The sequence below is a fragment of the Falco biarmicus genome, chromosome 5 (assembly GCF_023638135.1).
Source record: "Falco biarmicus isolate bFalBia1 chromosome 5, bFalBia1.pri, whole genome shotgun sequence".
Classification (NCBI taxonomy): Eukaryota; Metazoa; Chordata; class Aves; order Falconiformes; family Falconidae; genus Falco; species Falco biarmicus.
Genome location: NC_079292.1, coordinates 49,568,466 through 49,640,554, shown reverse-complemented (window position 1 = coordinate 49,640,554; position 72,089 = coordinate 49,568,466). Strand labels below are relative to the sequence as shown.

Here is a 72,089-nt window from a genome sequence, read left to right as displayed (position 1 = left end):
TGAAATCAAGAGAGGAGGAGAGTAGAAGTGCAGGTTAGAAACGAAGGGGAGTTCAGCTGCAGAAGTTAGAAGGACTTCTAACAACCTGAGCTGGTCAAGCTGGAAAAGAACCTGCCAGTGGAAGTATCTGAGGCTCACTGTGGCTGTCTCTCTTATGCTATAAAATCTGCCTCTTTCCTACTATCCCCGTCTGCCTCTTGTCATACCAATATATTTCCTTCATGAAGCTGGCCAATAAAACCTGAGCTTCCTCTATGATTAAGCACTCAAGGTGCAAGTAAAAGGACAGCTAATATATTTTCAACAGACTATTTTTTAGAAGCTGCCTATACAAATGGCAGTCTTTCTAGTCTAGCCCTCATATCTGAATCAATAATTCTCAGAAACCAAAAGAAAGGCAAAAACATACTCAACAGCATTATTCCTGGAAAGGAAGAACATTTCTGATACTTGAATGAATTTATAAGACAAGGCAAAGTGTTCTACAATCACTTTGAGAAAAAGGGGTAGGTCTGCTAGGGTCTCTAGTCTTTGACTTTGCTCTTCATGCCAAACATATTTTGTCACATTTGCTCTCATTTCTTTGAGCTGTTTCTGGCAAACTGAGCAAGTTCTGCTTACTGCAGCTATACATCTTGAACAAACATGAAGCTGTTTATACGTAATGTTTTGACGGATGAAATGAAAGCTGGCATTTCAAGGCACATTTCAAGTGTTTGCATCCAGGGTTCTTGGCACACTGGTGCATCCTGCAAAGAAAATATGGTTCTGCCTCGATACCATGGAAAACCTCAGCTATATTTAATGAGTGGCCACAGGTAAAGTGGCATCCACACAGCTTAACACTCTGTCCAGGTGCCCAGGCATGTACTAAACTGGGCAGCATGTCCACTTTACAGTGCAAGGCAGCTGTCTATGCCTGAAGGAGACCACACCTGCTAGGCTGAGAAGAAAATCTGTTATAAAGGTGAAAGGGTACCTCCCAAAAGACTTTTGGACATCTCTCTGGTGTCTTTATTTAGGTTTTTACTTTCTGTGGTGACTATTAGAGTTAAAAGGAATCCCCTCTCCTTCTGTCCTTTCTCTCACTAAAGTCCTTGTCCACATGTCTTGTAGGCAAAAAGACAACTGGGATCTACTCTTTTTTATGCATGCTAATTTCTTGAGCTTTCATACTTCTGTTTCAGGAGAGAACTGGACTGTTGACATTTCTTGTCAACTGAGGCATGAGATAACATGGGACTGGGTTGTGTGACTTGTGGTGTACCTGGCATCTTTGGGCTGCATGACTTTGGATGTGACTCCAGGGACTATCCCTTGTGTATAGGTGCCTTTCTGGTTAACACATCCCTGGGCTATTGCATAGTACTGTGGTCTTCTGCTCAGTGACATCAGCAGCTAGTCAGCAAGCCACAGACTAGGCTGATCAGCAACGGCACAGAGTGTTGAAGTGCAATGGACACCTTGGCTTTGTGCTGCATAAAGGGGCAGAGCAGATCACGTGGTGAGGCAGGAGTCAGTTACAAAACTTGTACAGTGTGTGAGGTGTGATGGGTCTGCTGAAGGCTGTCACTGCTTACTGTCAGTATCTGCTCCATGGTCCTTCATGAGCAGCTGCAGCAACTGAGAAACCTCACGCTTCTGCTTCTGACATCACTTTGAGATCACTATATCCTAGCACCAGGCTGCACCAACAAGCGTCCCAAGGACGTGTGCTGTGTCTGTGCTCCTCAAACTTGCTAGGGCAGGCTCTCCTTGTGCTGCAGTTGAACCAAGGGACAAAACACCCATTGAAGATAATGAGGACATGGGTGAGCCCACTTCCCATATGGTGCCTGTCAACCACGTGCTTAAGAAACATCTGATATATTTTTATTTTGATTGTGTGCTCAGTGTAAAGATTGAGACTGGTAAGTCCTGAATGTAGACCTTAAGAAATTCCCAAGTTTTGTATAAATATCCAGCTTCGTTCTTTTGTGAGAGAGCCACATGCCACCATGAGAACTCCTATGGTTTTGGGTGCAACTTAGAGAAGCCATCTGCTTTAACGCATGCTTATAGCACTCCGTGGCAAACCCTGTGACTCCTGTCAGTGCAGTATTTGTTTACAAAAACCTAAATTTAGTGGCAGGTCACTTTGAATTTCTGATGAATAATTGAGAAATATTAAGGTTGAGCCTTACATTTTTTGCATTTCTGTGGGTTTTGTATGGCTTTAGAATATCTGCCACCACGGCAGCTTAGTCATTGTGAAGCTGTAATGCTATTACCATTATTGTAAATTAAATTTACACTTCTTGTTTGAAACATAAACAGAAAATCTTTTACACAAGACTTTAGCCAAGAGTGCCACCTTTACAGTTAAAATACTTCCTGTAATAAAGTTGCTACAATATAAAATCACTGGAATTATAAGAGATCCTGATATGTATTCTCTATTGATTAATATCTTGTTACATGGTTCATTTCAGTTTAAATAGGTCCCTGAACTTCAGGTTGATGACCAAAATTTTAAAATGACATTATAGTGGACAGGATTTATCTGTTATGAAAAAAGCTTACCATTTTATGTCACCTTGACTTTGAGCAAATGTATCATATTATAACTCAAATTGTTCAAAGTACAATGGAGCATAAAAGAAAAATGATTCTGAAGAAGGCACAAGCACAAATTGACTTTCATGCTTCCTAAGGACAGAGGCTCAAGGAAAATGTGGAACATCATCTTTGTTGGTTTGCTTTTAGTTTCTGGAGTTGTTTGGGGAGTCCTCTAACACTCATGGATTGCACTTGGGTGGACTGGATGTAAATAACTTATGGCTTAGGAAAGGTGCAAAAAACAAAGAGACTTTCCCAAAACTTATTTCTGTTGTAGTAAATTGCTGACAGTGTCACCACAGCAGAGACCATCTTGTGTTTTCTTATGCTAACAGTAACAGTCAGGAAATTTTTTCTTGGTTTACTGTTTCATAATTACTATATTTCTTGTATTAATCCTAATTTGCATATTAGTTTGTGAGCAATAAAGGTCTGATAGAGGACAGGAATATGCAGCTATGTTATATATAGGAAACAAGAGTGAATTTAATATAATTTATTCTATTCAGAATGAAAATAAATATCTCAAATGGGTAAGTATCTTGAGTGGACAAAAGTCTTCATTTACTTCCACGGCACCCATAGTGGTTTCCCACTCTGCTGCCTAAAGCTCAAACTTCACAGTTAATAATAAACATCATTGACTAAATGATGACTGCAGTTCCTCTGCTAGAATCACAAGCAATCGCTTATGTTCCAGCCAGTGCTATTCTTCCTTCAGTGCATTCATTCACAGAGCACTCTATATTACCAAACCCTCTGCTTGATCACCAGCTTCAACCACTAACTCACTTAAAGCTGTAAACATTTTCCAAATAGTTGTGAAACACCTAATAAACCTGTGCGCTCTTCTTGTGCTTCAGTTAGTCATTGCCTATTACCATAAGAAAAAAAAAAGAAGGACTTTGACCTCTAGAATAGAATTTCAGGGGCGATCTCATCCAGAACGTCTGAAAAATGTGTCACCTCAAGCCACTAACCAATTTAACCTTTACTGTGTTTCATACTTAGCAGGGAAAACAATTCCCTCTAACTGTATCCTAAGGGTACAGGAGATACTGATATCACTTACAGTGTATTCTGGCAGATAAGGTTTCATTTTCATCTTTGGCATTTGAAGATCTTAGTCTAATGACACTGTATAAAAATGGTGATCTCTTCTGCAGTAATTTCCAAAATGCTAATTCAGTAATGCAAAAAGTGACTGGTGGTGAGCTTCTGAATGCGGTTCATTTGTCTACTGTTTAGAAAATGTTTTCTTGATTTCTTAATAAATAGGTGTCTGAGTTAAGTCCTGGAGTGTTAACCAAAATAGTTGTTAGTAATCTGAGAAAGCCTAAAGGTTGTTTGAAAGACTTGCGCATTATTTTTTCAAAATGGATTGGAACAAACTCTTCTCATGCTGTGTGTCAGTCCTCCAAATAGTATAAAATGTCTGTAAGTCCTGAAATGCTGTTTGAATCATTTCTCAGGGCTATGCTTACAAAGCATCTGTTTTAAAAGTTAATGTTAATCAAGGCTTAGTTATAAGTGAGAGAAAAACACAGCTGAATAACTACTCAGAATATCTTGTTAATCTAGATAGCTTGTGGCTTATGTCATGCTTCTGTTCCAATGAAATTATATCTCCTCCTGGATTATTTTCTACTTTCTTGTAGTCTAAGAAAGTTTACCATAGAGGCAATAAACTTTTAATGATAAATGCAATAGGAAATTGTTTTCATTCCAAATTTATTTATCTTCCTGGCAGTGCCAGGCACACACCAGCCACATAACATAATTTAACGGCAAGCTGCGCAACAGAATGGGAGTCACTGGAGGAAGCCATGCACTGGTTGCGCAGTGCCTTAAGCAAAGTCTTGTGAGGGCATGCCTACCTGTTTGTTTTGCGTCTGCCCATCCAAAATACTGTATGTTACATTTCCATCTCGACTAACTGATTAATGAAGGCTGAAATAATTGATGATGAATGTAACAGAAACCTGGTGCAAGTATGGAGGTTAACAAGTTTATCTTATTTCTCACCATCCATTATCTGTGCATCTCTGATATTAATTAAGTAAACTGCCAAATCAAGAATTGAGTAAGTATAACCTAAAACCTATGAATGTTGCAATATTCCAATTATATTTTTCACAATGTGAAAGATTTTGGTAAGTCATTGGTCTGATTACGGAAGTGCGAGTGTTGCAGGTCCGTTCCCTGGGAATAATTGTATCTTTATGACTCCCTATTATTAAGCAGTGATACTGTTTAAAGGCCAGCAAAATAATTATGTTGTTTTAGTTCAGCCTGGGTGCTGATGTCATTCTTGTCAAAGTGAATGTGAAAAAATCAAACTGGGAGACAGGCTTCAGCATGACTCCAGTTCCTGTTCAAGTGACAGTTGAAGGTGCTTAGGATACCTCAGGAAATACTTAGCAACCTGGTGATCCATGTTCAGAACCTGGAGAAAAGAGAATCATTCTCATCTCCAGTTCTAAAGAAATTGAAGAAAAACAAATCTCTCTTGTTATTAAAAACAAATTTCCCAAGAGCATCTGGACTTTCCAAATGTTTAGCATGTGAATGACTCACCAGCTTTATGCTAAGATACCATGCTGTTATTTCAAAACCAAAATATCAGCTTTGACATTTTTATATGTTGCACAGAGATCCATAGTCTTTCTCATTATTATATATCATTTCAGCTCTTAAAAATCTAAAAGGAAGCTTGGACTAAGCATGATGCTGATTTTGAATCTAGAAAGGTCTGTTACAAAAAGATTTTTCTCTGACAAACCATTTGGCAGAGGAATGATATTTTAAAAAGTTTTTATCTTTCTTGTTTGGCCAGACTCTCATATTAGCTGAATTGTACTTGTTGCAGAATTTGAAATAGGAAGAAAAAAAGTTATCCTTTTATTCTAGCTAGCTCAGGACTTAGCATGGACCAAAGGCTGCCCTAAGCTGGGCTAATTAAGATAGTGTGCTCACTGGGTCTTGCTAGAAAACAATTCAAAACGATTCCAACACTTCTTGTCAGGAGGCCTTAACTGCATCGAAACATCATTTTTAAAGGGGGTGAGAGGGAAGGAAATATTTAAAGTATTTTATGTATATACAGATTCCCTTGTTTTGAGAATTTTTACCACTATGAGTGGTTTAAAGGAGAGAGAGGGCTTTGCTTTTGGTGCTTGCATAAAAAACAAAGTAAAATGCCAATTTTCATGCATAAGGAATTATATGTGCATGAGGAATATATACTTAAACTCTCAGTGCGGTCATGCAAGCTCTTACTTGGAATAAACTAAATGATGAGTCTTCTTGAATGGCCAGTACTAGACAGGAGAAAGTAATCTAAGCCACAGAAGGAAAAGTACATTCCTTAGACTCATCTATTACTTGTGATAAATAAAGAATGAACTTGTTATTTTTGTTACAGTGAAGCATGAATTTTCAGATAAAGAAAAATTTAGTCCCCAGAAATTTCCAGGTCTTCAACACAGGGTGATATTTTGGTTGGCGTAATAGAATGAGCAGGGCTGAAGTACCTTCTGTAACAACATCTGGGGATCTTTTGGTTAACTCACCTTAGACTGACATCTAAATGATCTAAGGATCAAGAAGAAAATGGGAATATAAGGCTTCCTTATCTTCACAATTTAGTGCTAAAGTTGTGTTATAAAATATGGCCATATACACCAAGTCCAGAGAGAATGATTTTCGACGTATGGAGACCTACATCACAAATACAGGCATTCTCTGTGTATGTGCTATGTGAAATAAGAAGCTCTGGACTTGTTATGCACCATTTTTCATGATAAACTGGAATTTTTCTTGAGCCACATGGGCTCGTTGATTTTACATTTCCCTGGGTTTTCTCCAAATAGAACGAAGGCTACATTTTACTCTATCTGTATTTGTAACTAGCACAGATATCAAATGATTTCTATTTGTTTCATTAAGAGCTGTGACTATAGTGGCATGACCCAAGAATGCAAAGTCTGTCAAGCAGCCACTAAATTACATTTCTTGTCCTATTCCCAAAAGGCCTTGCCTCACACACCTGAACACGTGTCTACAGGCTGGAATAAAACAGGTGTAGGTAGGAGAAAAGACCAACCTTCTCTCAAAAAGCTATACCATTTACTGGCAGCGTCCTATCAAAGTAGGCTAGAACTTTTTAGCTACACTTTAATATGATGGGTGGACTGGTTATAGAGATATAATCACTGTAACTTCATGATCCCCCTGTATATGGTCATTGCTACTTTTCTAAATAAATAATTGAATAAGAGAGGGACTGCAGCCCCTCTCCTGGGGAACCAACTGCATTTCTTAAGCCCTGAAAATCCCTTTGCCTTCCCTGCTCCTATGCCTGCTATCCATTGCAGGCCATTAGGTATACAGTTCCCTCTCAGTAGCTAATGAGACTTAAATAAACATACTGAGAGACGAACACGGCCTCTACAGTTTAATAAATGATGCTGATTCTGGTCTCAATTACGCTGGTGTAAATCTGGAACACCACCACTGTTTACAGTTGAGTTACTCTAGATTTATATCCGTGCTGAGTTTAGCCCATAGATTTCATTTTTTTAACCTTCTGGAATTTTATCACTGTGGTTTAAGCCATTTTTAAAACCCAAATATGGAGATAGTTTAGCAGATCCTGTTGCGTACCTAATTTTTTCCATATCTCTTTGCATACTGCAGCTCCAGCTTTATTTTTATCTGTTTTTAAACCTTACTCTTCCAATAGTCAAGGAACCGATAACATTGTACTGATAACTGATAAGATAACATTACATATTATAATTAGAAGATCAATGCTGCTTTTCTTAGAAAAAGTCCTTTAACTCTGCCCTTGTACTTTTGGCTGCAAGTAATGTGCAGCCCAAGTTTTTGGGAGTAGTTTTATATCTGGTTCATGATTAAAATGATTTGATGGATGGAAGAAACACAATGAATCTTAAACTAGCCAGAGGAACAAAGTACTGTTTTGTTCTATAAAACAAGTAGTTCCAGACATACTATGATCACATCACCAGTGTTATAATGAACAGGTTGTTCAGCATCTGCCAAAAACCAAAGGTGAGTCAATGGAAAAAAGACGTTAACAGGGGAGATGTAGCCAGTCAGCTCACAGGCAACATAAATCTTTGAGTTAAGTAACTTTCTACCAGGATTCCTTTTAGGCTGAAATACTAATAAATGACAACACTTTCTACAGAAACTGAGTAGCCTTCCTTTAGGTTGTTCTTAGCTCAGAGTATGAGTACCAATAACTATATGCAGTACAAAGAAGGAAATTTCTATGCATTTTAATTCTAAGATGCATTAAATGTTATGATTTTAACCTTGTTTGAAGCTGATTCATCTCAGTAATGCTTCTTGAAAGTATTAGAATTTGGTGAAAAAAGGCAATATGAATTGGTGTAGTAAATGTATGAGGAAACAGGAATCTTGGATTGCATGAGTCTTGAGAACGTAAAATATGAAGGTGTTCTGAGCTGACTTTGGGTTAAATGCAATTGCCAATCTCGATGAAACAATGATCTTTAGTAGTACTGAGGACAGGAATCCATATATCTTGTAATCGTTACCCGTATCTTCTTGATATAATAAGAAGAAAATGTGTGTGGGAAGGGGGAGGGGGAAGAAGATATAAAAACCTGTGCAACAGAAGCCATTTAAAAGACAAGATTTGCCAACTATCGTTACCATAGTTACCTTGCATTATAATTATAGGAGAAAGATCTGTGGTGGTCTTATTTAACCATGTGTGGGACGTATCAGTGATTTGATGATGACCCCTGTTCTATGAAGTTGAGACGAGACATACCTTCTCTCAGCACATCAGACTCAGGGAAATGAATTAACAAACATTAAAAAGTCAACCTGTCAGCATAATAATGATAAATTATGTTTATTTCAAGACATCTGATCACATTTCCTGGAGATGCAAGACTGAAAATTTCTTAAGAACAGTAAAGAAAGTTAGCTGAGTGCTGTAGTGTTAATTTTCAAGCCCACTAAGTCAGGTTGTGTGTTCCAAGAGAACTGATGCACACTCCTACAGAACTAAAGTACTCTGACAAGTCTAGATTAACTTTGAGGATTGAATAGGAGTCTGTTAAAGTTATATGTGTAAGCCTCCATGGTTCTTTGTTCTTTGTATTCGTAAACTAGTAATTCCTGAGACATGCATGCTCTCTTCCTACAGCTCATCTCTTTGGAGATATTTTTGATGTGTTTATCTTGTGAAGAAAAGAACTGAGGATTTTCAGAATAAACTTGACAGCATAGGAGAGCACGTGTTCTCCAGCTCTTCTTCCTTTCCATTCGTACTGGCCCAGCACTGGTGTGGGGCTTGGAAGATGTGGAAGTTCTGGCAGTGCCATACCCTTTTACATCCAAATTCTCCTTTGTATGTGCCTGGTACAACCCATGGACTGGTTGTAGATAATTTGTCTTGCCGTTGCTCTACCATTATCCTGGAGACACTGAAATATAGGACTGCAGAAAGCAAAGATACATGCTAACTCATGTGCCTAGTAACTGTTACTCATACAAACCCAAAGATGTAAACCTCTTGAACTTCGCCTTGTACGGCCTGGGAAGAACTCTTTAATCCTTCCTGACTGGTCAGTGCCCCAAGTTGATCCTTTTGGAAGCTGCCTCTTACATACAATTATGAAAAACACACAGCTGGGTAAAATGTAAAACTGTACTTACATGAGAGAGGAACTGTTTTGTAGCCTGTGGCTTCTGAGTCACAGCTGCATTGGACTTTTTAGATGCTGTAGATATATTTACATTGTGCTCAAATAACTGACCTTGGTAGAAGCTGGCTAATTTGGGACCTGCTGACATCACCATCCTGGCAGCTCAAGCTAGCTACCCTTGCATTTATCTGCTTCTGGGGCAGATTTTGCAGCCTCCTTTGGGCTTGCAGCTGCTTCTTCTACCACTGACATCAGGACCTGAAATAAAGTTTGCAATTACACTAGGTGTGTCTTCAGGGGTTGGAATGCATCCCTTCCTTTAACTATAAACATAAAACACTCTGTGCCATGTTGTGACTCATGATGAACTTTCTGTCAGTTTGGCATTTTCTGTGGAAACACCATTACTTTTTTGTTAGATCTCTTTGTTTCCCACAACTTCTTCCTGAGAAAAGTGAACCTGACTGTATTTCTGTTTTTCTACCCAGAACACTCACTTCTAACACCCAAATCATGGCATACCTGTGAAGCAAGGAAACACAACAGTTCTGTTTATTATAAAGAGAAGAGCTCCTTGGTTTACATAAGGTTTTATAGGGCAATCTAGGGCATTGAACACGAGCCACCTCCCACTTGATTGGCTTTTAGGCTCTCATCATGGCTGCAGAGGAGGAGTTATCACAACGAGTTCTGCCGCTTCCCTGTTCTGAGCTGGTTTGTTGTAATTCTAGCCTGATTTCCAATTTTCATTTAGGTCTACATTAAAGTTACCCTGAAATATATCTACCCCCCTCCTCCCCAAACATTTTGACATGTTAGAAAAAGTCCAAAAATCATTTTGCATGTTATTTATTTTCTGCTCTGCCACAGACCCAGAGATATCAATTGTTGAGATAGTCCTACTTGTGGGATGGATTTTTTAGTTAAACTGAAGTAATTCTTGATTCTGATGGGCTATGCCAGCCTACATATACTGATAATCTGACCTGTAATTTGTTTGTTCTCTATATACTGAACATTCACTCACCCTACACCTAGAAGGAAGGGCAGAAGTGGGAAGGAAATAAAGACAGTCTGACATTTTTTATCTTTTTTTACTCTGCAAAACAATTCTTAGTCTACTCACATACTGATACACCAAAGAAACCAGTAAATCTTCAGTATGTTTCAGGTAGCATTTTAAACTTTTTCCTTTGTGTTGAAGGGATTAATCATAAAAGTGCAATACTTTATGGCAGTGAAAAAAATATATTGATGGAAATTATTTTCATTGGCTCGTGTTGTCTTTTTAGTCTCTGTAACATGATTAAAACAACTCAGAGAAGCAAACCATGCAACCTCACTATGCTTCCTGAAGCCTATCCTTTCTTTACAGAGCAGCATTTATTGCCTGGAGAGGAGATTAACTAAGGACTGGAAACACCCAAATATTTCATACTTGCTGCATGACCATGGAGGCTGCAGAATCTCTAAAGTCTTGATACTATTTCTGTAATCTTCTGTGAAGCCTAAAAGCCTGAATATGTGAAAAAGACCTTTTAGTTAATTTTCAGTGGGGGAGGCTGTAGCTTTTGACTGATGTCCCACATGCATGAACTACAAAATTTAAGCCAGTTAAGCCTATTCTCCAGGTATCAGCCTTGATGGAATATAGAGAGCGGGGGAACATCTCTCGTTTTGAATAGCCTCCATTTTACACGACATAAGTGGTAAGTATCACAGATTCTTCTGTGCTAAGAAAACAGTGTAAGAATAAGATGTAACTTCATTTTGTCTCCATGTTGAAGTGCCTTTTCCTTTTTTATCCATAGCAGTAATGTAGTAATGAACATGAATAATTAATTATCACTGTAAAGCCAGACACTAAATTGTTTCACAAGCAAACTGTTTATGCAAGTGAAATAACAGGCACTTAAACTCATTTTGCATATATATACAGTGCCTAATATTAACATATTAACATGGATTAAATGTTGTGGTTTCAGCCGTTTGGACATGAGGAGGCATATGCACAAAGTAGCTTGCTGGTACAGCTCCAGCCCAAAAGCTCACACTGGAAGAAACCAGCCTCACTGAGCTGTCTGATTTTGAGAATTGGAACTTTTATTTTTATGGGAATCTTTTTGAAATGCATGTTCAGGATTTAATCCAGTAATGCTGAAATGGGTAAAAAAGCTTAGTGATTCATTGGTCCACTCTATGAGAATTATTGTTACACAAGAATTCACAAGACTAGAATCTTAAGTTTGAAACTTTTCTGTGGGGTTGATAGCAGTGTCCAATTACCTAAGGCAAGAATGTTTATTGAGGTGAGACAATGTCAAACATCCAGCACCTGGAATCTCAGTAAGATTTAATTATTTTTTTTTCCACTTCGCTGTCTTCTATTTTACTCCTACATCTGCAGATTTGAATATTCAAGCACAAGCTGAGAGTGGGAGTACATTATTTTGGGCTACTGGTATTTGGTTTGAAATTGTCAATCAGCCTACAGTCAGTATACAGTCAAGAACAAATACTGCCACAATCTGAAAAAAAGCACTCATTACTGTTGATATGAAATGAATTTATACTGAATACTCCTGAATTAAATGTTAATAGTTCACAGAATGTGTATTAAATGTTGGTGCATATGACTACCTCACAGGGTTCTGCAGTACCTTAAGCAGAATTTCATATGGTACATCAGTAAAAATTACTTCATACAAACTCATTTTTCTTAGGGTTTTCTCAAGGTCAGTAGCAATTTTCCTGCAGTGAATGAAAATGCAATTTTCTTTTGTCTTTTCTGTATCCTTCCCACAACTGGATTTAGATTTAACACTCCAAAGCTTCTACTCATATAAGACAGGAACATCTGCACATGCTCCGTCTGCTATCAACCAAATAAACTCAGCCTTCAGAAACTGCTCAAAGGAAACAGGATGAATTCACACACATCCAGTAGCTCTATGTGACATCACCTCTGGAAGAAATACACAATATAAGAAAATGTATGGGATACCTGTAAATAAATTAAAATTTCCTAAAGCATTAGAGATATGGAGAGCAATGTCATTGTCAAGTTATTGAGAACTGGGTAGTATATTACCTTCTCTATTTTCCCAAGTGAAGGTGATTTTTCAGAAGATTAGACATCACAGCGATTTCAGCTAAGCTGCTGGCTGAAGTTTGGCCTGAGGAATGCCGGTCTGCTACCATGTCGATGTGGTGGCTACCTGTCATAGATGCCACTGTCGTAGAATGACTTGTAAGAAACCTTGCTGAACTGCTGAGAAGTAAGTGGAATGTTTTTATATTGGAAAAATCCTAATTTATCATTAAAGAAAAATTTCCATGAAATGCATTTACTTTGAGAAAAAGGTTTGTTAAGAGGACAGCTCTTACCCAGTGTGAAATTTCTATTCAGAAAGAAAGGGTCAATACAGACCATCTCGGCATCTCAGGGTGCTGTAACACCTGGTTTGGCAGGCTGCTGCTCTCAGAAACCCCGCATCTCTAAAAACACAGGACACTGCATTTTTCCTGGCCTATTTCTTAAAACTAGGTTCTATTTTTTTCTTGTTAACTTAGGAGAAAACAATCCTGAAAATCTCTTTTTTTTGCAGTTCTTGTTGGATTGTTGGTGTTGCTGTTCAGTAATTTTTTGGTATGTATTTGCTTAAGATTATGACTTGGTCATCTTAAAAAATTAATTAACATATATTCCTTTGGTACATTTGTTAGTGATATGTGAAATAGAACATTCTCATGCATGTGTCTGAATATGCAATATTTCTCCCTTCAAAAATAAGCTTAATTTTGACTTCTATTCAGGATGGTAGCCTTAACCTCTTTTATTTACATATTAAGAATGATAAAATATATTAAGACAATGACCCCCAAAGTATTTTGATCAGAAAATACAGTTTGCTAGAATTTACTGAATTACTTATTACAGTATTTGTAAAGCAAATTATTCTATTGTAATTAATAACATCAATCTGTAACATCAATCTGAAAAGATCTAACAGATCATCTGAGGGCAATGACTAGTTAATAATGCACAGTCTGATATGTACCATCCCTCTTATGGAAGATAATACTGCTAATTACGCAGTAAACTCTGCCAGAAGCAACCACTCAGAAAACCTAACAGAAGCCCTTTGCAGAAGAGAAGTCATTGCTAATGACAAAGGTAGAGCAGAACCGTCAATACAGGTATAACTGAGGGATGGTCTCTGGATTTATGTGCCACAATGTGAAGCTGTGGAAGTTCTGCTTTGAAAAGTTGTTTCACGAAGGTTAATTTCTTGTGCAGACCCTTTTCCTGTTCGACTATTATTGGACATGTGCCCAAGTCAAGATTGTATCCAGGTAGGTTGAGCTCTTGCAGAACTATACCTGTGAATAGATTTTAATAAGAAGAAATCTACTTATTTTTCAATAGGCAGATTCATGTTCTTGTCCTAGCATCCATAACAAACCAGCTGAATAGTGTAATAGCTATATCCTTATGTCAGGGTTTTATTTTGACTTGTTTGTAGAATTTTAATTTTTAAGCTTTTCAGTACAATTTTAAGTGGTGACAGAGAACCTTTGCATGGGCATGATATTGAGGTAGATACGTGCTGTTGCTGGTCATGTAAGGTCAGCTTTGGAAAGCAGTCATTGTCTTTTCACCTAATGACTATCTGGGCATCCAAAATGAAGAAATACAACTTGATCTTTCAGAACTGCTTCGTATCTGAATCTTCTGTTGGCCTTACCTCAATACTCTGATGTGCATTGAAATCACAAGGCACTTTTGGCTCCAAGCTACCATCAACTAAATTGTGCATCAGCATAATCATGCTAAATCAACAGTACTTTGTTGATACAAATACTGGATCGCCTTAAGTACTGAACAGAAGCACATTATTTTCATTTACAGTTCAATTTGAGAAATTTTTTACTTTTGTCTTCTGCCTGGGGACTCTAAGCTGCTCTGTTGGTTGTGAAACCATTTTGAGCATTGCTCTGCTTCCCAGTGCTGAGTCATGTGAAAGAAATAAATGGATACAATCTTTTTCAGACTTGCCTCTTGACAGTCATATACTTCAGGGGAAGATGCAGGTTGTCCACATTTTCTGAAGTCAATCGTTTTTACGTAGCTTTCTGTACTTTGAAGGAAAGGGTCATTCCCATTTCCACTTGCATTTGAACATGATCTTCTCACTAAGATTACAATATTTTACTGTTAGGCTTTGACCTGGAACTGTGCTAAACAGCCATAAGCTTTGATGCTGTATCTGGGAAATACATGGAATATTGTTCCATTGCAAACAAACCCCAACAGTGAGGCTTCCAACATCGCTCATACTGAAAAGATGGATATTACTGCCCTCCCACACCTGCAAGTATAATCTTTTATAAAGCAATGGGAACTGCCTGTACATATGGGAAGCAGAAATTTGCCCTGGATTAAAATGAATGTACAAAAAAAATTTGAGAACAGAGGACTTACAGAAAATGTTTCTTTGCCTGCTGGCTCCAACACACTAGTTCAGATAGAGGCCAGGAAAGCAGTGACTATTTGTTGTCACCATTTGGTAGTCTGTGTGAAATGAGATAGTAAATGCTGCCAGTTCCATTTTCTGACTAATCCAATGCCTGTTCAGTTACAGGAGTTGAGAATGTGCCTGAATAATGAAATATTTCCCATGCTCAAAATCAAGCAGGTGGTTTAGTACCTTGATGAGTCAGGTGTCATAGCAGAAAGCATTATAACTCTTAATGCTTGTTGGCATGCCTGTAGGTAGGCTCAGCCAAGAGGACAAGAAAGGAACAAACTTCTCAGCCCAGGAAGCTTGCTGGCAACATAATGAGGGATATTACCCTGTCACTGCCTAGGCTGTGCTGGAAGATTAATGCTTATTTTTTTCTAATTGCCTTCAAGTAGGAAACCGTGCTACAGCCTCCTTAAGAATAGCCAAAAATTTGTGTGTGCATCTGTGTATAAGTGCACAATTATATATAACATGCATACACACGTGTGCAACACATAACATACAGACTTGCATAACGTAAATGGCTCTGCTGCTACAGGAAGTCACATAAAAACCCCAGCTTCACTAGCCTTTCTCTGCACCTCACAGTTATCACCCCTCATTCAACTTTTTCACTTTTTTGGGTGACATTTTTTCATTGCAAAGTGAATTAAAAAAAGAATGACTAGCAACATAGTAGAAGCACTAAGGATTATAAACCTTTTGTCTAATCAGAGGTTTTTATAGAGTTTTATCATTATGAATTTTCTTCATGAGAGGGTGGAACATCTGAGGAATTACTGCGCTTAAAAGGAAGTGGAAAATATTTATTTTATGATTTCCAAGGACTGGCTTTTCAAAGGCTGTTTTGTTTATATGTCTCAAAGTATGTGCATAGACAGACAAGAGTTTAAAGTTCTTTCCCAAGGTCTTCAAACCAAGCAGTTTATTCCTCCTTTTGCAAGCAGAGGCTTAACACACAGATCAGAGAAAGGGTATAAACCTTAGTACTCTCTAGCAGAAACCAGTTATCATGATTTTGTAGTCGAGCTGGCTGATCACGTACAGAAGCAGAGAGATTCATTGTAGCACTTGCACATTGTCCACGTGTGTGTCCTAGCCAATGCTTCAAGGGCATCGGCAGGCCCGGGATCAGCCACAGTGTATTTCCAAATTCCTGTAGCAAGAGTGGGCCAGAATGATCCTTTTGCAATTTTCTTTGCTCTTAACACATTTGAGGACTCCCGTGTTAGATTTTCTTGTGAGAGTGCAGCGCTCACTCTATCTGCAGCATGACTTTCTTCTGGCGCCTCACCACCTGTCACTGGCTGGTTGGTTAGCTGCCAAAGGCTGCTTACCACAGCCTGGAGAGGTATATTAAAAAACTAGAGCTTCACATTTTAGTGTGGCTTGGCAGTAAGTATTGTCTCAAAAAATCCCATTGCTTAGGGAGGGGCAACCACAGAGCTGTGCTGGGGAAATCCCAACTATTGTCTAACAGCCAGAGAGACTGCAAGTTCATAAGGGTAGTGAACTGCCTTAATGTATTTCATGTATGCCTAAATCATACATAACAAGCCAAATATCCTAGTACACCTGTTTTACATGTTTTATATTAAAACAAACAAACAAAAAAAAAAAGGAAGAAACTCGGTCACTATACTGAGTAAGCTGAAAATTGCATCTCTTATGTAGCAAGCTAGTATTCACAACTATGGTTAGTACGTTGGTTGTTCAGCTGAGAAAAGACTAGTTCACTAAAAACATAAACACAATGAGCCTCCTTTCTGAAAATGGGGCAGCTTTGAGATGCTCCACTTAACGCAGACAGAAATCTAGATGTCCCGAGTAATTAGATATTTGGTGGTTTTGGTGTTTGGGGTTTTTTTTTTCAGATGAGGCAAAGGGAGAAACCAATTTGCAAAACAGACTGTTGGTCTTTCAGTGGTTCATAAAACAACCCCAGATCTCGCTCTTGCTTCTGCTGTACCTGGGATCACCCTACAGAACTGCTAAGTGCCTGTCCAGAGTGTAACAGAGGAAGGCAGTGAATTCACTCCAAACTCCCAACGATTTGAATCTGACAAACTACTTCACCTTTGCCTCCGTGCTTTTAACTCAACTGACCTTTTATATTATTTTGAATTATTCATTAGCTATCTAAAATTAATTTCACAAACTTACAACATTTAAGACTGTAAGCAAAGAGAAACTCATATTTGTACTATTACACTAATAGGTTTAATAACAATAATTCACCAACATCTGTAATCATAAAATAAAAACTTCATTATAATTTCAATACTGTTAATACAAATCCTCAGGTTTGCCAGTACACCAGCTGTGTCCTGGTGCTCAACAACACAAAACAGCAATTCATGCAAAATTACCAGTCTTTGTTTTATATTAAAACAAACAAACAAAAAAAAAAAGGAAGAAACTCGGTCACTATACTGAGTAAGCTGAAAATTGCATCTCTTATGTAGCAAGCTAGTATTCACAACTATGGTTAGTACGTTGGTTGTTCAGCTGAGAAAAGACTAGTTCACTAAAAACATAAACACAATGAGCCTCCTTTCTGAAAATGGGGCAGCTTTGAGATGCTCCACTTAACGCAGACAGAAATCTAGATGTCCCGAGTAATTAGATATTTGGTGGTTTTGGTGTTTGGGGTTTTTTTTTTCAGATGAGGCAAAGGGAGAAACCAATTTGCAAAACAGACTGTTGGTCTTTCAGTGGTTCATAAAACAACCCCAGATCTCGCTCTTGCTTCTGCTGTACCTGGGATCACCCTACAGAACTGCTAAGTGCCTGTCCAGAGTGTAACAGAGGAAGGCAGTGAATTCACTCCAAACTCCCAACGATTTGAATCTGACAAACTACTTCACCTTTGCCTCCGTGCTTTTAACTCAACTGACCTTTTATATTATTTTGAATTATTCATTAGCTATCTAAAATTAATTTCACAAACTTACAACATTTAAGACTGTAAGCAAAGAGAAACTCATATTTGTACTATTACACTAATAGGTTTAATAACAATAATTCACCAACATCTGTAATCATAAAATAAAAACTTCATTATAATTTCAATACTGTTAATACAAATCCTCAGGTTTGCCAGTACACCAGCTGTGTCCTGGTGCTCAACAACACAAAACAGCAATTCATGCAAAATTACCAGTCTTTGTTACTGACTCTTTTCCCTGGCTCCAGTCCCAAAATATTCCTGCTGTTCAGGTCTTTTGTTTCCTCTCACTGGAAGTTTTTTTATTTCCTAGGAGAATACAAAAGATATTCCCCAAGGATGCCTTCAGTAGCCTTTTCACCTCCAATATCATGCCTCCAGCTCTTTATTCCTCACAGTTAAAAGCCTCAAGTGTTTGGTTAATAGTCTCTACTGACTTGGACAATGTGATTCTTTCTCAGGTGCTTCTGGCATCATGACATGCCCACAGTGTTCTCTAGCACCTCTAACCAGTTTGGAAGCTTAAAGCATTAAGTAAAATACTCATATAGCAATAATATTTTCTGACTTCTTTCCTTAAGGATTGTAAAATGTTCAGAAAACCAAACCAACTAACATTTAATGATTCTTTTTGAATTAGGATGATACTCATAGTATTGGATACTCTGCCGAGGTAGAAACTTGAGGCCTTACCCAGGAGCAAGGCCTGAGTGTGTTGGGCACTGTGCATGCTTTTTGTTAGGAACAGTTCCTCAGAAGGAGTTTGCAACTTAAAGGCATAATAAAGGCAAGAGGCTAAGAAGAGGAGATAGGTTCAGGATGAAATATTTCTTTCCTGGATTTGAACCATTAATTCAGAAATAGTCCCATTGCACTGGACCTACTGGTTCAATCACTGACAGCAACTTTCCAGCATGCATTGTAAAAATGTGTTAGAGAGGTGGCAATGATCGGAGAGTTCATGGTGCTGAGATATCACTCGTGTTCCTTCCAGGCAGCTTCTCGTCTTTGCCAAGTAGCCATCCAGAGAAAGGATAGTTTATGTTTCAGACTCCTGGGTTGCCTTTGTGTTTCTTCTCCATCTTAGTCAGCTGACCATCTTGTAATTCCTGGTGTGGGTACAGAAGAGCTTGCATGTTTGCTGACTGAGATAATGGATATCTTCACAGCAGTTCTTTTGGGAGGGGAGGGAGGGGAAAGAAAGTAAAAAGTTTGCCTGTCAGTTGGCTGCATCTGTTATTCCCCAAAGCCTACTGAGAATACAAAAAGGGGAATGAACTCAGATAATCAGTCTCAGATAATGCTCTATTGTGTAGCAGACCACAGATCTCTCAAGCTGCCATTAAGATGAGATTCATCACTGGTAGACAACAGAATAATCTAAAATAATTATCCATTATGAGAGCATTGGCACCTTTCCTGAAAGCATCCTGCACTGCACCTTGGTCGAAAGAGGACACAGGCTGTCTTAGGTCTATATGGTAGCTACACACTCTTTCTCTCTCCTTTTATACTGGGAAGCTCCTGTGTTTCTATACCCCCTGGTACTCTGGCAAGTAGTATCCAAATGAAAAAATGGCACATGTCTTTTAAGAACACAGGTTTCTCAGGTTATAGGATACATGCATCTTTACACTGATCATTTGGTCACTCACTACTAGAGAGAATAAAGATTTTTTCAGTGGTATCTGGAGCACAAAAGTCTGTTAACAGTGTGGTTCTCTGGCTGAGCAGATTAGAAAATTCAAGATGTATATCATTTAAAGGTGTTTTAACCTCACTGGGAAGCTAGCAACATCATGTTTTGATATTGCTTTCAAAATAAGTATCAGAATTGTGTTTGGGCAAATAATGTGCCTGTAAAATGGGCAAAACACTTGCAATGATCTTACAAAGTGAGGGGAGACAGATGCTACACTGCAGTCAGCCATTGGTCTTTTGGACAGACCACTTCCTCAATGCTCTCTCTCCCTGTCATTCCCTACCTTATTCGCATTGCAGACTCCTTACAGCAGGACACATTTCCTAGTAAGAGTCTGTGAAATGCTAAAAAATTTCAGACCTTACTGCTTGTTCATTTTCATGCTGCTTTGAGACCTTAAGTGACTCATACGGGGCAGCTTCAAGGGGAGACTGGACAATGCTTTTAGTGCCATTGAACCAACTCAGGTGTGTCTGCACTGAAAATGTACTCCAGTCCATGTATCGCTGATATTCTGTAAAAACCTGAGGAGTTATAAATCTGGATTTTAAGGTCCAGTTTTGCAGCTACTGAGGTTGTTCTTGTGTATAAAGAATTTTTCATTTTAGCTAAAAGTTCACCTTTTAACGCTTGTAACCATTTATCACAATGACCAGGATTATAAAACTTTAATTCTAAGACTTACTGTGAATATTTATGTTCAAAAAATAAAGTCCGGAAGATGACCAGTTGCACATCAGCTCTGGACTTGTTATGTGACAAATGTGGGATTCTTCATTTTGTTTAGACCCTTAACTAAACTTGCCCACATAAGCCAATTTTATTTCAGCAACAAAGAATTTAAAAAATGAAAGATCAAAAAGTTTCATTTTGATTTGGGATTGTCAGATCAAATCATTTGGTTAACATCTTTATGACTGTTTCATTCTACTATTATTGCTATGTCTAAAGGTCAATCTCTTTATCCTATGGTACAGATCTTTTTTGTTTGCATAGCTGATTCAGTCTTTCCTCCCTGAACCAGATGTAACAATCTCCCTTTGACCTTCTCTGTAGGTGTTGTAGACGAAATTCTGCACAAGGTGTTAAGAGGGAATATGAACAGACTTACAGCTTTGTCTATGGTTTCAATAGAAGTAAGAGAAAAACAGTCCAGCATCAGCATAAGACATGAAAACATCCTACAGGAGTGGGATGATTTCCTGAGCTCTTTGGGAACAAGGGCACTTAGGAAGACAGTACAGCTATTAACTCATTACTTAAGCAGAGATAAAGCACTTTGAAATACTATGTATTTGATAAGTTTTATATAGACCAAAGAGACAGCTTGATGGATGAATTTTCTGTCAGCCTGTCACATGACTCTCAACAAATGTGATGTTTATTCCCGTTTTTCATAATCTCTGCTGTATAATAGTAATAAGACAGTAAGCAAAGTGTTTCAAATCAATGGTGCATTTCTTGCCTGGTGGAAACCACTTAGCCTTCATTTGTGTTTCCAAGGTGCTTCACCTGAAGGTCAGAACAACTCCTTAGATACACCATGGACATTGACTGTCCTGGCACTTCAGCAAAATCACAGGCAGTCTCCAGTTTTGACAGAATGAAGTAATTTTCTGACAGCTGGTGCCCATAATACAGATGGTGATCTCAAAATATCATCCTAAGCTTTCTGTTCGAGGAGGGTGGGTAGTGCAGTGTAACCCTACCAACAACAAATAGCTTGTTTGTTCCTTTTCTGTGTGGTTGACACTGCAGTTCTGTTCTGAGAAACAGGATTTTGAGGTATTATTACTTTAGGACTCAGGACATTTGAATTCAATTCCTTGTGAATGTCATGTCTGCTGGGATACTGGGTAAGTCTAGATCCAACAAAGGACTCCAGTGCCCTACAAAGCAATGCCCAGGCATGCAGAATGCAGAGCTTTGTGCCTGGTAGTAGGCTTCCTATGTAGTGACTTGTTATATATGAGGCATAAAATAGCTTTCCTATTAAGCACAAACACTTAGACACCAGACTGAACTTTAGGCTTTTGATGCCTAAGTCAGGGTGGCAGGTAGAGGCCTCCTTTCATTCCACCAGTGCCCAGAGCGACCTCACAGAGACAGGTACCTACACTTCTTTGAAGGAACAGGACAGAGTTTTTGATTTTTATTGTTTCTGTCTCTCCTGCAGAATACAAGTGATAAATAAAACCATAATCTCCTTGGTGGCTATCATCTTCTTCAAGTCCAGATTTTAGAATAGTATGACACTGATTACTGAACTCCTAGAGAAAGTCTACCTTTTAACAGTGAAAACTTATCATAAAGTTTCTAGAAGATACTTTTATGCATCTCTTATATTTTCCTCAGCTCTTTTGGTGAAATATTTAGCTGAATGTTGACAGGTATTGTATATTACTGTGGCTCAACTGTGCTCTTTACATTGATGTGTACTGAGAATCAGGATATATGCATCTGTTCCTTCCCTTTGCTTCAGCAAGGCAATCCTTTTCTTTGAGGTCATGAGTCCTGCAGAATGAAGCAAAAACTTGAACCACCTCAGTCATAGCTCAGTCATGCTTAGTGTGAGACCATCCTAGACTGATTCCAGCAGAAAACCTGTGGCTATTTCCAACTTGTGATGTCTTAACTACATGGTGCTGTAGCCGGTTGCTCAGTTTCTAAATACATTTCAAGGGAAACAGTAAATTTGGATTGTTATTGCAGCAGAGCAGTCCAAAATATTTTCCACAGCATTTCCCCGCTGCAGCAACCCTCCCTCTTATGAGGGCTGCTGGAGCTTCCTTGTCTTCCATTCTGCCATCACAGGGTCCTCTCCATCTTCTACCTGAGGGCAAAAGGTGTGGGAAGGATAAAGAAAGTTTATCCCATGTCTGGTTTGAACAATGTATACGTTATCTACTTCTCATAGACGTCAACACTGACATCTTTTTTTCTTTTTTTTTTTTTTTAAATCACTACACCATGACAAGGAGCTTCTAGCATTCAGAGGTGTGGGCAAATCACACTTCCACAGTGCATATAAGCCCCACCACAGCTGGACATACAATTTTCAACTCCCACATTTGTGTAAGTGGCCCGTTCCTGGAACCACCTAATGGAGAGGACATCTTTATCCCAAGAGTATTCTTGCTAGTAAAACCTGGTGATAGTGGGTTCCTGTTCCTGGGCAAAATAAATGTAAAAGTGGTATACTGAGTAGAAAAGCCATCCAGGGATTTGATCCAATAGAACCACTGGATGTGAGTCAACCACTTCCAATCAGTAACCCTATGCTCTGCTGTCTTGCACTTTATTCATAAGGATCATTTAGAATGAATATTGATTTTGTAAGCAATGTGGTATATTGGAAAAAGTCTGCTAATACCAGTAGGTGAAGAAACTGACTTACACCTTCGGTCCATTCAAAATTCATTATTTTGAGGTTATCATAAGTGAATGAACTAGTGGATTTTTATGCATATTTACACACAATTACCTGTACTTTAAAAGGTGCATATAGGACATTAATATTTTATCTCGCTAGCTATGAGCAAGCTCTGATCTTACCACTGCTCTGCACATTTTTTATTCAAGTTTTGCTTGCTTAGAGATGTATCTTGATATTTAAAAGGTTTATATATTCTATTTACTGTTTCAACAAACATATGTGAATATAAACAATGTCCAAAAAAAGTTTCTCCATGACTGAATAAAGGATTTTTCAAACTGTGGGTCTGCACACTGTGGAAACTGATACAAGATGGAAAGGATGGCCTTTTTTGAAGGGACCTTGGGAGACCTTGCATGCCTAACACTGACAAAAGTAGCTGTATGCTTTATACCAGGGGTCCTCAAACTACGGCCCGTGGGCCGGGTACGGCCCCCCAGGGTCCTCAATCTGGCCCCCGGTATTTACAGAACCCCCCCACCACCCCCCCCCGCCGGGGGTTGGGGGGGAAACCAAGCAGCCGCAGGTGACTGCCTGCCACTGCATCCGCATGCCGGCCCCCTGGTTAAAAAGTTTGAGGACCCCTGCTCTATATGCATTAGCTCCTGTCCCAGTTCTAAGAGGTCTATGACATTTTCTGGATAGTGGCTGTTCTGCAAAAATAGGTTGCTTTTTTTCTGAAATCCTGCAAAGATGTCAGAATTTTCCACAGCATTTCTGTGACTAGCCTGTACATCAATGATACTGACAAAAGGCAAATGTTAAACTGACAGTCCATTGGTGTTTGTGTTAGAACTGGTTTGTTGCATTGGACAAAGCATCGGTAGACACAGAAGAAAGACAGAAATTCTTTTCAAAAGAGCTGTCACAGTGTACACAAATGAGCCTGCCTGTGATGTGATTATCCCAGTTCTAAGTATCATTTAGCAGGTACTTTGTGCACATGAGAATCATAAAAGATAGCAATAAAAAGATTATTTTAGACTTTCCATCGAACAGAGACTCATTTTTGGTTTCTTTTTGTTACCTTTAAGGAGTCCTTATTCATGAATGTGGGCAATAGGAAGTTTAATTAAAAATAATTAACTATATTGCATCTTGCTGTTGTTAACTTCTGCTCAGTCAGGTAGGACTTGAAAGACACATAGAAGAAAGATTCAGATTTTCCCCAGGTACTTTAATCTTGTTTATTGTCAGCTTCCCTCTTGGATTTTCCTCAGGAGAGAGCCCAAGGTCTGGTGATTGCTTCAGACCCTTATCTTTGTAAAAGGACTGCCCACCAGAAGGAGTAGAAAACACATTATTATACTCAGTAACTACTCACAGTGAATGAGCACAGGTCCATTTTTTGTCAATATTTGTGATAGCTATATGTTACAAAACTTGTCACCTACAGAGCTTATGTAATTATAAATTATTTAAAGGAGAGAAAAACATTCTCAAGAATTATTCCCAACCAGAAAAGAATCCAGCTTTGTCACATTAATGCCTCAGCTCTTCTGTAGTTTTCACAGCACAGTATCTACAAATTTAGGTTGTGTGCCCATAGTCTTTCTAGCCACAACACTCAGATTTATGACAGCATAGATTTCCCATCAGAACAGATGGCATACTGCAGCAGAATTTATTAAAGCTGCATTTCCCAGACCCCTTTCTGTAGCACTCTTGCTCTTTCCCCTCCTTTTCTTAATGTGACAGGACATCGTATAGCTCTGACACTGAAACTAGCAAGAAGACATGTGTGGTTCCTTGCAAGTCTGCACTGCATAAATAATCATTCCGATTACTGACCTGCTAAGGCTCCTAGCTGGCAATCACACAGCAAAGCTTGTCATTTCTCCTGTTTGGTGCTGCTCCACCATTCCCTTATCCTGACTTCTAAGCTGTTATGTGTCTCTCATGTCTGACATCAGAGAAGATAATCAGCTGTGGCTTAGGAACTGTATCATTCTAGGTCTTATGAGTAAGTATCTTGGGTTAGTAAGAACACAGACAGGTATCGAAAAAAGGATGTGACTTGACAAAATAAGGCCAAGTTATGAGTCTTTATGTTTCTAGGAAGTGTTATAATTTCGGGTTTTCCATAAATCAGGTTTGTAACAGATGGGTGAAATGTAGGTCAGATGGAGCAGACATCTTAGTAAACACTTGCTTTATGGTTTTTTTTAATAATTTCTGTCTCTTGTCACATGATAAAAGGAGGTTTAAATCAATCTGTGCAGACCGCTTCCAGTAACACAAGGGATAATGCGAGGGCAGACCTGCAACATGAAGGGCAGGATTCTGGCATTCGTTTGTGCCTTGTGTCAGGTTCATCTTGGATGCACACTGGATAAAGCAGCAGCGTTGCAGGCAGAATTTGTACACCTGTTAATAAGTACTGTGACAAAAATGACACACAAGACCACATACTGAGCTGAAGCTCTTGCAGTCCCAGGGCATCAAAGGGTCAACCAAGGACACAGTGGCAGCCTTGACTTTGAATTTCCTGGCTGTTGTTGACCAGCTCAATACTTGAGGTTCATGTGTCTCCTTCATATTTTGAAAAAAGCTGCATGGGACACAGAGCCCCCTCCTCCAAAACATAAGGAATTCCCAGTCCTTTCCTTTTAATGGCTCACAGCCCCTTCTGTAAACATATATATTGAAGAATTTAAATGATGGGCTTTTACGTTGGATATCCCTGGATCTGTGAGGGCCTGCCATATAAATACATCACACCTCACAGGTGCAAGCACTGTTGCTGCTCCTTTTGAGCTGTAATGGTCTCTGATGTTGTTGCACCTGCTGCACATGCTGCAGGTTCTCATCTTGTGACGTATGCAGAGCTCAGCGTGTATTGCTCTGCCCTTGCGGCTGCTTTGGGCATAGAGCTAATACAGATCTCCACTTCTTACTTGATTTAGCTTTAAATATGAAAAAATAAACTTGCAGAAGATTCAAAATCATCTGTCATATTACCCTTTTTTCCCAAATACTTCCCTCCAACTGTTTTCCTCACATCTGGTATCTTTCCCTAATTTAGACACCATGTTTCTTGTTTTACATCACTGACCGTGTGTTACTAGGATTTTAATCCCCAGTAAAGGTTGAGTCAAACCCAGGAACTTTTTTCCTCATACATTTCTAAGTTTGTTTAGTTCTGAGCCTAAGAACAAATTATTTTGGCTATTATTTCTTTATACAGTTTATATATTTTATGTACTCTATCTAGAGAAGCCAGCCAATAAAGCACTTGCATATGTGCTTAATTCAATGGAATTGCCATTCATCTTAAAGATATAAGTACTTGACTTTCTGACATCCCTGGGTAGAGCTGTAAACAGGAAATTACAGATACTGATACAGATTTAAAAATCTCTGTCTTAGAATACTTCATAGCCTGTATGGAAAATAATTCTTGAACCAGACTCATGTCTATGGGCAAAAGGCGGGTAAGAAATTACATGGTTTCCGTGATACACCTTTGGGGGCCACTGCTGTTAATTGCAAGCCAGACCTGCAGTGGGGCAGATGAAGGCCAGGCTACGTCTTCCTCGGCAAGCGCTGCATGAAGAGGGGTGCAACAGGAAGCCTCTGGCTGGGGCCTAAAGACAACATCCACTGGAACTGAAATCAGTGGTAACCTTTCCACGGCATGAAATCACATTTGGATAGGATCCAATAGGAAAATAAATTTTAACTTTCTGTGGAACTGACTATCTTTGCTGCCATCCTGTTCATTTAAAAGGAATAAGCAAAGACCCATTTCCCCTCATGCAGCGGAAACTTATTAGAAACCACTTTTTTTGGTGACACATCTAAGCTCCCCTCTGGGACCACTCATCCCGTAAAAGTCGTTTAAGGCATTTCTGAAGAATAGCTACCGGTACTTGTTCTGGCTCTGTTCTGATTCTTCCTTGCTCTCTTCTCTCTTGAGTGAATTTGTTGGCTCCTCTATAATACATACAATATTAATCAGAGCCAGAGACACTTTGCCACATACAGGTGAGCTGAATAGGGTCATAAAAGCCTTTGGTGGGAACACAACTCTGGTTTCACCAAAGTAGTTACACATACATGCTTGTAGCCTATTTACTTATCATTACCTTAAAGAAACCTTGCAACTTCTCTTATCTTTGGAGAAATTTAATCTGATTCATCACAGCTGCATTTTATGTTGTCTTTTTTCTAGATTTCTGCACAAAATCAGAGTATTATGCTTTGCCTCGCTTCAGCTTTTGGCAGTTGGTGGTCTTTAAAACAGAGATGAACTGGTGAACTGTTCTTGACTGGAAAGGCCATGCAAAAGGCAATGCACTTCTCTTCATTGCAGCTGTAGGCTGTGGGTCCATGTGGTGCTATAAGTAGAATGGGTTCTTTACTGATCAAATATCAACATATCTTTGATAGAAAATTACCTGTATAGAATATATTTATTGCAGTACAGTTACCTCACTTTATGAGAAGTGGAAGAAGAATACCGTGACTTGTGGCTGTGTCTAAGCTCTTAACAATGGACCATTTGATCTAGATAAATATGATGTAAAAGCTCTGCAAGAAACACATCTTCATGTTTAATGACTCATCTGTCGTGGATGGAGAACAACTGCCTTTCTCCACCTCCAGGAGAGTTGTTAGAAATGAAGCCTTTCTCCTTTTCACGTTGTCACTGTTTTTAACAAACAGCAAAAACTAAACGTGCCTCCTTGCTTGATGTTGCCCTGAAACTATGCGTAGTAATGGATTATCAAAGCAGTGCAGCTCTGCTTGTTAGGGACATTTTCCAAAGTGGAGCTTTGATGTACCATGGCACAAGAATTGTGCTCTGGCTTCTAATTAGTGCTGACGTGGATTTGATAAGGTGCAGAGGCAGGGCTGGGACTGCAGTTGCCAGAGTGGTGTCTCTCGCCCAGCATGAGCAGTTCCAGTACATGCACACCACTAGGGAGGGTAGCGACCTGCCCTGTGATACAGCTCCACAGCCGCATGGCGTTTTATATTTGTTTCCACCATTAAAAAGACCCACTTAAACTCAAAAAACCTGTAAGCAGTGAATGGAAATTATAGCCTGGCAAAGATGACATTTCTCAGGATTGGCTATCTTGAAAATGCAGCCTGTTGGTCACAACTGTTGAGTCATTAATTTCCTTTCTAGGCAAGCAATTAGTGCTCTGTTTCCTGTGAAGAAAATTTCCCTTTGGATGGCAGTGAGTGAGGCTGGGCAAATGATGACAGTTTTGCAGAGGTTAGCCAGCTGCCTAATCCTTAGAAAAGTTTCTGACAAGATGCATTTTACAGAGGAACACTTGCATGTCCATAAACATCCACACACATGTTCATTCACATCCCACACAGAAATGTCAGCCACGATATGGGCCTCATTGTTCCCTGTGCTGTAAAGATAGGGTTTATGCCTAAAAAACTTATAAACCCCACAGCTGATGCCACCTGAAAAGTGATAGATCTATATAAATCAATGAGATTTGATTTATACCAAGTGAGAAAAACATAATTTCTCTGCTTTTATTGGAGCTTTGCTTGAATAAAGATTAAAAAAAAATATGACAGTGTATACCTAAATATATCTTATTTGAGCAAAGATAGAGAGAAATAGACGGATTTTCTTATTCTTCACTTTGTTGTACAGTTCATCTGTCTCTGTTATTATAAGTGAAAACTGATAGACATTAATAAACTAAATATTTCTCACCGTGCATTTTATTTCTGTTGTTAGTGAGTGCTGCTCAGCTCAATTTCAAATCCAGTTCAGACTGCAGAGCATTAATAAAGTCAACTGATGAAACAAATTCCACCTTTTATAATCTTAAGCTCTAAAAGATTTACTAAATTCTAGTGTCCTTCGATCTCATGTGACGTGTGCAGTCAGAGGAAAATATAAAAACTGCAGCTGGGCAGATAAGATTTAGATTAAGAGAACCATTGCCTCAAGAAATCACAAATGTTGAATTCAGTTTGGATGTTGCACAAAGCAGAACATAAAGCTGTGGGAAGAGCCTGTGAACCCCCTACTGCTGGACAAATTTCTTAATGCAGCTGCAGCACTTCAGTAATCAAAAAATGACACTATACCTTTCTCTTTCAGTTAAACAGGAATAATTATAAATAAGCTTTCTATGAAACTCTTTCCACCACTAAGCATGGCATTTTACATTGAAAATTGCTGCCCCACGTTTTTCAAAGGCCTTCAAACACATGAACATTTTCTGTAAGGGCTTGGGGACAATGGGCAGATGCGGCTCCTGGTTATATGGCCCATAGGATGGGTAAGGACAGGAGCCTTCCCTCAATATCACGTGGCCAAGGGTAAATGATGCTGTGCTCTTGCCAGTGGATTCCCCTACTCTTTGTGGAACAATGTGCTGGACCGGGTCCTCAGCCTGTGCAGGCCCCCAGGGTGCCAGCAGAATGTCAGGCTTCCCCTGCAAAGCTGGCCATGCGGTTTGGTACTTCTGGATGTCAGCCCCAGCTCTTGCTTGGATGGTAATCTAATGGCCTTGAGCTACTGGGGGATTTCTCTGCACCTCTCTCTCCATCTTCTCCTTCTTCCCCCGCTTGTCAAGTGCAGAGGGAAACTTTTTTGGCTGGAGGAGAGGTATGGAGGGGAGGAATAATACACATCTCTCTGCTTCTCTGATCCTGGAGCTGGTAGCATGGGAGGCAGAGCCACACTGCCTCTGTTCTCATTGGAATCTGTAGTTACCATTCCCCAGGGGACAATTATTCAGTTGGGAGCTTTATGAAGCAGCAATGGTCTCCCAGGGATCAGTCCCTCAAGGCAGGTGAGAGGAGTAAGAAAACTGAGACAATGTTCTGGCTCTGTTTGACAGAATATTTCCTCTGTGTTTGTTGGTTTTGCCTGTTCCTGGAAATGCAAAGGGCCTAGAAATAGTTGTGGACCTGTCTGTACATGCTGATGCCAGTTCTCTTTTTCAAGTTCATCCAAAGCTAGAATGAAGAGTAATCTCAGAATTGATTTTTGCTTCTGATGAGCTCTGAAATATGTGTCAGATTTGTGCTTCAAAGAAAATGATTATTCACCCACACAGGATTGCACTTTTTTTATATTCTCCTCTGCATTTTAACTACATGCTGTGGACTGTTCTTCCAAACAGAGAATTCGGATGCTCAGCTGAGTACCAGCAGCTTTTGTGACACGTGTGCTGCAGTAAACAGCCCTTGTTTCTTCTGCTGCATATAACCTGAGGTGAGCACTTTTTTTCTGCAAAAAAATTAGTATTTTATTTCTCAAAATATCTTTTTTTTTTTAATTAATATATATGTGTGTGGATAACTATTGATTAGGCCCTTACAAAAAGATTTTCCAGTCACAGTGAAAAATTCCAGTGAAGTGGTTGGTCATGTTGCACAATACTAATTGTTTTAGGGAAATAAATGAGAACCATTAAGCTAAGTTGATCTGTGGTTCACACTTCTTGAAGATGAGATGAACACCTACATTCAGCGGCCAATTTTTCCAAAATGAAGTATAGTCTTTACATGTTTATATTATTCTGAGCCTTTCAGAAAAACATCTGCAGGGCCAGCTTCAGGTCAGAGTCCTGCCTGGAGCAGCACAAAACCAGGGAGTGTGGCTGCAGTAAAATTTGCTCCTTAATCTGAAGTGAAGAGCTAATTCTTGAGCAGTGAGGCAAGGTAACAGAGTGGTGATTATCCATACTTTATGATTATCATAACTCTGCTGCTGCTGCAATATTTTCAGCCAGCACAGGATCCACTTACCATGCCACCTTACAACCATCAACAAGGAGCACAGTAGATCCCAGCTGGGACACATATCAGCATATATTATGGCTGAGGGACAAAGTAATTCTCCTATCTGCAGGAATTTATACTTACAAACCAGAGTGTATCACCTGCCTGGGGTGGTAAATCCTTGCTGTAGCTGATTGCCCAGTAGTCTGGCTCTGTAGCAATGCAGGGGATCTCATGGGCAACCTAGACCTGCTGTTGCACAAAGCTATCTCATATTAGGTTTATAGCCAGGAGCTGCTGAAACAACAAGGGCTTATATTTGTTTCCTTTAAGTGCTGATGTGAACAATAGTTCACTCAAAAGACTATTTGCACAAAGTAATTAGGAAGGGTGTGAACTTGCCTGACGAGTTATGTTTCACAACTCAGCTGTGTGCTCAAGGCTGCCTTTGCTACTTAGCGTGAGCGGGTAGTCAAGCTGAGTGCATAGGCTTCATATCAGGAACAGGCTTGTGGCTGTGGCCATAGATATTCTCCTTTCTACGCCTTTGTTCTCTACGTACCCTTCGTCTGTCTTGCCTATTCAGGCTACAAGCAATTTTGGGGCAGGGATTGTTTCTATCGATATGCAGAGTGGAATGATGCACTAGTTTGAACTCATCACCAGCTCTGTACATGCCCCAAACCCAGAATCAGTACAGAAACATCAGCACAGCATTTGACCATTAAAATTGTTGTGGAGGATAATTAATCCAGACAAATATCACATTGACAAAGTTATATTGTCTCCTAGTTCCTTTCACTCTGCTGTGCCCTTTAGCTACAGCCTATTTAGATGAACAGCATTTACACTAAAGGGACCTTGATGTTGAACAGGACTACTGTGTAGTACTATAACAGAAACTGAGGACATTATCAAGCGGTGCCCAAATTACTTAGTGCAGGGATAAGGAATAAGGTGAACAGCAGTAACTGTTCAGCAGTGCCCTGGATGCCAATTGATGAATACCTTCATGGTCCTGGAGGGTTTGTGCTTGGGGGAGTAACTAAACAGATAAGGGAGGGAGGATAAGAAACAGCTGTTTCATGAACTATGAACTGAATGAAGGTAGATTTAAACTAGTTCGAGGTTATAGCCTGTAAAATAAGGCCAGGATAGCTGTTGAGCTCCTGTCTTACTGAGGTAATAGGAAAACAACTTGATTTATAGTGAGTCCCTTTGGCCTTATTTATATCTGGACTTGTGGCAAAAACTTCCGGAGTGAGGCATTCCTACTCTCATTTCTGTAACTTACACCACTTTGTTTTGTAATTTTTATTTTTGGTAATCTCTTTTGTAAACAGAATGTCCTGCAGAGACCTACAGTAGTGAGTCCAATGCAAACAGGACATCAAAATGCATTACATTTAAAAACACATGCTGGTGTATGGTTAAGATTACAACATTCAGAGCTACATTATATAGGATACACTATACAAACACTTGAATTTCTCACACAGTTACCACTATTTTTGAGGGAGTTTATGTTTGAGTTTCTTAGCACCTTATCACAGATTTTATTAACCGTTCCTTGGAAAATCCTTTCCTTTCCTTTCCTTTGTATGTAACAGAAATTGGTGTGTAACCAGACCACAGGGATATCTTTGCACAGGGTATTCTGCTCAGGCACTCTATAACAGACCTTTAAGGCAGCTGGGATTTGCAGGTAGCCCCAGCTCTGGGCAGTGATACAGCCAAGCCTGGGAAGCTGCCAGGCATGCAGAGCCCACTGGGGCTCTAACTCTTTAGGCTCATGAGACTGCTCAGACCCATCTCTCACGCTCTTCTCTCTCCTTGTCACTCAGCTGCTGCCACCCAGGTGCTGAAGCAGCCAGCAACAGTTTTCTGGTCCGCAATGTCTGTCCCCTTGCTTGTGTTCCCTTGCTGTCCCTGCTGCTGCTGTCAGATGAAGGTGGCTGATGGTTGCAAGGAGCAGACTGGGCAAACAAGATGCAAGAGGCTGGGGGACTGCCCACACTGCAGTCTCAAGTCCAGTGGCTCCTACTAAAGACATAGAAAAATGCAGAAACAGGTAACATCCCAATATTTTAGTCTATGTCTTTGTTTGGAAAGGAAGTCCCATATTAAATTGGAAATCTAGCAACCTATTTGGGGCTTACTCCAGCCTTGCTGAGAGACTTAAACTGGAGCGTCATGGCTTAGCTCTGTCTGGTAGAGTAGAAATATGTGAGAAGATTTGGCCCCTGTAGAAGATAGCTTCCAGTCCAATTCATTTCAGTGATTTCTGTGTTTGTCTTGCAGCTTGTCCTTCAATGAGATGGAGTACCGCAGTGTGTGGGAACTTACTGTTTTGTAACTAGCTTTTGCAAAAAAAAAAATATTGCTTTGATAGAGATATCATTCAGTTTAGGCAATGTCCAAGTTTTATCAGGGCCTTCCAGTCTGCTTAATTTGCTCATATACCACATGATTGTGACCCCAGTTTCTCAGATGACTTTGACTGTTCCCTCCCACATAATTAATTTAATGCAACCCTGAAAACAGCGCAGTTTAGTCTCTGTGGAAAGCCCTGTAGCTCCAGCACAACTTAATTCTTTCCAGCTCTTTTTTATCCACGGACTTTCTTGCAGTGGAAAGAAATGGCAGTGCAGGAGCTGCTGAGAGACAGCATCCCTACAGCCATAAAGCTGACACACTAAGACAAGCAACAAGGTAGCACTTAAAAATCTCCTGACACAGCCAAAAAAGAATGTTTGCTCTAAAAACTTGTCTAACTATGTTAATTAAAAAGAGCAACTCAACAAAGAAGAACAAATTCCAGTCTTTATGAAGGCAACAGGAATCTGGAATTACTTTCTAATTACTGAAGTGCAGTTACAAAAGATTTCCACTGGCAGAGGCAAGATCAGTTTCAGGCCCATGTCACAAGCCACATTTTAATGTTGTTTTAAGGACAATTTGCCCCAGGTGTGGCTAAAGTGTGTATATGGATTTTAGACGGGAGGAATAAATACCTGGGGAAATTCTAGACATTTTTTTTTATATATTGGTGAGATACAGGCAACACTTACGAATTGAAAACAGTCCTAGAGACAGCCTTTGGACATTGCTTTCAGAAAGATTGATTCTTATCGTCTTATCAGCTGAAGCATATGACTGCAGAATGCACCAAGAGGCGGCAGACCGTTTCCACAGCTATGACACAGAAATGACCAGCAGATTATCTGCTTGAGTACAGAAGGTCAGCAATCTTGCTGGGATCTTGGAATACAGGGAGGACAAATTCCTCTCTGTTACCAGGTACAAGTTTAAGGAAAAAAAAAATAATAAAAAGTGCAATCGATTTTAATGGAGTGACTCTGGATTTACACTATTACAGCTGAGACCAGAATTTGGCTCATTGTGTGTAGATATATCTATGAATAACCTTCTTAACCTGTTGGAAAGCTAATGATGGAAAATGTTCCCCATGAAAGCATATATATTACAGCTGTGTAAATATATTAAAAAACCCCAAACTGTCAGCAAACTTGCTGGCAGACATATGAATGTTTCAACAAGTTCTCTGTACTCCACATAGCTTCATTTTTATTCTCTACATAGACACGCATACATGCAAACACTTGCATATATAGACTTAATAGGGTTTAAAGAGTACAAGACTCTTAAGAAAGGTAATTTTGATCAGCTAGCTCCCCCAAACAAACAGGATCCTGTTGCAGAATATATGGGATGTGCTGCTTATGAAACACATTTTATAAACCTTACCTGCTTGCCAGCTGTGAAATTCAGCAGGCAATCTACATAATAACCCTGAGATTTAAGAAACAGAGGGCCTTTTTCTCTCCCTTCACATCTTCCAGGGGAGAACAAGAGATGCCCTAATGATGGCACTGGAGTCTCCCCAAAAAATCTTCAGCAAGAGCAGCTGTCCTTCTTGAGACTTGCTGTAAATTGCTTTTATTGTAGGCTAGTGGCAAATTTTTAAGGAGCAAGGAAGAAACATAGAGTAGGTGTCTTTTAAGTCCCAGTGCCCCTTGGAATTACTTCTGGAGAGGTGTGAGTGACACTCAAGGCTAAAGCTAGAGACATGATCGATCGGTCCTTCATTTTTATAACTGTGTTTAATAAATAAAGTGACTCCTGACCCAAACTTGTACATCCACTATTTCAGTGGAAAAAAAAGGGGGGTAAGGGAGGATTTGACACATACTTCTGGTATTTTTAAAAGCTAATAGACTGGTTAAATCCCTATAACTGAGTAGTTATAGTGAATAGTTAGTGTTTTTGGCAAGGCTGTTAAGACATATTTACAGCATGCAATTGGAAAATAAGCTTGTTATAAATAAACTATTCCCAGTTACAGATTAAGAAAATATTGGATATGTACAAAATGACAGCATTAAACAATGAAAGTATTTCCTGAGGAGCTGAGCCTTAGCAAAAGCCACAGACAAAATATTTTTAGTGGCATTCCAACACTGTGTTTCAGAGCCATTTATAACAGAGCTCATTATGAGATATTCCTTTCTGCTACAGGCCACAGCTGGATATACCAAAAAATAACCCTCAGGAAAAAAAAGATTAAAGAAATATTTACCTATGAGAAAGAGTCACAGTACCTGGCTTTATTTCATACAGCCAATTTCTCCTTTTCGATCCACCATGTGGGTTCAAGAGAAGAATTTGCCCTTATGTCTCCAAATCTTCAAGCCCCTGCCTCTCCTGAGGACTGCTATAAATCCTGAGTCATTCCCATCTGCAGGACCACAGAAATCCCAGAAAAAGGCTTCTGTAGAAGCCTGGCAGGGCATGAGGATACCTGTATATGTGGGCTGTAATTACCTGCTCCCCTGCCATCCTCCTACAGCACAGTAGCTGTGAACCCTCTTTACAGCACATGTAAAATGGATCCTGACTTCAGCTATTGTGCTGGGCATGAAAACTAGCTTTCAAGTGAATCATGCTGCTAAAAAGTTCAGGTATACTTTGTCTGTTTAGAACAGCAAACCCAAACACTAAACTAATATCTGTATTATAGCTCTTAACGCCTAAGATAAGGTGGGGAGGTGGAGGGTGAAAGGAAGAGAACACAAGTGTAAAAATGTGTAGCCTCTGGGCAGCAGTGGCTGGAATGCCTTCAGGGCACTAGGAGGAAAATACTCAGAGGAGGCACTTTGCAGGCTTTGTAAAGGATAAAAGCATCATTGCCAGTGAAACTGCCCTGCCCCGCAGGCCAGCTGTGTTACTGTTCAGTGACACCACAAAGGGCATTTTGGTTGCTCCCCATTGGGCATGTATCCACCTTAATAACATTTGTGATAGTCTGCTTTGTCCTGCTTGTGACTCAAACCACAGCTCACCCCAGGCACTTTTGTTTTATGCAGCAGTTTTGCCTCCTACCAATCTATGTCTGTACTCCTGGGTTTTCACCTTTTTCCTCCCAGCCAGGGCAGATGGCGCAGTCTGTAACTGACCCAGGAAAGCCGTTCCGGGGAGAAGCAAGTTGGAAGGAGGCAGAGGGGTATCATCCCTTTGCTCAGGGGACAGCTCTATAGAGAGCTACATCTAATTTTGCTTCTGTTCCTCTCCTTTCCTGTGTGAATGGTTTTGATAGGGTGTGTGCAGGGAAGCCTGCCAGGCTCCTGCAGCTGCCTAGCTGGTTACACTTTCCCAGGGAGAAGACATGCAGGTAGAGCTGCCAGTTGTCTTCCTTAGCTGAGCTTGCTGTATAAATGCGTACACTCTTCACACGTTTGACTTTCTTTTGGAGAATATTAGTTCATGCATGTCTGAATGACTGCAACTCAACACACATCAAGTGCCACCTTGTCTTCTCACCCTTTGTATGTCCCCTTGTGTGCTGACTTTAAACATACCCAAACCCAATTGTATAAATAGACGCACAGGAATCCATGCCACTGCATGACAACAGCCCTCTCCTGGAAGTGAGAGGCAAAAGGGTTCTCTTGGGTCAATTTGTTTGTCCCTCTGATCAGTGGGGATGCAACACATTCTGAAATAGCTAATAAGAAGTCTAGGTGTTCCCTGATTTTTTGCGGACAACTGTTTACTGCATCAAAAGTTTGTCTTATACTTCTTCCATAAAAGACCATGGATATACACTGATGAGCTTTGATGGGAGCTGAATCTCATTCAATATTTTTAATAAAAAAATAAATACATATCAGTTTTTCTAATCAAGGTGATCCATCTTTTTTTGATGGCAAATTTTAGATCTCTTCTGGGCAACATGGAATTGGCAATGCTAGGTCTTGTTCTAGGAAGATACGAGAGTATTCATACCTCCAACCCTTCCTTCCAAGAGACAGAACAGCAGTGATGGCATATCTTCTGAGCTCATAGAAAGATTTCATAGGCCTGCCCTAACCTCTGGTCCTCCTGCTGTTTTGAATGATACATGCTACGTGGTGGAAAATGAGTTTGAGAGTCCAAATTATTTTATTCCGAGGGAAGTCTAGTATAACTGAAATGAGACTTTTGGCATTTATACTAGCCTGATTTTGTTTTACTGTCTGGATTGCTTGATGCTATGAAGGGCTACACGGTAAGCAAAGCTGTTGCAATGGCCAGAATTTCCTTGTGGGGTTGTTCCAGTGAGTTGAAAACTTAACTAGGAAATCAGATAGTCCTTTACAGAAATACATCATTTACATACTACTTTTCCAAAAAGATCCCAAGAGGACCCTAACATACTGTAGTGAGGTATATTTATGACTTGTTGCATATTTTTTCCATGAATCATATCACATTTTGAAGATAAGAATTTGATAGTAATTGAGGCATGTTTAAGATCAGATAGGAGTGGCAAATTTTATTCGTAGGTAGTGTAAAAACAGAATAGTTCCTCTAGGGTTTATTTCCTTAGCACAAAATCTCACTTCCATTGAATAAAATGCAAGTGTGTCTCAACTTAAATAGGGTTAACTGGATCCACTGAGTGGTATAGATGAGGGTAACAACAGAAGATAATGATTGAGTCTATAAGCCATGTAGAAGCAAAAATAAAACTCAATAGGAAGATTACTGTATTAAACAGGAGCTTTTACATGTGTTCATGAATCTGTATTTACTGTCAGTAACTATATACATAAGAAAATATTTTTTTTACTGTGAAGGTGGTTGAACAACTGGAAAAGAACATGTCCAGGGAAGCTGTGAGTCTCCCTTCTTTACAGAAATTCAGAACTTGACTGGTCATTGTCCTGAGCAAACTGCTTTAGCTGTAGGGTTGGACTAGATGATTTCCAGAGGTCCCTGCCAGCCTCAGTAATTTTGTAATTCTGTAATTTCAAAGTCCAAGGGAAAGTTTAAGAAAAGATAAAACGTACTCTTTTCTAAAGCTTTGTGCTTTAAAAGCTACAGCTTGCTCCAGCAACAAATAAAAGCTTTTGTTTTGTAGACTTTTTGCATGGAAAGTTGTTGTAAATATGAAGTGCAGCAAAAACAAAGCGTAGAAAAATTGTCAAAGGTAAATAGTAAATTTTGGTACAATTTTTCCTTTTTCCCTGGATTTCCCACTCAAAGCAAAAAGCACAGCATCGGAAGTGAGTGCTGGAGGATGGGACTACATTCAGAAAGCTCTAGTTCTTGTAAGCTGGAAACATAATCAATAACCATGTAGCAGAATGGAGAGTCACCAGTATTGTACCGCCCTTCAGAAATCTGCTGTTGCAAAACCAGGTATGGTGACTGTCATGTTCAGGATAACTAGCTAATGGGCAATTACAGTCAAATCCCTTCAATTTTCCCTGTAATTAGAGTAATTATATACCCTACATGCCTATATCCCAAGATGTGAGGACGCTAGAAAAAGTAATTTGTTTTCATGAAAATCTTATTAAGCTGCTTCATTGGTATTAATCTTTCCCTGTTAAAAACTTTGTTATTTCCAATAATTGAAGTCCAATGCATTGTGCTTTTTATATTGCAAAATCCATCTGTATTTTGCCTCGGGGCAAAAGGTCTGAAGCAGCTGTTAATGGAGAAAGGTCTAACAGTATAAATCATTTGAATTTCTCTTCAGTTTGATTCTAAGTAACAGCTGCTTTAGGCTACTTCACAGCACATTATGTTTGTAAAACAATGCAAATTGGGCTGTGTTTCAATGGTTGTCCTGTTTGTCTGGTGAGTGTTAATTCAACACAGTGCTGCATTTTACTGTCATATTTATAAAGAACAACTGATTCCTACCTTGGGAATTCTCTGTCTGGATGTTTTCCACCTTTTGAAGTATAATAAGAGATTGACTTCAGCTGGAGTAGATGATATTTTCATCCCATTGAAACGTACATATCTGATCAAATTCTTTGCCCCTGTTTTCCTTGTGCAATCCAGTTAAGGAAACAGAGTGAGTGATATGTGTTGCATATAGCCTTCCCTTGTGCACAGATAGTTACAGGGCAAACCTGAATGGAACATCGCTGAAAATATTTACTGTACCCAATAGTGACCTAAGTCAAAGTAGCTGTTTTTGCACAAGCGTCCTTTACATGTTTCACTTACACTGAAAGGATAAAAAAACCTAAGATTTTTCCCCTGTCTGATTTATTAATTTGTATTCAGAAACCTGCTAAGAGTAAATGCTTCACTTTACTCTTAGTATATGGCTAGGATTTGTGCCCTTTCTATTTCCACAGTTTTCTTTTAATTTGCTAGTTTCCCCCAACCAGTTTTAGACAGTTTATTTTTCAGCTAAGCTTGAGGTAGATGTGGGTAACCATTTGAGAATAGTTTTGCACATTCTGAGTCAGTTTTCCCATCTTAGATTCATAAATTCACACATCTTTGCTTCTCAATGAATTTTCGGTGTTTGTTTCTTTGAATAGTAAAGAATTCCTACTCTTTGAGAAAATATATATGTAACACCCATGCAGGTAACAGGAGTTGGCAAATGCTTTAGTGATGCTACTGTAGTTGATGTCACTACATTCATCAAAAATTCTTAACTTTGCTTACAATGTTTTTAGACATCCAAAAGCAATGCAGTGGCCAATATATGGTCAGGAAAACAATAACAGAGAAGCTCTGGTATGTCTTGATGAACTAGTTAAATCAGCACTTTTTTCAAGAAGATATGGTCCCCAATTGCTAAAGCTGGCAGAATAGAGCATTTTACTGCACCTCAGCTGTTCCATTGTACAGTTCTATACATGAGCTTAACTTATCAACAGAAGTTGTTTTGCAGTAAGATACCAGATTATGAGCAGCAGCAGCTGAGGTGCAGCAGGTTTTCCTGTATCTGGAACAGGAGCAAGAATTTCTGGCAAAGGGTCAGTAACAAACAGCTGGGATAGGGGGAGAAGAGGCAGTAAGGTCTTAGCCACCACAGCTGGTTGCTCAGTGAACGTGAATCAAAGCCTTGAGAAAAGCATATACTCAAAAATAGTTTAATAGTTCATGAAGCACCTGTAGTCTGAAATACATTCACAGAGAATATTTGTTGGACAGCTGTAAATGATGAACAAAAGCACCCTTATCTACTCTTGGATCATTTGCACAGAGAAAAGAAGGCTATGTCTGTAGTAAAAATTATTCTTTATGAAGCTCAAGGCCTTGTACCTGAACTTTGAAGATAAAATATTTTGAATGGAGATGACTTTTGTTGAGTGTGTCCTTGTAACCAATATGTCCATATCACTTTGCAAAATGCAATACATTTGAAGTTATGCAAATGGCACCATGGCACCTGCCCTTTACAGTGCTGCAATAGTTTATGAGGAAATACCACAATAGGAGTCAGAGGACATTGAGGAGAAAGAAAGCTATGACACCAGCCAAAAAGAGGTCTTGGTGTCAAAATACTCCTGTTTTTCACCCCTGTTCTGATCATTTCCTGACTCTCCTATACGGAGAAGCACTCACACTATTTATTTATCGATTGACAATCACATCTATAAAATACATGCCCACTGCCTAAGCATCTGGGTGGATTTACATTCACAAAAAGCCTAATAAATCATTCACAACATATTGCCAACAACTGCTAGAGAAAAGAGAATCCCAAAACTAATTAGTATCCAAGAGCACAAAAGCCCTCTAGAAACTTCATTTCTAACCAATTTCACCACTAATTCTGCTAAGATAACAAGCCTCATGGATTTTCTTAGGAAGAAGCACAGGGAAACAGATAAGCTTTTCTGTGAGCCCTGAAGGCTAGCAGGACTAGCAGTCCAGCTGGGAAACAAGTTCTAGAGCTGAGCATACTTCACAGCAAATATTTTCCTGTCCATTACTGAAACTGGAACTGGCAAAAGAAATGGTCAGGTGAACTCAATGGCTTAAAAGATAAAGGAAAGAAGAAAACAGGTCCCAGACCATTTAGGGCTTTGTAGCTTATGCCAACATGTTCAATATAATCATTCCACAAACAAAACTTTTATAGAGTGCTTTCATAAAAAATGCACTCAGAACTAAGAGTAAAATGTCCATGGAGTTCATATATAAAGCAATAAAAGTAAATTAGTCATGGAGCAATAGAATAAGGTAAAATAAAATCAGATTTGCTTATTTGAACAATTTACAACCTGGAAAATAAAAGACAATAATTTGGAAAAAGTTTTATGCCTTGACAATAAAACCTTTAAACAGTCAGATACATTATCTTACATTTAATGTGAGGGCAAGCAAGTTGAAAGCTGTTTAGAAACCTGCAGAACTCATTGACTTCTACAGTAAGAATTCAGCAGATGAGTAAAATTTATAGAGTTCTGCTGGTGTAGGCTGGATGCTTATGACCTTGTGACACATGCCACCGAGGGTTTAAGCTCAAGAAGCTGACACTGTTCACAGACTTGAAGGGTTCCTTGCTTGGTGGATTGCATTCCACAAGTGCTGGGGTTCCCTATGTACTTCAAGCCTGTCAGGTGCAATACTATTCCAGCAGGTGTTTCGCTTATTTGTCTCATTAGGAAAGGGAAACTTTCTTTGTCCTGTAGAGATATTTTTCCGAACTTCCTTTCTGCCTTTTCCCCACCACAAACCATTATTGTCTAATGGGAAACAGCCACGCTGTTTGGTGGGGGGGAGCTGAACAGTTCTATCACTTCACCAAAGATGGTGGAAACTCTTGTCCTTAGTTCTATGTCAGGGTAATTGTGATGGAGAAACATTTTTCAGAATGTCTAAGGGGAGTTTAGAGGACACTGTTGATTTCCGGGAAGAAGGTGAAGAATCACTAAGTGTGTGCAGAGAACACAATGGAAGGTGAGAAGGAAAATTAAACTACTTCTACTCAAGCCTGAGGACATTCAAAATGCGTATCTAATCAGGACTCAGATAAAATTCTAGTTCATATAGAACATTTTACTTGCTGTGTATCTCATTCAAGAAAATCTCAGAGCTCCTGCTGTTCAATAGTCTGTAAATTCTAAAATATGGGAGAATCCAAGAATCCCCCTCCCCAGTGACATAAACTTCATTATTCCCTCTATTAAACAAAAGACAAATCTTATTATATCCCATGTCTGCTGATTAAAATCAATACCGCAAGTACAGTCCCGACAGTGCAGATGGGGCCAAGCTAAGGAGGGCCTGCTGGGAGAGGTTCTGCTCTATTTGCTTCCCAGCTCTGTCATTCTTTGTTAGGTTTTTACTCAGCCAGCAATTGTCTTTTGGACAGTATTAAAGAGCCGGGAGTTATCTATGCATTTCTACTCAGTGTAGGACTATTACATAAAAATGGCAGAACACACTTACTCAGGGCATAGTCAGAGCACTCTTCGTATGCAGGCTTGTGGCTTACTTCATGAAGAAGTTGACATGAGGTTATTTATTGTCTGTTTCCTAGAGATAGAGCTCATTGTTCTGAGATGACACCTTCAGCAGCACAGATTTTGATCACATAGTTTCTGTGTGGTCACAGACTTTAACTTGAGATTTCCTGCTAACCAGACTGATGCTATCAACACATTGTCTTCAGCACAGGGATTTCTACTTTATTTTCTTGCTTCTTTTTACGGTGAAGTTATCGTTCCTACACAAACAGCAATAGGAGGTAATTGGAGACATGTTCCCTAGCAGTGTGAATGGCATGGGTGTCTTTTTTTGCTTTTTTCTGCTGGAGGTTGGTTCAAGTTGGCACCAGTGCCACCTGAAGTGCAGAGCAGAGTCTGTCGCCTGTGGAACCACCATCTGTTCTACCTGAAAATTCAGCAGGAGTCTCGCTGTGAGGTTCTTTTTGTTGGTCTGCTTCATCAGTGTTTCAGGATAGGGAAGGACGTGCTACGGGTAGTGGGTGGCACCACAGAGCCTGAGGACTTCACAGGTCCAGATGGGCTCCCAGGAGGGCACCATCTACCAGCCCCTTATGAGAAGGGTCTGAGGCACTGATAACCCCCTTGTGCTTCCCAGCACACTCCTAAAGCAGCTGCGCTGCCTGAGACTTCACAGAGAAAGTTCCCCAGAGTCGTGAATATAGCTCCAGGGTCTTAGTCCAGTAGTCTGTACTGGTGAATAAGAAATGATGTACTGATTAAAGGTGTACAATTTTAAGTAATAGTCACTCCTGGTTTATATTTTTTTTTCTGTGCACATCATAACTCCATGGATAGCATCTAAGGGGTCTATGTAGAAGGTATCTGCTACCACAGAAATGATCACTAAATCTTTGTTGTGCAACTAATTTCTGATCCTCCGTCAGATCTGCTGCTCTTTGTTCTTCAGAATGTGGCTCAGACATCCACTGAGATCAGCGACCTTCAAAGGCCATCCAAGAGTTTTCCCAAAGGACAGATAAATCAATCTACCAACACTGTCAGAAAAGTAAACTTTACATCAGTAAATTACATGCACTGTGTTTCTTCCCATAGGATGCTTGTGCAGTCCATTGAATGTCTGCTCCAGTGTGTTATGCAAAAGCATCACTAAGACCAAACAGAATATTCCAGTGTTTGAGAGTGTCAAGCCATCTACATTTTTAGAATGTTAAACTGTGATTAAGATCTTTGCTTTTTGTAGAGCCATTTCCAAAGCTCTATCAAAAACGCTTGTAAAATATATAGATGCATACTCTTTTATCAGCCTTCTGGGATAAAATTAAATTTCATATAGATCTGTGCACCTCTTGAATTTTATGAATCCAGGCACTTTTTCACAAAGGACAATCACAAAAGTGATCTTAACTAATTTCACCCTATATAAAGTTAAGTGTATATAAAGTTATGTAATGCCAGAAAGTGGGCAGATGCGATCCCTGTCAAAAGAAAGGAGGCAAGTCTAGTTGGCAATTTGTCTTATTCTAAACTGGATAGTTAAGTTATCCTGGCAGAGTACCTCTCTGGAAGTACCGCACTTTACTGAGTATAGCGGGGTTCCAGGAAAGATTAAGACCTCCTACTATTTGACAGGTGCAATCAGTCCTAGCTCTAATAAATGCAGTCCCTGGTTTACACACTTAGAACGTCCCAAGTATTATTCCTAATATTGTATCTCTGTTTTACTAGGCCAGATTTATAGATTTGTAACTTGATGCTAAGACATTAATCACGAGATGGTACTGACAACACACTGTTAGCAGCTGGCAAGAATGACCAGATTTTTTTTGCAGTATTTTGTAAAGTTAACAAGAAATTCATTGCGGCAGGAGGCAAGGACTGATCTTGACTAAAGCCAGAGCCACTGCAGATGTTATCATGACTAGAGTCATGCATATGAAAAACATAACCCTGAGTTCACAAATCTTAACAGCACCTCCCATGAATCCTCCTAGGCCACATTTAAGATTTTAAGTCTACAGTTGTATATCTTACCATTTTCTGCAGGAGGCTTCAAAACACTTCTGTGTAAGCATCACGTTTCATGAATTCATCCACCTGCATAAAGATAGAGGAATATATTCATAGGAACACAGAGCACTGAATGCATCAAGTACTTTGCAGAGGAAGCAGACCACACTTCAATTTACTTACAAGTGAGTTAACAAAACATTGTAACAGAGGATTTATTAAAATGCAGAATGTGAAAATGGGTAAGAATCTGATTCTGAAAATCGCTGAGTGCCTGAAAGGCTGTGTGGAAATGATAGATACTGTGGGAAATATGAAATGCTGTGCAAAAGCTGCACTACAAGAGTGTCTGTCATCATGGCACTGCCCATGGGACTAAATAAATACAATGGCTGCACTCACTTCCATTGCCTCTGATTTTCCTTCTTCGGTTTCTAAGATTGAACTGAATTATGTTTTGTGCAAACACTACATTTTCCTTCCTTCAGATGCTTTCTGATATATCTGCCAGTGTTTGTCACTGTAACAATTTGTCAATAAAGAAAAAGGAGGTGTAGTATCTTAGTCCTTGCTGCAATATTTCTTAATAAGGCTCTTTGCTCTAGGAAGTTCAGTCAAATGTTAACTACTATGAGCTACTGAAGTGATAACAAAACAAACAAATATTTCAGAAAAGCTTTTCAGCTCTGGGACCAAGTCTAGGATGTGTCTCTTTTGTGACAAGACGGGTTCAAAGCTTATAAACAGCCATGACACTAGTAGAATCAGGTAACAAGTTAAAAAGTAAAAAAGAAGCCTCATGAAGGTTTCACATTTTCTCATGTCACGTCTGCAACATTTTTCTTTTTCTTCCCTGCTGTAGATGAGTGTATTCTGTAATTACAGAGCTGGCAGGACATGGTGTAGATACCTGAGGAGAAGCGTTTTGCTGCAAACTGGTGTTGTGCCATCCTGAACACTGTTGTAGGAAAAGCGATAGATCTGGTGGACCACAGCAATGGCTGTGACACAGCTGCTTCTGTGCTACATAGATTGTGTTAGGATGAAGACTATGTGATAGCGTGTCTTCCATCTCTCCTGCTTATATTTTGCACAATCTCTTTTCCACATGGTAAGTTTTTTATCTGCACTGAGTGAATATTGTTCTAGCTTGTTCCTTGTTATTGCTGTGATTGAAACAACATTTGAAAATTCAACCAGATCTCCAGAGACTGGACACTGTATTTCTGTAATACCACACAGACCATTTTGTATTGTTAAGAAACATGGACAAACTTAAGACAAATTCTTAGATCAAGCCAAGACTTCCAGTTAAAACTCTCCACTTGTAATGCTGAAGAATTATTACACCTGTATTTACACATACAATTTATTATTTTAAAGATAAGGCAAGTTAACTGTAGCATCCAAAGTAACACCATTTTCTCTAAACAAAAAATAGGATCTACTGGCAGCATCTCAAATACTTATTCTTTACTGCTGGCAAAAATTGAATTGTTTAAATGATGACAAATATGTGCAGTTTACTTTCAGCTTGCTCCTAGTGATTAGATCTGTATAGTAGCAGTTAACCACTTTTAACTTGTTTTATCCCTGTTAGTATTAGGAAATGAGTCAGCCTATTTCCAGTTGGACAGCAACAGGAGATCGTGGAAGTTGGGAGAGCTTCTAATTCTTTCATTCAACATGATTCAAATAGTAAACTTGAAAAAAGAATAAAAATCCTGAAGTCATTTAGGCATCCATGGCAAAGAGTAAAATTTCATTTCTGTTCTCATGTGATTCACTGTGAAGACAAAAGGACTAATATTTAAGATTGCCTCAGTGACTTGGGAATTGTAGAACTTATTTTTAAAGGAAGTTTGTGCAAACATACTCTGTGCTGTGGCACTCTGTGCAAGGACACCCCAAGTCTGGGCTTTGGGACTTAAGCCGTTATCCTCATGTAGCAATGTGCTGCTCTGTGAAGATACAGCAACCTGTACAGAGCTACTCCAGGGATCTCTCAGCTGAGTTCCCTTGATAATATAGACATGATGTCAAGCAGTTGCATGACTAAGTATTATCGAAAATCGATGGGGTACTCATTTCTGTTTCCAGTAAGGATTCATATTACCGTAGCGTAGACGTGCTTCTATTCCTTCATCCTTTCACTGGAAAAGCTGACAAAGACTTCAAGACAAGATTGTTAGTATCTTTTATACTGTCTCAATGCTATATGGCCAAAGTTAGTAGGAATTATACAGTGGTGTGGGGTAAATGTTTTTTTTTCCATGGGTGTAATTATGTTCCTGTTTGCTTTCATTTCTTTTTTTCTGCTTAGGCTGCTTGCATATGTACCTTTATTTTCTTTCCTGATGCCCTGTATTACCTAACTCTAGAGTACCTTACTTTGTGGATCAATACACCTACTGGCCAAAAGCATTACAATTTGGAGACCTGCCCCCTGATGCACATGATGCAGTTTCCTTGCTTCCCAAGTGCTGGAGGCTACACGTCAGGTGGTAACTATGGTCAATGGTGAGACAATTTTAGAGTTCACTTCATCTCGTCCCAGAGTAGAAATCTGAAATAGGCCTGATGAATAAATTTGCCTTTGGCTCTCTATTGACAACCAAGGCTGTAAATGCCCACTTTCCTCAGCTCATGTGTGGATGGGTAACTTTGAATGTCATGACTTGTGTTCATTGAGGCTTTTTTTTTTTTTTTTTTTTTGGTTAGTCACCGGTTTAAAAATGTTTCCAATGAGGACAACGGTTGCTAATGTGACTGTAAGCCAATGGTCAGGATGACTGTGTCTGATCTGGGCTAGATACTAATTAAGTCTCCCAGTTTCTTTTATGTGGTTCATGAGATCGGACTTCAAACAACAGCTTCTTTGTCCTGTTCCAGAGCCATGCCTGTTAAAAATGGTACAATAGATATTCCTGGTACAGTAAATATTCCATTCACTAGTGAGCTGAACATCTTTTTGTTCCTCTTATCATAAAGAGAGATTGCTGGTAAGCCTAAAATTGGATCCATTAGTTCTGCGTTTTCTGTTTGTGAATGTGTATGCACTTGTCACACCACCCCTCTGTTCTGCCTGTCCACTCAGTTCTTGTAAGTAGATAGACACTGAAGTAAATGTTATAAGGGTCATGCTCCCCGAGAGGTCCAGGAAAGGAGAGTCTTGCATACCTCTCTACCTTGCCTGCACACAGAAGCAAAGGAGAGAAGTGGAGTGGCAAGGTGATGTGACTCACATATATCTGCACAGAGATTATGATCAGTCCACTTATTCCTCTGGGTTTGCTGTGGCCATGATACCATGAGAATAGCTGAATTTTAGCAGTACTGCACTTGGTCACTGGGAGGAATCTTGCTTCTATAGGGCAGTGGACAAAAATAGCATTCTCAAATGAACGGATAGTTAAAAATGGGACCTGTCATTCTTAATAATGTCAGTTTAAACTTGAACTCAGGGCTTCTTCAAAACACACAGAGCTATAAATGCCACAACAGATTCACATTTAGCGGGTAGCTGGCAACCACAGCATACAGAGGCAGAGTGCAGCTACTGTTTTGTGGCAATGCAACTTTATTACAGAGCTGCTTAATGTTATGCAGGGAACCTGGAGGGGGAAAAAATCACAAAGGGTATTAAAATCAGGTCTGCTGGGAAGCTCTAATTATAGCTGTTGCACAAAATGTTAAGGCCTGTATATAAGTCAGCTTCTGTGTGCCTGTACCTCTTGCCAGCACAAAATGTAAGTACTTTCTCTCTTTGCCTTTCTCCATTTCATAGTGGTCTGTAGAAAGGTGAAGAGTATTGTTTCTACAGAGGCAAGATACCAAAATTTTGTTCTGTGCTACCTGTGGTTGTAGAGATTGGAGGAATCATGGGCAGTGTTCAGCCTTGTACAGGCGTGAGGCTATGTATTAAAGAAAACACTTAGAAATCTGTGAATCATTCCCCAAGCTCCAGCATATTTTCTAAAAGCACTTCCAAGAAGATCTGTAGAGACTTAGAAAAATTGCCAGTACATTTCCGGCACTTGAAAGGCATTCTGAGACATAATATGAAAACAACCAAAGGTGTAAATTTCCATCATAGGAGATGCTCTGGACTACTGAAGAAGATTAAATGAGATGAAATATATCTTCTTTGTGTATGAGGTATAGACCAAGCAGACCTTAGAAAGGTTTTTTTGGGGTGGGGTTTTTTTGGGGTTTTTTTTTGGGTTTTTTTGTTTGTTTTTTATTATTTGTTTGTCTGATTTTTTTAAAGATCTATTAAGACACACATGCACACACACACACTGCCTCCCACCTGCTAAAAGATCAAAAGAAAATGCTTGAGACTATAGAGAGGTGAGATACAGCTTTTTTTTTTTTTTTTTTTTTTTTGCTTGTTTTCAGCACTGGACAGCAGAGTGAATGATTAAAGTTTGTTGCATGAAATTAAAATGTCTGGGATATAAAGTAGTGCAATCCTTTCCTTAAACAGAAATCTTTCTCATGATAGAATGATAATGATATGCAATGTCTATAACAGCAGTCTTCCAATAGCAGTTATCCACCCATTGGTAACATTGATAGGCAAAGCCAACCTTGTATCATGGTGTAATTATAGCACATACAACATATTTAGTAAGTTTAAAATTGTGTCTTGTGTATCCTCCCATGTGGTGACAGCAGGTATGTGAGACACACACAGGGGCAGGGGCTGAAAAAGCCAAAGACTTGGGTCTTTGCGTTTTGTCCAATAGGAAAGACCAAATTACATCTTGGCTCTGAAGAATATACTGAGAAATTAAACTCCATGGTTGAGACTAACTGATTCACAGGACATGTGAAAGGGAAGACAGCCAGGGGGTTGCCCAAAGTCTCAAAACAGGTGAATCTAAGACTTATAGAATAAAAAAAAAATCTGAGTAATCTTCTAAAAAATATTGAAAAAAACAACAGAGAGATTTTAAGGTACCTTCCCAATTAGGTGACCATCCGCATACAGGACTGTTATTTCTGCCAAAGCCTACAATGCATTGGTGAGTCTAGCTTAAAATGACAGTAAGGAAGAGTGACAGATGCTTTATCTGCTTGCTGAGGAGTACAATCTTATGGAAATCTCTGGACCATTTGAAATAGTTCTGTGTTACCCAGAAACTATGTTGCTCTCAGTTAAATACCCTTCTCCATTTGCTAGGGTAAGGGAGAAAACATACTTCATTCTGAAGTGAAAGCAGGCTTTGTTGTACCCCACCAGGAAACCAAAACTGTGTTCTTGATAAGGAATTCCTGTTGGGCACTTTAACAGCTCAAAGTCAACCACCATCTGCAGGTCTCTGAAGCAGTTTCCTTCCATCAGATGAGACAAATAAAAATCATACAATCATCCAACCTCATTCCAAATGAGGCTGCTGCTGACAAATTGGAAGCAATATTAAAATAAGGGGTCTCCCACCCCACTGGAATTAAAGGTTGAGTGGAAAAGAGTACAAAAATAGCAGAGTATATACTGCCTGGGAGTATAAGACATCACCTATATAACATTATTCCACTACTCCAATGGAAGAAGACTTGGAAGAAGACATCTACTGACCCATTAAACCTAGGCAAAACCATGTAGGGTGGGCTTCTGGCTAGTCTTACAAACTTATCCTGGGGTACTAGTTGAGGGGTATTCCCAGGAAGGTTTCCTTGTCTCCAAGGAGCTGCTTGGAAAAGGAAAGATGAAGACATAATTCCTGAAGACATACCTGGCACCCACTTTGAAAAAATAACCTTCCAGAATGCTGGACAGATGGCAATCTTAATGAGAGGAGAAGCTTCACTATGTCTACATTAACTTGATTGGGTGCCACTTAATGACTTTATTCATCTATTTAAATCATCTTGCAAAATCCTGTACAAGCTTTATACTGGCAAGTGGAAGAGCAAGGCCTTGTTGCTAGTCACATGGGCTTTTATTGGGTCATAACACATTTTGTGACATGCTCTTCATTTATACTCTTCCCTTAACATTGAAAAATCATTGTCACAATAATGAGCTATCTAAAATCAAGACTAATTGAGACAAAATGAAAACCAGATTGACACTTTGTTCAGACATTTCTAGCTTGTTTCCTCCTTCTTCCCACCCGCAGGGAGGTAAGATAAGGTGCAAGTACAGCAGGGCACATCTTCTTGCTGACCTCTTATTCCTACAGGCAGTTTGCAGGTGGGAGCATTCATCACCTCAATTCTCGTCCCTACTTGTCAGTTCAGGCATGGGAGATGCTGGGCATACAGCATCCTTCTCCCCACTTCTTTTCTTGGATCCAAAATGCAGGCAACCCTGATGTCGGTGTATTGATTTAATAGTGGCTGCAGGAGACAGGACTTCAGTCTTCTAAGAGACAAGTGTCTTCTCAAAGGGCCCTGTAAGTTCCCTCTGTAGTTGAGAGGTACAGGCATTTCCAAAGGATGATTCATATAATCAAAAATTAAATGTGTAGAATAGATGGGATGAACCCTCTAGAGGAACAATTTTCTCTGCACTGTCTGTTCAACTAACCTAGATGACAATTTCAGACTAGATGCTTGAATTTTACAGGGTTGCAGTTAGCTAAGGTGAACCCTATCTAAACATAAATTCCAAGGACACAAAACAGTATCTAGAAGAGCACTTTAAACCACAAATGTGGCTGAGTTAAACCTGTATGCCTATTGAAATAAAATGGGATTTGGGTGTGGAGATCCATAAAGAAATTTTGGAAATACCAGTTTAGCTAGTGGAAGCTGGCAAAAATCACCATCCAGTAAGCACACATTTACAGGTTGATTATTTTTCCCTCTGCAGATGAGTCATTTACATGAGTAGTCCAAGAACTATAGTCCTTCTTTTCCTGTTCAAACATGTTCTCTGTAATCCTTTCATTTTCCTTTGAGGAACAACTTCAGTGCTTTCTGTTTTCTTTAACGAAGTTGTTGCTTTGATTAATGATTTAATTGTTTAAACAGTTTGAAAATGTAAAGACTGCCTCTAAGCCAGGGCCTGTTTAATGAACAGCAAGAACAAAGAAGCTGCAGTATATGTTACAGAATTGTCTTCATTGTGGTGGCCCTGGTGAGATCACCAATTCCCTTGTCCACCTCTGCAGTCTAGACATTATTTCCCGTGGAACAAACCCTGAGATCTATACTCAAAATTTAATCAGGAGAAGGAAACAATAATGGCCCTGAGAACAACTTCTGGAGCAGCCCTGCATAACCTGAAGCTATTTTGTCTTCCCTGCAGCAGCGTGCTCCATTTTGCTTGACATAATGATAATGCTCAGGAAAAGGCAACACTGTCAATCCTAAGGAAAGCTGACCCACATCCCTGTCTACCCGCTCTTGGAAGCGTGATGAGAAGGTTTCACTCATTACCTTTACCTCTGTCTTTTAAGAACGATAGCAGCATGAGAGAGTTTTTAATGAAAGAAACGTTATACGTTATCTCTGTGCTTTTAAGTCACACCTTAAATCCCCTGCCCATTTCTTTTTAGGTGACATTGGCCTCCTTCTTTCACAAAGCCTCATCCTGTTTTATCTCCCCTCCCATATTTCTTCTTCTCTGCATTGACCTCTTGCCACAATGACTATCCTCTTGCTTCTGTTAATTGAACTTTGATGGTGTCGAAATAAAGTTTCACTGTGCTGGTGTACTGCTGTGTGCCACTTTCCATAAAAATATGCTTTTCTCTTTCTTCTCTTCAATGCTTCTGTTATTTTAGTGCTCAGTGCTGTCATCACTTTACTTGCTTCCTCCAACTCGCAGCCCAGCAGAAGGTGAGAGAGGCAGTCAGCTTTCAGCTCAGGATGACCACTCAAATATATGGAAAGAGCTGTTTTGTTCTTTTTCTCAGAATCAGAAGTGCTGAGAAACGCAGAGCAGGCACTGTTCTGCTCTGCAGCTCACTGCAAGGTATGGTTTGTTGGGCTGATAAGAGGCTCTGTGCTTGCACATGAGTAGCTCATGATAAGGGAAGTGATTCAGTGCCCAAATGTCCTATTATCAAGAATGTACAACATGTAAAAGAAGTGTCTGCTCCTAGACAAAGATAGTGAAGTTGTTAACAAAACCCAAACAAAATAAACCTGCCTATATTGTAATTAAAACCACAGGAGATAATGTGAGTGTTATGCATTGCTTGGACTGTAGCTGTAATATAGGTGCTATCTTTTGCTTTATTGCATGATTTATTTCATTTTTATCTGCTTAAAAAATACTCATTATGGATGAGCTGCAGGAGAGTGATTTTTGGATAGACATGGGTCAAAATTAACACATAATGAAAGGTGACCTTTCAAAAGGGGGATTACCTATAAATAGCAATGGTTATCCTTCACAGACTTCTGACACAAGCCTGCCAGGAGTATGAAAAGGAGACCCTTTCCACCAGTTCCTCCAACATTATTGCAGATTGGCACATGATACATTTTGGCCATGAATATCTGAAGAGAATTTGCAAGGGATCAAGCAAAAAGCCTTAGCAGCTGGCTGGCTGTCAATATTCCCTTGTGTTTAAAAATTAGCTCAGAGCTTCCTTCTCTTTCCCCATTAACAATGACACACACTTCACTAGAAAGGAATATTAAGATTTTATGTTTGAAATATGTCACTTTGGGAGCTCATTTATTTAAAAAATTAATTGTAGCAATTTTTAAAATTAGCCAAGCAGTGTCAGCAGAGTATATTCAAACCCCAGAGGGCTTTAGTATCAGGCTGCAGCTCTTAACTACTGTTTTAACTTCTGCTCTGCACCATGGATGGATGAAATCCTTTATTTGGAATGAGGAAGAACTGGTATTCCTGGTAATTTACTACTGTTAATCTAAAAGAAGTGAGTAAATTAATCAGGAAAAGATAAAGTCTGTTCTGTTTGTAATGCATGTTCGTTACTTTTTTGCCCTGTAGGATTGTTATAAAATAATATTTCAGAGTTCTTATTTTGTGAACCTTCGCCTGAAGGTCACTCTGCAAAGAGTCAGTGCATAGATGATGGTTTTAAACAGTCAGATGTAGTCAGTGTCTGAACGCTTCTGTACTTTTTGGATGCTTATGTGTCTGCATCGCATTTTCAGGTGCATCCTGTGTGCAACCAGAGATCGCCAGCAGCCCCTCCACAACAGGTAAAACTGTTCCGTGGTTCTGACTTTTGTGGCCTCATGTACTTAGGATAACAATTCTGAGAAAAAAACCAACCCAAAGCAGCTTGGTTGTTGTTGTTAGATTCATATTGGGTAATTACATTGTTTATTGTCAGTATTAAAATGATGATTATTAGTGACCAGGATCTGTATACAAGACCAAGGCCATGTACTACATACTGTTGGTAAACAAAGTAAGAGATGGTCTTTGTTGGAAGGCATTTACAACCTAAATAGACATTCAGACAAGAGGTGTTATTATCTCCACTTCACAGATGGTGACCAAGATATGCTGATATGTTGTGCCAAGGGATAGGCGCAAATGTGAGGGGGCAGGGAGGGAGCAAGCCAAGCGCTGAAGCGGGGTTACCAGGCTGCCCTGACCACGACCATGCTTCCTCACTGCACCTGCTGCAAACCTAACAACTACCGGGTTTCCCTCTGCTCGAAGACAGGGAATGCATGACAAGCAGCTTCCTCTTGGTATACAGCAGCCCTGGTTTTGCCCTCACAGTTGATTTCTGCCAAGCGGTGCCAGGTTCCTGTTTACCCAGGAAGTATTTGTTACTGGTTGGCTCCACAAAAGAGATATCCGTCTTGCAGATGTTTTTTCAATGCACATTTGCAGTTGTTTCTCTGCTTTAACATCATGATCTGGAAGCTGCTCACTCTGGATGTTTACAGCTGTTGTTGGGTTTAACAGCAGTGCTTCATTCAAACCTTTCTGCAGCCCAGAATTCATCCCTGATTATTTTGTGGGGAAATGTCGCCTTTAAAAAATTAGGGTTCTTAGAGATGAGTTAGTGAAAAAGGTTATGTAACATCGTGCTGGCACTAGAAACAGACTCTGTGACACAGAAGATAGCTTGCAGTCCTGTGTTACTGCTGCCTATGAAACAACGACTTATTTTCAGTGCAACACTACTGAGCATTGCAAATTCTCTTCTGACATGAAAACCCCCTGAACGGTGACACGGATCTCTCTTTTACTATTGCTATCGTGTTTATACTTACATGCAACTCCAGTCTGGGATCAGTGCCCTATTGTGACCTCTCTCACAAGGACAGATACAGAAAATCATCCCTGTCCTGAACTACCAGGAGAATAGGAAATGTCAGCAGATGCTAACTGCCAATTTACATCTCCTGGTTTTCCTTCCAGCATAAAATTGAGGGTAGCTTTATCATGCAGCTGCCTTGCTGCTCCACTCTAACTGGCAGGTTAGTTTTTAAATGTGATTTATAATGTGGATCTTGTTTCTGTGTTGGAGTGCTTTTGGATTACAGTATGGAATTTGAATGTGTCTAAATAAAGGGAATGCAGTGGTGGTGGTGGCTGGGAGGCAGGGATTATATGAAAGCTTTCAGGATGCTCCGAGCAGTGTGTTTCAGTAGCCAAGGGATTTTTATGGGCACAGAGGCACAAAGTAACCCCTCTAATCCCTTTCTCACTGGCTTACAGACTCTGAAGAAGCTTAATAATTACAGGGGAATGCAGTCAAAGTGTTTTTAAGGACATATGTGCAGAGGCTTATGTTAGTCATTTCCTAACAGCGAATGCACTGGCAGATTCTCAAGGAGAAATCTCAGTGCAAGTTCTCCCTTCTCCCACCTCCCCAGCAAAAAGATGACGATTTACACTTATACCAAAAAGAGGCTTAACCAGTGAGGACATGAGGGAATATTTCCCAGCCTGTAGGATTATGATTTTTCCACAGCCACACCATGCACCCTCCTCTTTCTGGTGAAATACAAAGTGTGTCCCTGTTCTGTTGAGCCCCTGAGATGATGGGCTTTTTTCAGTGAAAAGGTCAACAGAAAGCTTGAGTGTTGCCTTTAACTTATTATCCTTCTGGAGAAGTATTTCACCTTATCTGAAATTACTAGTTCAGCTGATGGTGACTCTGCTTCTTATGTATCGCTACACATAAGTATGTCCCTTATACATAACTGCGTGTGTACTATATATATGCATACACAGGAGGTGTCCAGGAACTGTTACTGTGCTCAGCTTTTAGTTTCACAGCTGTGTCATTTCTGGAGGAATCTGTGCCCCAAAGGAAAGATATGGTGTTACTCCCTCACCCTGGAGAGTTTTTGTGATTTTTTTTCTTTGACAGTCTTGCCCAATTCAAAAATTATGGCACAGATTTTCCCTCATTCTTCCTCAATTATCACCTCCTAAGAAAACTGGGCACAAAAAAATTACAGCGCCATGAAAAGTTTTTTTGAGTGTTAATGGTAGAGGAGGATAGGAAATGTATACTTGCTTTATGGTGCATGCTAATGCAGTACTTGGCATCCCACTGTTGTTTGGCATATAAACCGCAATAGAAATGAAAACACTTATATCTCATTGCATTACTAACTAAAAATGGCCTATTTTCTCAGCTTTCTATCAAAGATGAAAGTTTTGTCCATATACTTGCCATTTCTGTAAGACACTCTTGAGACCTGTAAATTCATATTAAAAATATATGATGTAAGAATTAAGCTCAGCTGCCTGGAATTTCTCTTTTCAAATCACAATATTCTGCCTGCATCATCAAAAAAGACCCTAACTAAAGTCTTGATCTTTTTCTCCTGTGGAACATGTTGCTCATGTTAGGACTGCAAACTAACTTTGGTTTGAACCCTTAACATTTGCTATGCTAGATCCAGTTTACTGTGTAAGAAGGTTTTAGATGAAACAGTATAAACTAATCCAAGATCTGTCTTTCCAGTTTTGATATTTAGCAATTTCTGAAGACAGGGTGTTTGCCGAAATGATATGAACCTGAACCTTCTTTCCTGTGAACCCAAACTTTTTTCCTGGGGGAACTGACTCCCCTTTTACTTAATGATTTCCCACCAAAGGGAGGGCAGCCTGATTCGTGTGCTCTAAGCAGTTTAGATTTAAGCTGATTCAGCCAATCTCGGGTTTCAAGGTTGGAATCTAGACACCAGAATGAAGTTATGGACAGGTGGGTCACAATGCATACTGAGACCCTGGTTGGCTCCATATGAATGTGGGTGTCATTGCACTCACGTCAGCCTCTTGCACTCTATCATGCTTCTTTCTCTTGCTTTGCATAAAAGATGCCAGAGACCTTCTTGACAGCAATGGAAAAGAGAAAGCTTTCACCCTGCAAATGGGAAGGTCTCCTTCCCTGTGTGGTGGCTACACATCCACCCTTCAAACAGAGCTTTGAAGTTCTCTGAAAGCCTTCAGAGAGCCACAAACCCATCGCTAATTTTTTGTGGATGGCATAGAGTACCTTCACAGTATTTGAGATGAACAGGTCTATGCTACTCTATAGTGTCCTATTAATACACCCCAACTCATGCTAATATGGGGTGCTACAAACTCTTAGTCTGACCTATCTAAAAGTTACTTACACTGAACAATGTTTCTTTCATAACTAGTTCTGTAGACTTCTGTGGAACGGCTTACTGTGGACACAAGTGGTATAATCCAGCCTTTCACATTCATAATTTGAGTTACCAGCTTAAAAAAAAACAAACCCCCCAAAAAACCCCAAAGAAAAAGAAAAAAAAAGTGTGGGATTTGGATTTTAGATGCCATTACCCCAAGGTGCTGGCTGTAATCGGGTTTTGTTCCCTTTGAATGTTTCCAGGAAAAGCTGCTCCCTGAGCAAAGGAAACATGAAAGATCAGGAAAGTGACTAATAACATAGAAACCTTAATGACACCTATCAAGTGCAATAACTGAGAACACTGCAGACTGTGGCAAGGATAACAAAATGGGCTGTTTAGCACAATGACTGCCAGCTATTGTTTTTCAAGCAAATGACTGAGACTTGGCAATGATTAGTCTATAACCAGAGGAGAGGAGAGGAAAAACACAAAACAAAATGTGAAAGGGACTGTAAAAACCCAGGAAATAAACCCCATAAACAGACTTCATATAGACATGAATTTCACTCCAGAAATTGTCAATGATCAAATTTACTCTTCATATATGCTAATAAAGTCAGCATGTTTGCACTGGGTTAAGTTTAATCTGATAAACTTGATCACAAATTAGCTCTCTTTGGCAATAAAGAATTATCTTTTACTGCTTGAATAAGTTCAGCCCTACCTTGTACACCTTCATGCTGCCCCATTGGCTTTGTTGGTAGAAGGGAGTAGAGATGGTATTTCCTGAAGAAATAGTCGTAAGCATTTGCAACAGAAAATCACCACTGATGACAACTCTCCAGACAGAAACAAATGTCATCCATAAACACATCCATTTCTGTGGTGTCTGTCTGCCCCAGCAAGGACCTCATGTTACAGTAGGAACACAATCGAAAAGGCAACTTGTCATTAAAATATTGATGGAATGATGTTAGTAGGAAGGGGAATGCATATTTAATAAGTGCCTAGATATTTTTCATGTACACAGGTGATACCAGATCTCTCAGGCTAATCAGAGTGAGGTTGGGTCAGTCCTTGTGAGGGAAAGGTTCCAGACAATACATGGGGATATCCTGTTGTAGCTGGTTTGAACATGTCTTTCAGTGCCTTGACAGGATGCAAGGAGCAGGGTAAGTGATGTCTTGATGTCTTCCTGCTAGGGACACTGTTCAGGTGCCTCCCCTCAGGTGGTGTCTCAAAAAGCTCATTTTCTCCATGACTACCTCCTTTGTAAGGAAACACATGCTTGAAGACGCTGCTGTTGTAGCTTTTGTGGGCCAACAGGAAGGCTGGAAGACATAATGCTCATTGTCGTTCCCCACCTGGAAGCTGGGAGGTGGCAGAACTCCTGATCCAGCAACATGACATAAGGAAGCCCCAGTCTGCTCAGAGAAAGCATCTGGGCAGGTAAGACAAAAAGCTCACTGTGTTCTGAACACCTCCTCACAGAGAAAGGTTAAGAACAACATAACCCAGGCTGTTAACGGCAATGAGCTGTAAAAGTTGTGGCTTCTGCATTGTGAAACTGTGGTTGTGACTATGATGTACAATAGAAACTGCAATTCCATCTTTGTCTGTGCTGGGCCTCCACATGGGACTGTAAAACTACATGTAAACAGATGTGCACACCTCCATGCTCTGGCTTCACAAAGGTGTGAACCGCAAGCAGCTGTTAAGTTTTACAGACATGACAGACAGCTTCCCAACACTTTGTTGTAGATGCGTAAACGTTAGCCTCTGAATTGTAAAATTGTCCTTTGTGTTAAAGTACATAAGTTGCCTCGTGTGCTGATGTATGTATGTGTCTGTGTGTTTAGGTACTTGTTCCTTTATTTGGCTAAAAATGACTTATAACACTTACCAACAGTCCCCTGTACATTTTTATTATTACCAGCTCTTCTTTAGCTCTCACACACCATGCATTTAGTATGAGTAATAAAGCTTACTTAATTGTTGCAATAAAGGCAACTTTGCATGCTTGAACTTTGATTTTGAAGGAGTTGCCATTATATAACTATATACTTTAAATGTAGACAATAAAGTAATGACTTAATAGAGAAGTACTTGGAAACAGTGGTAAACCTTATTATGAATGTCATCTATTGGTGACTAGAGTGCGTTGTAGATTGCTTTTTAGTCCTAATAACAGCCAGTGTGTTTTTCCATCTGAGAGCGTATGTTTCCTTTTAATACCTTAGGTAGTGAAGAGGAAAAAAAATCTATGGTAATGAGAAAAAATCAGCTCGGTTAAAGGAAGAGAGTATTTTCACAGAACCTGGACAAAGCTAAAGCACACTACAGGCAATTATTTGTAGTCCATTACATCCCAGGCAAAGCATACTTGCAAAGCATTAATAGTTACGTGTGCCAAGCCAGAACGATGCTTTCATCATAAACGTACTCCATGTTCTGGCACATCATTGCAGACACAAATCTCTGAGGATCATTATGTTATTGCTGTTCCCTTAAGATGTATTCAGTGATAATGTTGGTTATAAAGAACCTTAGAAAAAGATGGAAATATCACTATTAGGCCAACTTCTACATATATTGCCAATTTGCCATTTATAAACTCACTAAACTTTGGTTTGATTCATTTCACAGATGTTTATTGGTTTATAAAATATTAACAGGAGCAGTAGAAAATATTTGTCATAGAAATGCCGACAAGTAAGATGAAATAAAAGCAAACTGGAATATAATCTGAAGACCAGGAAACTTCTCTAGCTCCACCTTTTACCAGGTTATTCATTAAGGAATAATTGAGTCAAATCTGTTAGAAATAAGTGGAAGTGTAGGACTTTTGAGGACTCAAGTTACTCAAGCCACTAATGCCTGACTTAGAGCCTTTCCTGAAGTGAAGGCAACACAGTGGAGATATTTAGCATGTGTATGGAAACAGACTGGCAGATACTAAAAAGGGGCCCAAAACAGCACCTCAGCTATTTATTTGGCATGTTGAGATCTACAGAAATAACAGAGCAGCCTATCCAAAACACTTCCAAATGATCTGGAAGAGTAAATATACATCTAGTTGGGAGTATTCAATGCAAAATACACACTGAAGTTGGAAGAACTATAGAGCAACCACACTGTATTACATAAAAAAGCCAGTTTGGATTGCTCTCTGTGGAGCAAACACCCGTAAAGGAGAAAAATGCATCACATTCCTGGGCTTCTGTTTCATTTCCTGGGGTGGGCTGCCTCCAGTGGAAGGGGCAAGGGTGACAACACCTATGGTGTGGGCCAGGGTGACTGCACTGGAGACCCTTTGCTCCCAGCATTACACCTGCAGCCTATTGCCCCCAAACTTTCTCCTGGGAGGCAGCCATTAAATAGAGCCATGGTTGCAAGGACTATTGACCTGACAGGTGTCCCTGCAGTCCACTTATATTGACGCTCTCAGAAAGGAGCTGGGGTGCCTTTTGCAAGGGTTTCCTTTGCAAGACAAGGTGAAAGGGAGAAGACATACCTTCATATTCCTTCCTCCCTCTTCTCCTCTAGTCTTATTGCAAAGACCTGGTGCCACAGAAGGGCATGGGGGCAGAAGGATCTCTGACAGGACGGAGGACCAGGTCTGTATACAAAGGCTCCTCTTTATGTGTCTATCATGAGGATCACTGGCTCAAGGAGGAGCTGAGCTGGCTGCTACTAGATGAAGGGCTGCATGTGCTAATCTGCCTGAATTGAAAGGATTGAATAGCATTTTACTCACTGCTGCTCCAGATCAGAATAATTAGTGAATTAAAATGGATTTTCCACTAGGCAATGTGTTGCTGAGGCTGGTTGTAGAAGGGCTTTTTTCCCTTCTTGTTAATAAAAAAAAATTTAAAAAATCCAAGACAGCTGTCTTGTGAGGGATCTGTATTCAATATTAGAAAGCTACACAGCTGTGGAGTCTGGATGCTATCATAAGAATTGAATAGCAGAGACATGGCATTGCTGGAATACAACCCACTTTGTAAGTGTGCTGGGTGCTTGGAATGTGCATATCACACAATAAAAGTGCTGCTCTTGTCTGTGTTCAAAGCAAGAGCACCAATAGGCCTAGCGAGCTGATGTAATGAGATTCAGGCTGCCCTCAACAGCTGAACTATTCAGTTCAGCAAATGGATATTTCAAATGTAAATATTTATATGGGCCAAGGGCTCTTTGTTGCTCTGCTATTTTGACATTTTCAAATCCCTCAGCTTTACTTTTGTTGAAAAGATGGTCTATTTGCTGACGAGAAGAACAAAGGTCAGTGGCTAGTTATGCAGAGATGGTGTTATTATCACAGAAAAATACCAGTTCTCCCAACCCACATAGCTGTGGTTCCATATGCTTCAACATCAGAACCTACACATTGATGGGAATAATGCATTCCCCTGGTTGTTATAAGGAAATACAATAATAAAAAGAAAGAAACAAGTTATTTGAGGTCCTGATTAGATAGAATTAATGGTTCATCAGGAAGAAATGTTAAGTGCCTTTACCTTTCATTTCAGAAACATTCCCCAGCTGCTCTTAATAACCACTTGTTACATTTTGCAGGACTTGTATTCACTTTCAATTCCATTGCTATTGCAATTGTTCATTCATTTAACAGTATGCTCACCTTTTGGGTTTCACCCAATTTAGAGATTTAGGAGAGGTTTAGAAGACTTACATTTTAGCTAAAATTATTACTGTTTTCTAATCTCTAAAGCTTTAAAATCAATGCTACATTCTTCTTGATGTTACATGAGTGATTCCTTGCCTTTCTAAAGTTAGGTGTCACTGCCACTGCTTTTTCCTCTTTGTGTACCCCACCTCCTTCAATCTTCTGACTCCTCACCCCTTCCCTACTCTTTCCCCTTGCTATACTTTCTGCTTTCTCTCTTTTCCTTCCAGTTCTTGGATCACCTGCTGCCCTCAAGCAGTGTGCCTCTGCCTCCTTGCCTACCACCTTTTTACTGTCTTCTGCCATTCTTCTGGGTCGCTGCTAACTCCTCAGCCCACTTCCATCAACTCGGATCCTCAAGCAAAGCTCCTTAGTTTAGGTTTCCCCCAACTCAGTGCTAAGTCTGATTTTTCTTATTGCTATGTCTTATTAGTGGGAATTGTTGAATTATATATAACAGCTTCTTGGAAACTTGAAACAAAGCCTGAATGTTTACCAAACCACTCTTTGGCAGATGCCCAGATTTATATTCATATTGTTGGACTTCTGCCATGAATTGTTTTCTATAAAAATAGAATACCGATAGTTTTCCTGAGGAATATATACACCTGAAGAATGAATTCTTCCAAGACAATCAAAACAAATACAGCTGATATGGCCTTGCTGCTACCTGCTTAGGTGGGATGGGTCAAGTTCTGAGGATATCTTAGCCCACTTAAATGTCTGGGTCCTCAATATTGCTGGCTACTTGGTGTTGCTTTTGATGAGGGATGCGTTGAGGCATCATTATTCATATTCGGGTTTTTTCACTATGCAATTCAGAAACCAAGGGTTAAGCTTTCAGCAGGAGTCTAATTATGATTCAGATCTGGAGCTCTATTTGACTTGCAAACCAAACTGGGGTGAAACTGTTCCCTGCAGGATTCCTTCCTCCAGCCTCCGGCATCCTGTGTGCACAGACCTCTGCTCATTTCCTCCATTCATCACCAAATTCTTGGTCCTGGTAAGTGGTTTAGATTCTCCAGGCATTTAAAAAAAACCACCAAAAAACACAAACCAAAACATTGAAACGATCTTTTTCAAAGCAAAACCCCAGCTACATTAACTGCTGGAGAAAGGAAGTTCCTGAGACAGAGCTGTAGAATCAGGCTACTATGAAAGTAGATGGGAGGTCAGGAGCATGCAGATGTCCTAAGAACATATGGCAAAGGTTGGGACTGTGAATACTTGTATTATAGGGTAATTAATGTGATACAGAACCACAGTGTAATTGCAGAACTCCAGCTAGCCTCTTAAAAGAGGAGGTCTGAGGTAAATGACCTCAGTTCTTTTCCAGTGCCTCCAATTTTGCTCAGTTTTCAGATATGAAAATTTATGTCTTAGCATTTGGACCATGACTAACAAATGCTTTTTTGATGGATGTAATTGAATTTCCACATGGAGCCAGTTACATATTTTGTTAACATCTTACAATATGGTCAGGTCACAACTTGTGTTCCCTCTTAAGGGAATGGATTTGGAGAGATGTACTGGTGTGTTTGTGAGAGTAGTTCCCTGACCGTTAAGTGTATCATCATTCAGTTGAATGAAGATCTCACTTGCACACCCCACCTTGTCACAGATGAAGTAAGCATGGACTGCACTGCTCTTATCAGGAAAAATCATTCTCGAGATCATTCTTCCAGGTCACTGAGAAGCTCATGCAGAAGTTTCATTTTTTGTGTGCTTTCATATGCACTGGTGTGTTTGTGAGAGTAGTTCCCTGACCGTTAAGTGTATCATCATTCAGTTGAATGAAAATTTCACTTGCACAGGGAAGGAGCACAAAGCTGTTTAGGGGATTGGGGCATCTTTCATATGAGGAAAGGCTGAGAGAGCTGGGACTGTTCTGCCTGTAGAAGGCAAAGCTCAAGGGAATCTTATCAATGTGTATAAATACCTTATGGAGGGGGATGAAGAAGACAGAGCAAAATTCTTTTCAGTGGTGTTCAATTAATGGAAAAGATACAGTAAGCACAAATGGTTTAAAACCAACCGCCTCCCTTTTTTATTGTGAGGGTGATTGAACACTGGACCAGTTTGCTCAGACAGGTTGTGGAGTCTCCATCTTTGAAGGTTTTCAGAACCTAACTGGGCACAACCCTGAGCGACCTGCTGTAGTTGACCTTGCTTTGAGCAGGGGGGTTGAAGTAGATGATCCCCAGACATCCCTGTCAACCTCAAACATTTTGTGGTTTTGAAGTTCTTCCTCATACTGCTATAAGATTCTAACTTTTTTCTTATTTTGCATGCCTTCATGGTCTGCTTTTTTTCAGACAGTTCAGATGTAAAGAGCTTTTGTGTGTGCATCACATGCTGGTGTGACTTGGAGTAAGCCTTTAGTTTTGCCAGCAGGTCACATTTTGAGAACAATTTGCCTAGTGATTTTCTTTCACATCTACTCATGCTCTTAAATAAAATAAATTCTTTTTGATCAAACTTTCCGGTGATTTTTTGCACCAAATGTATCTCATTATTCTAGAACAATTTGCTCAGTGCAATTTTCTGACCTCCCTCTCATTTCCTTTTGCTTCTATGTGTTGCCTGGCTAGGTTTTAATGGCATGCAGTGCCTGGAAAGTTGTATACATATAGGTATCAAAACATTACTTTGTCTCAGGTCCTGCAGTCCCACAGAAGTTTCCAAACAAACTCTTCATGAAGCAGTTTCTGCACACTTGGAGAGAAAAAACCCCAACTCTGTATTACTATCACTACCTAAATGCCATCAGAACCACACTTCTCTATCTGTACTAATGTTAATTCCCTATGAGCTTTAATGTGGGTGGCTGTGAATCTCAGCTCCTTTTCTGAAGGGGAGGGGGGGGCACCAGTTGGAAGGAGGGAAGGAAGGAAGGAAGGAAGGAAGGTAGGAAGGAAGGAGGGAAAGAAGGTTGGGAGGAATCTTAACAAAATCAGTGGAAGCACAAATTTCCTGAAGAGCAAGATATAATCTTAGTAAGATGAACAGTAAAACTTCCAAAGCCTTCTGGAGGTCCATGGTTTTATCTCACTCTGCCTCACTTTATCTCCCCATCATTTTCATTCTCCTTTAGCTTGTCTACCAGTCTCTGCCTTTCAGTTCTGGGAAAACCTTTATCAAAACCCTTGAAGTTACTCGGTGCTATAGACCACTTATGAAGTCATTTCCACAATGCAGTCCTTCAGATGCAAGACTGAGAGCTAGACTTAGCTCATGCTTGCAAAAGCATGTTTCACAAAGGTGACCAAAGTAACAATACTGCCTCTTTCTCCCCCATTTTTTTTCTTTTGGGGGGGTGGGGGATGGGGAAGGGGCCAGGGAGGGAATACATATATATTAAGTATGTCTTTCTCCTGCTACAGACACTTCCAACAAGGCAGGTGGTGGGTTTTTTTTGTTGTTGGTTTTTTTTTTTTCCCATTTTCTTCCTGACTATAAGCTGACAACGGAGCAAAACGGAGAGGGGAATGGAGCCCTTCTGAGCTGTGGCAGCTGATAATTACCTTGCTCTGCACAGGGCTCTCCATAACCCCAGCACTGTGAGAAGTGTACTTGATTACAGCATGTAAGCCCAGCTTGGTGTAAGAGTTCTGCTTCATTAGGGGAATAGAGCTGCATTGCTTTTGGCGATCTCATTTCCATCTCCATCTTTGCCCTTGCGTGTAGAGCTAAACTACCTTTATACTCAAGTAGCTGCCATACTTTTGTCCTTGCAGAGCCTTACAGGTAAATGCATGGAGGAAAAACAGTTGGTGAAATATTTGTAAAAGAGGGCAGGGTGAGGAGAGGATAACCTGGAGGACCACTGAATGATCTCCAGAAAAGAAAGAATAAAGTTATGATAGGCTTTCTCTGGGGAAATAACAGTCCATATCATGTGAGTGGGTTGGTTTGTTCAGTCCCTGGAGGAAAAAAAAAAGAAACACATTCTGCCCCACAGGGAAAGAGGAATGAAATCCTTGTGGAGTAAACAGACACTAAGTACAATGATAATGATGATGATGATCAGAGGCTTTTTAATTTAGAAAAATGGGTACATTGAACATTGTAGCAGCCTGGCTCCCGCTAGGTTCAGGAATAGCCCGTGGCACTCCATTAAGGTATGTAGGTTCTTGGGACATGAAGAGAGCTTACTTGAAGGGATTGTTCTTACAACTGACTGATGTTTTCCAGGATGCATGTTTTCTTCTGTCAGTGTTCAAATATTTAAATTGTAATTGTGTCGTTCTCTGATTTGTCAACATTTCAGGACATTTATAATGACATTTGAAAGGTACATCCTCTCAACCCCAGCGTTGTTCCTCAGCACTCAGCAGTGAGTGTGCAACCCTGAGAACAAAGCAAAAACTTCATCTTGGACAGGAAAATTATTTAAGCATCTTTAGACCTAACAGCAGATTTGGGATTATTTATTCTTTCAGGACCACAGTGTTCAACTCTTAATGAGTTTGTGAGTGTAGGTCCATTGGCATTAAAGGGATGGGACAAGCTAACGGATAATTAGGGTTTATTTACACCTTATAATGGAGCAAATAGATCCCTGAGCTAGGGTAGACTGGGGCTAGTGCACACATATTACAATGCAGTCAGCAGCAACCAGCTTAGGACTGAAGGTAGATAATATCCTCCTGAGACCATCTTGCTTCCAGCTAATTCAAGCACAGATGGCAAGTGAAGGTGGGAAGTAGGATAAGTGAGTATTCCCCTCCAGGTAATGCTGCTCTCATGCTCTGTTATAAGATATGCTACTGCCACATTTTTGTGGCTGTGGAGTCTCTGTGGGGTCAGGGCTGGGTATCACCGTGGCTGTCACAGATCCAGCTTGGCTATCACCCTACTGCTAGCATAGACATACTGTTAGCTTTTCAGATCTCATGCCTATGTTACACAGACGATGAAGCAAGCTGCTTGAACGGCTTTCCTCAGTCATGTGTGTCTTCAGCTGATATTCCACATGCTGCAGTTCAGTTCACAGTGATTTTCTGGATGGTTTTGAAATCTGTAGCTACAAAAAGCTGGGGTTTTAAACCTAATTTGTTACATCATTATCTTTAAAAGAGCTCCTCACTGTTAGCTGTACAAAGGGAAAAGACTGATCTGAAAGTCAGGAAATATGGACCTTAGCTCTCGTTTTCATGACCATTTATATCCACTCCTAGGACCCCTTTATAGTGATGGGCCTGCTGTGAATTTGGTTAGTGCTGTGCTGCAGCACATTAGGCATGATAGAAGCAAAAAAATGGGGCCTGCTGCTCTGCCAGCCACCCATGTTCCTTCTGGTTCCCTGCACCTCCATGGAGTGATGCTGGTCCTCCCCAGCCTGGTAGAATTCCCATGCCTGTATACTCAGTATCTTCCTTTTTTTTAATGTATAGAAAAAGACCCACCACATCAAACCTATTCATGAAGCTCCTCTGAACTTAATAATGCTACTTAAATGAAGTCACCACAGAAGGAAAGAATGTTTTGTTCTATTACAATTGAGAGCGAGGCAGTATTACTGGAAATCTGGTAAAACAAACAAAAAGGTCTCATTGCAAACAAACCTCTAACCTACTTTTTAGCATTCGTCCAAAGAAGAATGAGTTTTGTTTCCACCAGTGGCTGAGGTTTAAAATAAGATCTTTCCTATTATGCTGCTCATGACCTCCTTAGATCTTGTCTCAGTCATAGTGTGTGGAATGAAATGGAGTATTACAGTGTTGGCTCCCAAGGGACACTCGAGTCTTAGTTACCTTTTGAATTAACTAAGCCTTTTGGAAAGATTAAGCTATTCCCATGCTATTGTGTTTCATCTGCCCATTTTTTTGTTTTAGTTAGCATTTTATATTTTACCAGCTTTGATCAATATTGTCAGATCTCTCCCTAGATCAGAAGAATCATGAATGCAGTTCACCTAATCAAATTATTCTCACAATTCTCATCTTAGTACAGTCATTGGCCATGTCATGAGCAGCACACATGCAGCTCCAGAGGTAGTCTCTTCTGCCTTATTGTCAAATGTGCTGCTTTTCTAGGACCAAGGTTGTTTATAATGCAAGGGCTGCTAAAGCTGTCTCAATCAAATCCTTGCAATATTTTCATCTGTTTCTATACAGTAAATGTGGTGGAGCCTTTGACTGCACACTATATTGTATCTGCATTAAGAGTGTTGGCCCCATGCTCTGGTTCTCAGGCAAGATTCTCTGCTTTGAATCAAGAACAGGTAGGGAAGAGGTATAGGGTAAACTGAGTCTGTAAGGTTATTTTGAGGGCTTTTGAAGCAGTGCCAAGGCCGGCCTGCCTCATTTATACCTATAGCATTCTGAACTTTTCTGTGCTGAAGCACAGTCTGCTTTCACTGTCTCCATCACACTTAAGGAGCTGAGTGTCACCAACAGAGCAGACTCTTCCTGCTAATTGCCTTGCATCCTCTTTCTAGCCCTCCTTGGACCCATGTTCTTCTACGCAGGGGACTAAGCTTATCCAGCGCTCCTGTATAGAATCTAGGATAGCTGAAACTGCTTTCATAGAAATGGGATGTCCCTTTTTTTTTTTGCTTTTTTAAAAGATCCTTTTTGAAGCCAGTGTTCAACAGTAAGACCCTTGTGTGACTGCAAATCAGCTTTAGTGCCATGCTTTTCTGTATCCTCTTGGGATGGTGGAGCCTTGTGGAAGGGAAAATCAAGCTGTGAGAACTTTGTAAGAGCAGGGTAGGTGTTGCTCCATTTCCAGATGATGATATTGTGGGGGGCTAAACTTGGCACCTTAAGACTATTTTCCTAGTGTAGTAAGGTGGGCAATTAAAGCATCTGGTCATTCAGCAATTACCTTCATTTGATAGGTAAATCATTAACAGTGCTTAGGTAGGCAGTTGTGTGAGACCCATGGCAACTGGATAGTACCTTTAACAGTGGTTGTGCCCCTCACACAGATATGTTTATGTTGCAAGCTAGAGAGATCCAAGATATCTCTAAAGCAGCTAGCTTGAGTTTGGGAAATGGTGTGGTTAAATAGGGTAACCTACCTGCCAAGAAACAGAGAAAGAATCACAATAAGGTTTAGGGGGTGAAGGCTTATGCTATGCAGGTAAAAAACAATGGTGTTTCAGTCATGTAAGAACTGAATAAGAGCGTGTTGAATCATTTTTTTTATTATTTTTAACCATGGGAAACAGACACTGAAATGTGTATGGGAAATGCAGCAGAATGTGCTATAGCCCAAGAATCTGCAGAAAACCTGCTTCACATTTTGGGTAGACTGTTAAGGTAGGAGAATTAATAGCACTAACAGCCTTTGAGGAGAAACACAGCTTTCAGATTTCCTAAGTGGGTGGGTGTTAAAACAAGGTGGATGGTGGCAAGATGATTTTCAGCTTTAAAAAGAGCACCCAGAGCTCCAGTGAATAGCTTTAACAGCTCAAACAGCTCGCTACCAAGTTGAACAGCAGTGCTAGGGATGAGGAGAGCGAATGGGGAAAGGAAGGGAGGGAGAGGAGAGGAATGGAAGAAATAGCCCGCAGATTACCATCAGTCTCTGGCCAAGCTTACTGAACTACAAAAGGATGGCTCTATTAATTCAGCTTCACCTGCTGCTGGGAACCTTCTCCCCTGCCCTCTGTCACATCTGATCTCAGCTCTACATTTAAGAGCATGTGTCAAGCACAAGGGAGAAAAGCTGCTGAATATTTTGAGCACGGACTGTTTCTTTGTGAAAAGTAAAAGATATTTTGAAACTGAAGCATGCCTCCTGGAAACATCTTTTCCCTTCCCTTTCCAAACCACATTTACTTTCTGACATGTATAATCTGAACCTAGGTCATTCTAATTTTAAACATAAAACCTACCCTGCTTTATCTTCTTTCCTGACTGCTGTTTGGTAAACTCTTTCCTTCACAAACACAATTCACAATGTTGCAGAAGTTACGGTCTTTTCATCCTCAGCACTGAAACTGTGTAGTCAAATATTCATTTTGTAAAGCTGCCACACGGGTATGATGTTGTGAGCAACAAGAGTACCTCACATTTAGTTACAGGCCTCCATCTCCAAAACCACGTGACACTGGTGGATAAACATTTAAAGTATCAGAGTAAAGAAAACAGCCACCTTCAAGATCCCCTTCCCCAAGGAGAGGAAGTCCTGACTCGCCAGATGCCCCAGGCCATACTCCTGACTGACTCAGGGCACTGCTACAAGTTGCATCCCCATGTCACTCCTGCTCACAATGGGCATGGAAGGGACACTTAGTAAATACAAACAGATTTGATTTGGGATATCTGTTCTTTTTTTTTTTTTTTTTTTTTTTTTTTTCCTTAGCCTGGCAACAGCATGCATGGTGAATCTGTGCTAGCACATGTTCTTCTTGCTGCCACCCCCTCTTTGTCTGTTCAATATTCTTGCCAATTGCTGCCTTAAATTGGGCTTTAGCATCCCATGTAGGGACCCTCCCTTCTTCAGTTTTTGGTGTCTGAAGCCACCAGGACTATGGAACTTTATTTCTGGCTAGGACTGGATTCAGTATTACTGTAAAAGCAGGTCTTCTGGCTCCTCTGGCTCTGGGCCTGTTACCACAGACTTTCTTCAGGCTCTCGCCACAGTTACAACATGACAGTAGGAAAGTGTCATTTTTCATGCATTCTTCCCTGGTTGTACTAGTTCATCTATATTTTAATCACTGTTCCCCCCTAGGAGGCTTCTTTGGATGATCAGCCTGTGGTGGCTGGGGCCCCTGGACATGCTGCCACAGAAACATGGTTGAGTCATGGAGCTCTGCCCTTTCTGCTGCTGGAAGCCTGGTGGCAACCAGCTGCCTGAGAGACCCTACAAATATGTGAGACAAATGTGAAATCTCAGTGACTGTGGGTACTACATGTGTGCCAGGCCACAGTTCAGCAGGAAACACAGTTCTGGCCAAGCACCGTGGGTTGAGTGGAGCTCCACACCCTCCCTTATCTGTGTCAAAACCAGCAAAAAGGCAGGAGGTGGTGGGTGCATTCCCATGGGCCTGGAGCTGGCTGTAAATGGCCTCTGCTGGGTGCCAGGTGGGCCTCCCACAGTCAGGGACCACCAGGCACCCCGAAGGGGCCACATGGCATGGGGAACACGCAGGGCTGTGCTGCTGCAGGGTGGGCGGCAGCACCGTGCCACCGGGAAGGTCACCCCGTGCCACCGCGGTGCTCACCCCACGCCAGGCAGGGCAGCCTCCCCATGCTGTGTCCCAAGCCACCCGAGGTGCCCGCAGAGCTCCATGCTGCTCTCGTGCCACTCTCTGCCCAGGGCAGGCGATGCCGGGAGGCCCTTCCGCTGCTGGGCCGCAGTGGGTATAAATAGCTCTAGCTGAGGGAAGCAGAGGGGCCACCGTCCTGCCAAGAGGACAGAGCTGGCACGGGGAGGGGGGGGGCTGGCAGGGGTGGCAGCAGCCTCCCTGCCGGGCTGTGCCTCTCAAAGCCTCCTCTGTCTCAGCTGACTCCCTCCCAGCAGTTGCTAGGTAAAGGCAGGTGTGTCAGCTGAAGTAGTGGAAATTTCTATTCATCTTATAAATAGTTGAACAGCCCGACTTGGTGAAATGTGAAACGAGCAAACATCCCATCTTCTCCTCAGAGGGCAGATCGGGATTCAGTCTATAGTGCTGTCATGTCAACTGTGTCAGCGCTGCTGTTCATGATGCCAAGGCCCTATAAGTTATTCATGTGAACACAGCAAACAAAGGTTTAGCCTAACAGAGGGATGAACATTCCTCCACCTGCAGCTTTCTCCACAGCTAGACACAAAAAGTGCAGAGGTCACTTAATCTGTGACAGAAATAGACTGCATCGTCTTTGGGATCAGTATGCTTTGCAAGTATAGTAATATGACTGCAGGCAGGCCTGAGGGCTTCTGGCACAGCGTCCTTGGTAGTAAAAGAAACTGTCATTAAAATACTAATGCAGCTTGGCTAGTTTGCTTGAAATTTGCTGGGCAAAATTATAAATTTCCCTTATAATCTTGTTTATACCCTAGGCTATTAGAAGTTTTTTTTCCTTCTGCTAATCCCTCATGCTTCTTGTCAGACCACATTGACCCTTGTTCTCTGGTGTATTAAGACAGATCTCCACCAGAGGTTCAGACTGTGGGAGATTTTCAGGTCTTCCTCAGTGACTGAAGAGTTTCTGCTCATAAAATGATAGACTCCACAGCCTGAATTTGGAGCTATATGTCTGCTTGGCAATATATTAAATGGAGTTTATTGTAGTATTTAAATCACAATCAGTTTTAAAGAAAGGAGATATCTCTGTAGTATTGCCTGGAAACAGATGTGTCTGAGCAAGCTTTCATATAATCTCAAAGAATCTAGCCACCAACATCGTCTAGTGCTCAAAGCAGAGGGCTGGAAGTAAAGACACATAGATTTCAGTTCTGCCACAAATCCTTTAGCTGAACCAACTAAGCCAATCTCTCCTGTATCTTACATGATCAAATTGCCATGAGGACACCAAGAATAACATGCACAGTAAAGCATGGTTTGCTCATT

General features: G+C 40.2%; 1 long non-coding RNA gene across 1 annotated transcript; it reads right to left on the bottom strand.

Annotated features, from left to right (window-relative positions):
* Positions 1-17,264: 17,264 nt before the first annotated feature.
* On the bottom strand, positions 17,265-60,521 carry LOC130149368 (uncharacterized). The gene is made up of 3 exons (XR_008821891.1): positions 60,410-60,521; positions 44,407-44,469; positions 17,265-22,318 (listed from the first exon to the last, which is right to left on the bottom strand). It is a non-coding gene; the product is annotated as an uncharacterized LOC130149368 (long non-coding RNA).
* Between the last annotated feature and the right edge of the window lie 11,568 nt (positions 60,522-72,089).